The following is a 56,558-nucleotide window of genomic DNA, read 5'->3' as shown; positions in this document are numbered from 1 at the left end:
AAAAAAAAAAAAAAAAGAGAGGAAAAGTTATTTTTACTGATTTTGTTTCACTTTTGGAGAAGCCGTACAAGTTTTTTTTGTTTTTTCTTTTATTTTATTGATTTTAAAATTAAGACAAAATTGGCAAGCATTGCATACGTCTTTTCAATAAATTTAAAAAAAAAAGGAAAAAAATTCAGCAATATGCACATGTCTTCAAGGTGGGATCACGAGGTTTAATTGATTGATTTATAATACAACCATTAAAGCATAATCATTTATGATTTTACTTTTCGTGACATTTTGTGTAGTCTCCACCACATTGTATGATTTTATTATTTGATATTATTTTTTGTGTTATTCTTGTTCAGTCATAATAGGGAATTATTATGTTGACTTGTATTATTTTATATATATATATATATATATATATACATATTAACCATTACTTGATAGAGAACTGGTGCAAGAAATTATTAGCTCCCAAAAATCTATTGATCCTTGTATTTGAAATGAGTTTTTTGAGTGTCTTTTATCTGTACAAGTATCTTTGGGATGGGATACCTTTAACATTAGTATATTGATCATACAAGGGAGCATTTCATTCTCTTGGCAGGATTGTTCTAAACTCATTATCATGAGTGTTGAATGAGAATAATTTAATTTCATGTATAACAATGGATGTGTTGCTTGAAATTTTTTTTTTTCATGTCGGCCATAGATCTAGTTATGGTGGACCAGGACAGAGCTTCAATGTGGTAATGACCTACAAATTGTTGTGAAATAGAACTGTTTGTTGTTCAATTCTATTGTGAGACTTGATTTCTGTTATATATATATATATATATATATATTTTTTTTTTTTTTTTTTTTTTCTCACATATTGTGCACTATTTTATACAAGAAAAGCATGGCTTGATCGTGACTAGTGTTGATCAGTTAAATTTAAAATTTTGAATCCTTTAACTAGTCAAAGCCCCTATAAAATCTAAACACACAACATGATATTTTGACATGGTTATAGGGGGTGGCAATTTTTTTAATACAACCTACCAGACTGCCACATAATCTGTTTCATGACGTGTGTTAATTGGTTGAAACTTGAAATCAAAAATTTTCTGATCAGACAAAATATAACCTATAATTTTTTGCTCAAGAAACCACAACCCACACTAAGTTATGCTGGTATGATTTCTAACATGTTGTCATCTCCTCTCTTACTTGCTTGGCCTCATAGAGAGCTTACCAGTCTGAGTCATGAGCTAAGTCAATGTATTTTTGTCACGCCTTGTTCATATAGAATTGGACCATGATCGGATTCCCTTCAGATAACTCAAAAACCACCAGGGTCATCTGATACAGTAACCACAACATAACATGCCACGTATCATCATGGAAAATATAATTATATAATTTCAGCAGAAGTCTTATCATATATAAATACCTGTAAATCCCCATATACTCTTGATACCCAAATTTTTATACATAGTATATTTACATGTGGACCTGTAGGCATGATATTTACACAAGAAATAACAATTTAACTATCGAGAGCACAAAATGGGAAGTATACTAAAATAATAAAAAAGAAAAACTGTGTAAGGTGGTAACTACTATTGTCCTGCCACACAACTCTCGCACAGGCAACTAACTCCGTGATCAAATATTCTGGGACCCATCAATCCCCCATTGAAGGTTCGTCAGTGGACCCCAGCACTTGTTCTTCTATGTGGAATCTTAAAAATCATTTAAAAATGTGTGTACACGAGGGGTGAGCTCACTAGTTCAGTAAATGGAAAGAAAGACTTACACAAGCAATTACAATTCAAATGATACTATGTGCATGAGATTCATTTTAACCCTATCCACATAAGCAACATTTCTAAGTCATAGGTTATGTGCTACTCACAACCACAGTGCGCACATGACCTGGGTTTGAGACGGGTTCTCCATCCCGCGATATGCCCATAGGATTATCAGAGAAGGTCAGCCGTGAGCACTCAAAAAAGTAAATAGTGGCTGAACCACAACAGAAAATAAAAGTAGTATGATTAGCCCTCTGAATGTTTCACCAAAGTTACTGACTGTCCTAATGATCAGCTGGACGTACTTTTAACCTTCACGATGGTCTGCGATCGATGCTTCCCCTCGGTGATAACCCAATACTTAAACCCTAGTTTGAAAGGATCATAGCATGAGGGAATATTAAATCCTAACTACATGCTCCTATGTGAAATAGTACGATTGCATAGTACTTTCGTGTCCCATTCCACGGTGTACCAATGCATTCGTTTTCAAACCGACTACGACATCTAGTATAGCAATTTATCACATGCCTAACTCATCATCATCATCTAGCAATTTAATAAATCTATGCTCATAATTCAAAGCAAGAAACAAGTATTTGGAATTCAAGATAACACATATCAATTCATTAATGCATCCTATAATAGATAAGCAAATGCATGAAGATGGCATTCACAGATGGCATGATGATACATATATATGATAAGGATGATGCCATAAACATTCTCAAAATTAAGATCAATGCCCTCTCCCCACTTACCTATTCTTGTACGAGAATATGCGTACACGATACGGGTAAGATCTAGCGTGTGAAGACGAATGTCTCGAAACCTAACACATATAGAAACTTAGAATACATCCATTTCGGAATTATAAAAAGATATAAGATATGGTCACGATGCGTTTAATAACGCGAAGAAGGTTGTCAATGAGTTTGAGTTCAAACGGGGCTCATTTGGTTATTAGTGGGTCATACAGGTGGGGAGGAGGACCCACCTGTGCAAACTGCCCAAGAAGATAGCACCCAGACACAAACCAGTGGGTGCTACCGATGGATTTGGTACCCATTGGGTAGGACCCAGGGCTAACCCAAAATTGATGGATGCTATAGCTGGGTACGACTGTACCCACCGGTAGGCCCAGAAACCCAGATGAGATCGGTGGATAATACGGGCGGGTCTAGGTACCCGCTGGTCTTACCCGCCTGTAGGCCTAGAAGCCCAAGTAAGATTGGGGGATCACATTGGTGAGTCTGACAACCCGCTGGTGCTACCCATCAGTGTTCAACGAGTTTTGTTGTACTTCTTCCCTTCTTCATTCCTCCTCTTGGGACTATATGGGGATTGTTCCAACCTCATTTCTCATACATTTTTTGCTTCATCCACTTGACTATACCATGGATCTAAGTTAAATCAAGGTTTTTGGGACACAAGATTGTACCTTGGCTCAAGAAACTCCAAAAGCTCAGGATCATCTTTCCCAATTCAAAATGTCACCAAAATACTTTCAAATATGAGTTTCCTTCCTTCAACCTTCAAAAAAAATCACATAGAGTTTCTATTAACCCTTTGATTTGACCAAGCGCAAGAGGGTTTCATCATATTCCAAGGGGTTATGGCGTTACTTACCTCAAAACGTAAATCTCAAGGCACCGATCACTATTCCGATAACCAAAAGATAAGACGTGGCTTCAAAAATCATGGGGGAACCCTTCTTCCCTCTTCCTTCTTCTTTTCTCCCTCTTCTTTACTCTTCTTACCAAAATTTTACTGAAATTATGAATGGGAGAAGCGAGAGAGAAAAATAAATGTTGTTTATACCTTGAATTGTAAATATCTACTAAGGCTTGTTTGGTTTTGCCCCTTTGTGGACCAAAACGCATTAAATCACGATATCGACCTAAATAGCCTACATCATCGAGCACACTTGACTTCATTACGATGGGGAACCCGAAATACATGTCCTCACCCAAGTTAGGCTTGCAGGGACCCACATTTTTCCTACAGGTGGGTCACACTGGTGGGTCTCGCACTTACCAGTGACCACCCACTAGTTGGTCGAAACAAGACCAACCTTACTATATTTTGGTGGGAAATGGATTCTTACGCATATCTCACTCCCGCCACCTGTCGTGGACTAAGTTTTCATCATCCAATAAGATCTCATACATTTTCTATTCATACATGGCTTTATGATACGTGCAAGGGCACGACTTTGGAGTGCAAATCATATCGGGTACCGACTCAATCTTAGCCAATCACCCCACATTTGACGTCACCCTTACTGTCATACACCATAGGACAACTGCGTCAACCCTTACTGACCAATTCGAACCAACCGATCAATAAATCGGGTTTAAGGAGCAAGGCTCTACAATTTTGATTATGAATTTTTAATGGTGGATGATAGGTGGATCCCCATTTTGTTTCGTTGAATGGAAGCAATGGGTTATATGTTTTCTTGCAATGAGTTAAATTCAAATGTTTTCTTGGTTGATATTGGATCTGTTGCATGTTATAATGATCCTTATAGGTTTATTTCATGGTGTTGCAAAATATATTTGGTTATAAAGTTCATGTTACAGGGAAGTGTTTCCATTGTCAAGAGTTCATTAAAATGGGACATTATTGGAATATAAAGTAATGGCCAATATTCATATAATGTCTAAAGTTAGATTTTTTTTTTAATTAAAGATTCATGGTTGTAAATTATTTCAGTTGTTATTTTGGAACTTTTACAATCCGATGTTATAATTACTATCCCATTAATATATTTTAGAATTAGTTATGAGAAATTCGGGCCATGTTTGAACTAGGTGATCCAATTTAAAATGAATTGATTGTTGGCTCTTATGAGAGGTATTTTGTTGCATCACTAGGGAAGAAAGAATACTTTTTTTTCTTTGCTAACGACGGGTATTCAAGCCTTTGGGTTGACTAGTCCCGCGGGTCCATACTGACCCCACAACCATATGGATCGGGTCATACCGAGGTTGAATGAGAACCATTCAATTTCACTGAAAATAGTGAAAAGCACTAAACACCCATTATGTTTCATAGCATAAAATTTTGTCCTACTATGGGTGACATGCATTGTAGATATGAAAATCTTCAATTATGTAGTTATGTGGTGAGGTTGGATGCAACATTTGTGGCATTATAAATATTGAGAAGTGCTATTGTTTGAGGACAAAAGATTATAGTTATGTTGAATACAGACCCTCTGTTGACAGATCTTCTAGTATGTTTAATTGTTCTATTTTTTGAACTTATTTTTTTGAAAAATTCTAATGTTGATGTGAGACTGTGGATGGAAGGCAAAAGTAGGGACAAATGACCCCCATCCTCAGGTAAGATCCATCTAGAAGCTACACATTGCATACCTGCTTTGGTAGAGGGCTCAGAACATATATGTGAAGTCATGAAGGATATGTGCAAGAATAGAAATTTTCATTAAGGCCAATAACCTATGTTTATGTTCGGTCAACCTCTTTCACTACTTTATTATGATGCTCTTTGTTACCCCAACGCTGTAATGGAAGGTGGGTTTGAATATTTTTATACATTATATCCATTGAAATTATCTATTTGTATCATTGATCGAATAACGCTCTATAAGAATATTATGAATTTATGATTTGTTAAATCTTTTATCAACTGACTTGATCAGTTCTTATAATTTGGAGGTGTAGTGATACCATATAACTATTATAATTGGTACTTGGCAATGATAACTGTAAATACAGTTCACATGCTTAAAATACTCCCTAGTTTTTTCATTGACCACCAAAATTTTGTAGTGATTCCTGGACAAATAATATGCATCTACCTCTCTAATGATATTTATCCATAACTCTTGAGTGATATAGTCATTACAGTGAATGCCTATGAATCTCACCAGGTTGAACTTTGTTGTTGGTGTGATATATTCATCATGGGTTTTCGATTATGAAATCTTATAAATTTTATAACTAAATGAGTTTTAATGAAAATTCTTTGTGGATAGAGTTGACATCTTAAAGATTAATACATTTGAGATGTTATGATACAAGATCAACCTACGTTGCTTATACATGTTGATGGTTTATTAACTATTTTCATCTTAGTTTCAATGAAATCCAATTTTGGTGTCTAATAATTGGATAGACCATAAACAGTTTACAAGTGGAATCAGAAGTCGTTTGATTTTGATTTATTGAAATGACTTCTGAAACTTGTTTATACTGTTGGCTTTTTTTGGTCATGTCTGTTCAAGCGAACAGTTAGATCTAATTCTAATATGAACAGATGTTGACTCTTATAACTGGTACTCTTATTAGGTCATCTAGTTTCACTCTCTTGTATTAGTGGAAGAACAAATAATTATCTTATTGGCGGTGATAAATGCATTATACATCTTTTATTATGTGCACCACACTTGTTATTTCATAAATTTTAAGTCAATCTAGGGTATTTCAATGTTTTCTTCGATACTATATTTATCGTCTGTGATATCAAGTTTCGTCACGAGGCACATAATTATTTGGTTCATGTGCCCCATCAACTAATGAACTATTAATATATAAAAATTATGAGATTTTATTGTGATTGGCTTAAAGTTTATGGGCTAATGTTTGTATTAGATATTAAAGTCATTTGGGTTGAAAATTCATACTTGCATACAACTTCTTATATCTAATGAATTATGGATAAGATAACATATTTCACATGTTTTTTTATTATCATAAATTAACGTTATGAACTTCCATATTTAGCATATTATCATTATAGGAAATTGATATATTTAGTTTTTTTTTTTTAATTTATGGTAATGATTAGAAGTGCTACTGTTATACTAAGAATGTACTCACTTTAATAATTGCTAAATTATGGTGTTGCCATATTGACTATTGGGGTTTACAATGGGTTGCTTTTGTGGGCTTATATTGAAATTTTTTTAATTAAACACTGGAATAGCTCATTTTGTTGTTTGTACCCAAATCTAAACCCAATGGAATTTGCTAGCAATCCAAGTCTATAAGTTTTCATAATTTTAGTGATTACACTTTCACTTAGTGGGCTAGTTATTGAGATTGTGAAGTTTCTATTGACAATTTGGGATGTGTTGCAGTTAAGAAGACCATATAGCAAACGATGTGCTCTTGCCACCACAGGTGAGTCTTCGTTTGGTCGGTTTCGCTTGATAGTGTGAGGATGATGTTTGGGGCTTCGTAGCTTTGACGGTTCTTGTTTACCACCACAGATAATTGAATCTTCAAAGTGGTGTTGTTTCAAGCATCTTGCCTTGCATGTGAAAGATTTCAATATGTGTTGGACGATCTTGCCACAACATATGTGACCCTGATGTCATCGGATCTTTCCTCAGTTTATATTTTCTTACAGCAATTAAAAACAATACTAGGATAAATCTGATTAATAGCTCAGTTAGTTAGGCTTAATTATATTATTGGAATGTTAATATAACTTATGTTCTTGCATATTATATATGTTGGTAAATATGTATGATTCTATTTGTCAGCTTTGATTTTTCATCTATTTTCTATTAAAAATTTGATTGAGAATGAAACTAATCATTTAATGTTTCTTTGGCTATTATGATAATGGATTTTAATCTTAGAATTGATGGGCCCTAAGCCAGTAATTGTTAATTTTGTTCAAACTAAAGTTCTTTATGAAAATGAGAGAAATCAAATAGGTTTATCTAAAGATCAGTGAGAGTAAGTTCATGAATCATAAATTTTTGTAAAACTATATTACTACAGATAAAATAATTATTTATCCACTAGTTAAAGGCTTGATTCCAAAAGTATTCCAAGAACATATCACTGATAAGAGACTTATTAGTTCTTTTGATGTATTTATTAGTGGGAGCTTTGCTCATATATTCAGTTGCATCTGACTTTCAATTTATTTTTGTATTTATGATGCATTATTATTGTTCTTAAGAATATACATGCATCTTTATTATGGACGATCGCTTATGTGTATATACTTGTTTATTTGACTCCTTCAAAAAATTGAGATTATATGTGGTGTATTTACCTCATTAGGTATTCGAGGTTCCAGTCAATACACAGACATTTAGTCTCTAGTAAAGCCACTATTGATTGAGGTCTAGTGAGAGTGTCTTAGGACATCCGGACCTAGTCCCAATAGGCTTCTTTGAATGAAGCTTGAGCGTTTGAGAGACACTTGTAGTTAATGCGACATTCGGTATCTGTCTCATAGAGCTCATCTGGTTTTCAAGCCTAGATCAATTTGAAAATGGCATGATGATCATTGTTGCATGTTATTTTCATACCACACTTTTATACTATTTAGCCCAAGTCTATGAGGTTATGAGCATTGTGATGTGTTTGGCCCCATATCGCTTTAGATGTGATGATCAATACGGTTGAGTGTTTGTAATTTGCATTCAGACCAAGGCATTTGATTTAAGGTATACTCCATTCAATACTGTTTTTGTTTGTGGCCACATTTAGTTTGTCTAAATCGAAGAGTCGTGTTAAATAAATTTTTTAAAAATTTAAAACTTGTGACATATGCTGCCCAAGTGGGAGATTGTAAGATTTCCAATTAGATGGGTTAGCATAGTTCAAGGTTTGTTTCCAAAAATCGATTTGGTGGTGTTGACAATAGATGGAGTAAGCAGAAATGATCCAATAATATTAATTGGTCTCTATGGAGATATTGGATTTTATTAACATACCTTAGTGGTATGAAATATATTATTATGTGTGGACCTAAGGTATTGTTTCCTTAATGGGGAGGAAACCCTAATTACCTTGTAGGGTTAGTCCCTACCTTCACCCCTATATATAGTTATCACTGACCCATTAAATGAGACTAATGACCTAAAGCAAAAATGAAAGAGGTTAGATCAGACTAACATTGATCGTGTTGTACAAGGAACATATAAGATGATATTTGAAAAGTTATTATTCTTCAACCATGGATTCAGGTATGCCTAATATATGTCTTTGTAGTATTTATCGTGCATGCTCATCGATCTCCATGAATAGTTTCCGCATATTTACTATCATTGAGTTAATTGAGACTAGTAAAAAATGAATTGAGGTCGATGTTGGACATGCCTCATTGAGTGCCAGATTTTGTGTATTTTCAGAATTATGGACTCTTTTTAGTCTCAGTTTGCATTGACCATATCTCGTTTTTGTCGACCTTAAAACTCACTTAGATACTTCTGTAACATTAGAGGACATGCTAGACTACTGAATGTTGCCACGAGTGTTGGAATCTACCATGATCCTTCTCTAAATTGCTTGATGGAGTTTGTATCCATTTCTATAAGGGAAAAAAAACCAGCTAATCCCCTTAAAGCCAAAGATTCTCTAAGAGTTTTTTTTTTTAATCGAGTTGAGATAATGAATGCTTGCCTTAGATTTACGTAATATCCTACGCTATAAATAAGAGGTCTCTCACACGTTTTTAAAATGAAAAGCAAAAGATCTTGGAACCTTAAAGAAAGTTTAAGAAACCCAAGAGAGAGAGTTTTGATTTTCTACAAATCTCCTGTAGTTAAGGATGTGAATTTGAAACCGAAATCGTTTATCGAAACTGAACTGAGCCGTTTACACCGAAACCGCAAAACCGTTTAGTAAAATCGAATTGAAACCGTGAAAACCGAACCGTTTAAACTGTCAAAACTGATCTGATTAACCCATTTAAAGATTAAATAAGGTGGTTGCAAAATATCATTAGTATCTCATTTGATTCAAAGATTGAGTGCTGCAAGCCTGCAAGTAATTCTGGAGGTAGCTTGCTTCTTGTTTGGAATGCTGATTAAATTAATCCAACGCACTAAGTAGAATGTATACTGATAAAAATGTAATTTTTACTTATACCATGGCATATTAAATATACATTTTTCAATTTTATAACACATTATTTGGGGGTGGGGAGAAAAAGAAAATTCCTACTGTAAGCATTACTTTCTGACTTGTTAGATGCGCTTGAGACTATTTTCTATCAAAATATTTTCTTTTGCTTAGTTGTTTGGATGTTTTAACAAAACATAATGGTTTGCATTTCACATTCTCAAGATTGAATAATTTATCACTAAAAGAAAATTTTAGTAAACATGTGAATAAATTAGCAAACTGATTGCTAACCGTTTAGAAACTGTATGGAATAAACCGAAATCAAAATCAAAACCGTTTAAAACCGTGAAACTGAAACTGTTTAAAAACCTAGGAAACTAAAACCGTTTACTAAATGGTTGCAGTTTTCAAAAAGTACAATTGTTTAGTAAATTGTGCGATTTTGGTTTCACCCAAAATATATGTGAACCAAATCGAACTGTTTAAACCGAAATCGAATTGATTAACACCCTTACTTGTAGTAGTCCCAAGTTTAACTCCTCAAAACCTGAACCTCGTCTGCTCCAACCTTCTCTTACCCTTCACAAAAGTTGAATACAAGCAAGCCTTCTTTCTTTTTTCCTTTAAGTTTCATCCAATTCCATAGGCTGTATACGGTTAAATTTCTTTTCCCTCAACAGAGTAGTGGTGAAATACCATGATTCAGAGTGTGTTTTCTTAGTTTCTTTTTTATATTTTTATATCTGTGTTTAGATCTGTCTCTTATCTTTCTATCTTTTCATTTTTTGGGATCTTTTAAGCCCCTTCACTATTTTTCTTTTAATTTCTCTGATTAACCAACATATCTCATATCATGTGTTATGATTTCCAATTACTATTTTCATCGCTGAATTTGATTTCTTAGTTCTTTGATAATGTTTTTATCGATGTTACATCATATTTTAATAACTTTTACTTTGATTTTCCGTATAGGATCATTTTTGTTTCTAAGCTTTTCCGTTCCTTAGATCATTCATATGCCTGAGGGTATTTGGGTCATTTTATGGGTACAAATTAATTAATATTTTGTTATAGTTCTTATCATATTTTTCTATTTATTATGACATAAACTTTCAATACATTTTACATCTAATCTTCATGTTTTAGATGCCTATATGCCCAGTTTTCATGATTTTTAGAATGTTCCTAATCATAATCTAGGTTTATTATGCTATCTATGTTTCAGTCTTTTTGCATTCTATATACTAACCATGTATATTCTGGCTGGACAGAGGTGGGTCATTATCTTCCTTCTCTTTTATTTTAATTCATCATGCATATGGCGTAAGACTAATTTAAGCATACATATGGTTGAAGTCTGGTTTAACCGAGTGGGCTGAAGTACCTAATACCTTCCTCGGACCACAATCTAATAATATGAATCTGAAGTTCTGAACTTTAGTTGAATCCGTTTGAGGTTCAATTAATATTTCTTTCTTATGTACAATTACGTATTGGTTTTATAAATTATAATCTAAGTGGCGACTCTTTGTCAATTTGAAGCTTTTTAAACTGTGATCCAATCAATCTGATCCAAAAACTTTCAATTCTCACAATGGCTACTCTACTAGGGTTGATAGTCAAACTTTGTCAAACCAAACTAAGTATATTGATACATGTGGGCCCTTGTTTGAGATTGTATATTATTAATTATTATGATGTGAAATACGTGCATTAACTTGCACCAGACATTTGTATATACGATATCCACATGCACACTTCACGGGCAACCAGAAAGCCAAGTGGCATAATCATGGATCGAAATGCAAACTTAAGATGCCCCATGGTGAAACAACACCCCTTAGTCATATCAAATTTCCCATAAAAAAATGTGTTGAATATAAAATAAATGTGATATTTTTAGAGGCATGGATCTCGCCGACAAATCAAAGAACTCACTGGCGATAAAAGCCCTTTTTATTGGTGATAAGGGATCTCGCCAACAAGATCTAGGTTTTCCTAGGTTAACTTTCAATTATTGACTGGTGAAATATTCTAGTTATTGTCGGCGAGATCTTCTAGGCTAGGCTATAAATAGCCAGCTCATAAAGAGAAAAAAAACGAGGTTCTAAGGCTCCGTCTGGTTTCCAGAAACGTCGTTTCGTGTCAAAAACAAAAATTTCAGTTTCTGTGTCAAAATGCAATTTTTAAACGAAAAAATGGTATTTCAAAATTTCAGATTTTTATCGGAAATGATATATTTTTTTTTTTATAAAATGGAACGAAACTGGGAAGACAGAACTCCAAAATGGAGTTTCGTCTAATCTCGTTTTTTCAGTTTTTTTTTTTCACTTTTTGTTCCAAAAAAACAGAAACAGACCATAAGTGCACCAAACAGAAGATTCCATTTTTTCATTCCAATAGAACGAAAAAACTCCGGAAACGTTTTCTTAGCACGATACCAAACGGAGCCTAAATAAATTTATCAAAAAGCCGAGGAGAAGGAGGAAATTCTACAGATTCTACCCTAAACAAGGTCCTATAGGTCTAAATAGGTATTCTCATATCTCATGTGTAGAATTAAACCCCCCATAGATGGGCAATTAGGCATTTACAATGAAACACAAGAAAATAATGGGCTAACCTAAGTCTGTGGCGTTACAAGGCGTGTAGCATACACCTAACGATTAGGATTGCCTTGGGCTGCGCTTGAGCACCTTGGGCTGCATGTCTGGGAGTTTCTAGTCATTGGATGAGCGCTACACGCCCTATAAGGCTATAATACTACGGAGGAGCATGATCCCCTAACAGCCTAACCTATACTGTAACAACCCAAAACCTATTCCGAGTTCATTGGACTACCACCTGACCTCTTGCGCCTAGGCCTCCACGCAGGGACATGTTGAGTGAACTGGTTCTTGCATATGAATGTCAAGGAACACAACATAAACATAGGCCGTTGGCAAATTGATGCAGCCCTTTTTGGCGTCAACGTGAGCCCATATGCCACACATGTATCCAACATAGTCTTGAATTGGTTCGACCCTACTTGGTTTAAACACTTTAAAGTACCTTTAATCTTTTAAAAAATCATAACTTTTAAACTACGACTTGAAACCGAGTGTTCATGGTTTTAGGTGTCCATATCAGATTGGCTATATTGTATCTCAATCATATTGATATCTAATTAATCCAGATCAGTTATTAGTATCGAATTAGGGATAAAATAATAATTTTATTTTTCTAAAATAAGGGTAAAATTGATCGATCTAGACCGATCTGATTCCGTACATATCCATGCCTTACCGATCTTGATAATACTGTTTTTGTCAAAGAAATGCATTTTTTCAGTATGGTCCCACCAAAGCAAAACAACATTTTCTTCAAAATAATATTAGTGAAAAATAGTTTATGTCCTAGAGCATGGCTCCTTAGCTAGATCCCGGCCAATGAAAGAACATGCGCAGCATCAATCAGGATGTATAGTTTTGTATAGTTCTCTCCTACGATCCGTCTGGTTGCAAATAAATGGAAGGGAAAGAAAATAAAAACGATTTTGAAAAAGATTTTTTTTTTTAATCATGATTGTATAATTTACATAAAACTCTTTACATATTTGGTAATTATATTTTTCAGATGAAATATTTATAACACTTTTCAAATCAATGGGATATGATTGCAAAGTAAAGTTAAATTTAGAAGCAAAGAATTGCCACACTGGTGATGTGGGATAGAATCCCCCACATTGCCAATGGGGGCACTAGAGAAGCGCCACATGGTTTATCAATTCGGGGAGCTACATGTCAAGAAGGACAGAAAATGATAAGAGAAAAGATAGTGTGAGAGGGATCCACATACACTGTGAGTGGGGATTATTTTTTCTCAATTAAATAAAATTGGGTTTGAAACGTTTTGAAATCAATTACACAATCATGTGAGGTAGTAATAAAAAAGTTATGGTAGTATTGATTTAGTTTTATTTATTTTTATTTTGTTTTCCCTGCAATAAGATGAAAACCTCAAGAAATAATAAAATACATAGTTGGAAAACTAGGTTTTGACTCGAACGAGTTATTGGAGTCAAGTAAAACTTGATCAAGAGTCATTTGGATTTGCCTAAAAAGAAAAATAAAAAAAGAGCAGACTGGGTTCAAATTTGTTTGAGTTAGAAACCAAATGGCATTTTTACTGAGTCAAATGAAACTTGCCCAAGTCTAAGTCAATTTTTAGCCCCTTCTTTCTTTTTTACCACTGGTACCGAGAATGAAGATTAATGAGGACCCAAGCTTGGATCCACCAAAGAAGTGATTCAAGGTGCCTGACGTGGTTCTGCTCGAGTTTGACGAAAGGAAGCTCTAGTTGTAGAGGGCTTCAACAATGGTGATTTTGTTCCTTTGTAACCTGAAACATGAGATGTTGGAAGTCCAACGAGAAGAATAGGAAACACAAAGGGCTTTTATGGAGGTGCTCTGTCCACCTTCCACATTAACCAGAGGAAATAAGTAAAGTCTCCACTTTTCATATTAATCAATTGATATGTGTCCATCCCTCCTTCTCTTTCGTCATGATAAGGGATCAAGAAATTTATATCGGATCAATAGAATCAATCAGATTGGACTGGTATTAGTAGATTCAGACACCAATTTTTGGCCGATCCCATATTGGTGAACCAATACAAAACATGGGTAAGAGGGTAAAAAAAAACACGATTTTACCATGAGACTATGGGAAAATCTATATGATATGAACTGATTTGGATGGGTATTGACTGAGATCAATATCGGCCTATCGATTACTAAAACCCTAGTCATGGCTGAAATGATTAAAAAATATTTTTTATATTGGGGAAAAACCAAAAAGTAAATAGGGGAAGCGTAAAGTGTTCGACTTTGGCTTTATGGAAGCATAATGGGAAAACAATGAAATCTGCCACAAGTGGGAGTTGTGGTCGGTTACACCAAGATTCTAAATCTCGGGTTTAAACCTTATTCAAAATTGTAATATAGGTCGAAGCCTATTGATTTCGGGTAACCATATACTTTTCTAGGTTGTTTCACATTTGGTTTCAAACCCCATAAACTATATTTCCAAAAAGAGCATTCAAAATGACTTCTGAAGTTGATCCAAGTAATGTTGAATGATGCACATTAGGCTTGTTAATTTGTTATAAATATTAAGTCTACATATAACTTACATATAGAAATGTAAACAAGCTATTAAAACAATCAAAACATACAACTTAGATAGTGAATTAGTCATACAACACTCACCACTTAATAACATGAGGAATTTCTAGGATGCATATTAATGTAGATGTCGTGGCCATTCTTCTGAATGTTAGGCATATGAATCCCATAACATGTTTTTGGGCCCAATTGCTATGAAATTCCATCATTACTAACCTATATGCCCCACCATCAGCATGTTGTAGGTATCCTAAACTAGGGAATGTGTTACACCCATGCCCTAATCCGGTTTAATTTAAATTTCTATTAATAGGTGATGCACCAGAGAGTGTCAGCACCGGTGACTTGTGGATAACTATAGTCTACTGTTTGGAGGGATAGGATGACACTTCATGCTGGTACAGGCTATGTTGAGACAAACAAAAGAGTTTTAGACTTTTGAAACCTTTGTAGTGAGTATCCCAACCTTGCTACCTTACTCTACTTAAGCATGATAGGTATACCCCAATTAATGTGCACAAATCCCTATGGGAACCCTCCCCAAATGGATAAAGGCACTGAAGAAATCCATTCAAAATAAATATTGTATGGTCTATTGGTTGATCAACCTATTGGTAGATGGTGATCTACTAGTTAAATCTACCGGTAGATCTATACTGTCCAAATTAGTTTATTTGTTGTGGGACCTGACATATCACGGTCACACTTTTTGATATGTTTTCTCATGTATGGATCACCACTCCTAGTACCAAATTAATGACTTATGGAGTCAAAATGATGGGTCCATGTGGTCCAATAATTATATTAATGGATTTGGGTATTTGGCTAGGCCGAAGCAAATGAGTTTTAGTTTCCTTAGCTTATATATATTGAATGAGCTTTTAAAGCTCACTCATTCCTAAACCAAAAACGTAGGAGGGAGAGAAAAAAAAGAAAGAAGGGATAAAAAGAAGGAGAAAGGAAGAAGAAGAAGGGAAACTAAGGCTGGGCATACCTCTTGTCTTCCGCATTTGCTCAACCTAGGTAGGTGGTTCACCTTCACCTCTCCCTCTTCATTTTCATATCTTTAAGCAACTAGGTTTTCGGTTTCGAATGGGTTTGGGGCTAAAATCAAGTGTCAAATCTTGGTGTTGAATGGATACACCTCCTTGTGTTTGTAGAACCCTAATGCACACCCACCAACCCAAGAATCGAGCTTAGCCAACTTAGAATAGGTGGTTTGGATGGAAAGCCCATATTTTAGGGTTCTAAACAGAGATTTAGTCTGATTTCCCTATTCAACATTAGAAATGTGATCCGATAAGCTTAAATGAAAGGTGGAGTTAACCTCTATAATCTCTACCGACAAAAAAATGCCTTAGGTAAGTAAGTGATTGGGATTAGAGCCAACCTACCAGTGGACATTTAGCAAACCTCTGGCGCCACTGATCAACCTACCGGTGGGACCTGATCCACCAGTAGCATCTATCGGTAGGTCTTATTGAACAAACCCTGGTTCAATTTAGGGAATCTTTTAGAAGAACTTTTTGGGGTTTTTAACACATTTTTGACATTTAATTTACACCATATTATAGGTTAGAACTATGCTTTTGGTGAGGCCTATCAGGGTATTTTTTAGGTGTTGAATTTCAGGTTATTTCTCACCAAGTTAACAGACCAGGTGAGTGTTGGTCTAACTTTCTTTTTGGAGTGTTTTAAGTTTATAGAACTGTTGAATGCTATATAATACATGTGCTTTTTTAATTTATAACATCTTGTGTGCTTTACTTTCAGTTATATCAATTGTTATATATGAATTGTTTGTTATAATTGTGTTATGAATGGATGGGATTTGATGTGGCTGAGGGGAATTTCGGTACCAAGATTACAACGTTAATACATCATGCATTATGTGTGTATTAGAGTTAGCTTGGATATGGATAAGTGGTGTAGTCGATGGTAATTCCAGTACTATGTATGTCATATTAACTATATATCTGCTAAAGCTAGGCTTGGACATAGGATGTAGTGTGACCAATAGTGATTCTGGTACCACATTAGCCATACTAATTATATCATTATGAAAGACATGTATATATTGTGGCTAGGCATAACTACCATATGCTACAGCCCTTTGCTAATAAGGATGAGGTGTTGGATAACCCAATATGATAGGTTCAATGGGATTTTCTAGGATGGCACTTCTGTGGTACGATGTGATTGCTGTCGGAGGCTTAAACTAGCCCGATGTGACCAATCATAATTATGGTACAGTAGCTGCTAGGATAAGATTATCAGGGGTTTGTTGGGGATGAAGGACACATTTCGGGATAGACAGGCTCCTAACTACAACTTGGGTTTGTATCACTAGGTGACCAATATACGATTTTCGAGACAAGTGATACAACTAATGTGTTGAAATATACCATACCCAACTTAGTAATATGCTAGGTCGATAATAATAAAAGGAATTGAATCATACTTGTATCATGGCTGATTTGTGTTTGCTTGCATGAATCCCATCTCTCACAGGGCTTAGTGAAGCTCACACCATGTTCATGTTTCTTTTAGATGATGATGCAGGTATTATAATGCCTATGAGAAAAATCTCCTCTTCTATGGCCAACTATAGAGGAGACTGGTGGGCACCAGATGTTGAGGAGCACGACACAGATTGCGCTTGTGATGTCTATGCTTATAGTGCATCGTGGCTGAGGGATGTGTCATCCGTCATCATTTTGATGTATTTTTGGATTTATGTTTATGAGATCCGGACAGACAAAACTATTTGAATTAATACTCTCAATTTATTACTGATTAACTTTAATTAACTCCTATCTATTCATGAATTCTCTCAGGATCCTGAATCATAAATAAATAGGGATATTGTGTATACAATGTATCTCTTGATACTTACGTTTGAGATAAACTTAATTATTTTAATATTATCACTATTAGAATTCTTAGTGAAGAATCATCTTTATATACTACGTTATTTTGCTGCAACTGATTTAGAATAGTTCTTATTGTAGATTGTGAGGGTAAGGTACTACTTCAGAGATCCTGAAAGTGTTGTAGGAAGACGGTAAGCGCCATACTCACATGTCTAGAACTTAAAGAAGGGCGAGATGCAATAGAATGTGTAAACACCACATTGTGTTACTCCAAAAAAGACTAGGCGATGGGTTAAGAACCCCTCAGGAATTTAAAGCGATCCTTTTGTTATGATTAAGTTATTTTTCTTTGACCTCACAGTGCTTTGCTACTCTATGTTGGTATAGGATGTTTAAAATTAATAGAAAAAAATGTTCTCAAAATTTGCTCATCGATTTTTACACACATGAAGTAAAGTCGAACCACTCAAAAAGCCTTAGATTGGTCCTGGTTTAAGAAAATGGCTCAACCAAATCAAACCCAATGGGTAAACAATGTATTAATTCTGGTTGGCACTAGATGCATCTCGGACAATGTCAACCAAATCCCACATTGTGTTAGCCAAAGTTTAAATTGTGTTGGCTTTGTGATTTTGTAGGGATTGTGTGGATCTCTGTGCAATATCTCAACTATATCTCATTTTGGTCACCTAAGGCTTATACTTAGATATATTTTAAGACCTTTAAAAACCTTAGAAGACTCTAGAACCCTTTGTGACAAACTTGGTGTTATAGTGGAACAAAGTGAGGTCAAGCCCGACAAGCCTTGGCACGAGGCAAGTCGATCAGTCTGGGTCTGGCCGAGCAACATTTCTGATCAGGGACTACTATTTAGGTTGGACGTGATACTATCGGACCACGTCTGTGATTAAGCTAGTTACCGAATGGCTAAATTACAATCACAAATGAAGATTGATACGTAGGAATGGGCGACCTATATCTGAACTATGGCTGAAGGTCTAGGCAAGACAAAGTTTAAGATATATCCGATCATTCGGACTATAACCACATCTGTAGTCCTTTGTGGCCAACTATCAGACGCTTGACAAAGGAGAGTTGGTAACCAAGTTGTTGATCCGGAGTTGCTCGACACTCAATATTTGCGGGATCCCACGGACATTATATGTCAACCACAAGGATATACATAATACAACACGTAATCTCCAAGCGATGATCAAATCCATTATAATCAGGAAATGGCACCTATAAGGAGTCCAATCTCTCCCTAGAAGGGAGGAGATCCCTTGGAGCATGTGGGATATGAAACTCCTATAAATGGGTTATCTCCATGATTCACTATCCCAGTATAACTTCTTCTATATTAGGACTCATATCGACGCTAGGAGAGTTTCAAATTGGGACTCTCTATTGCGGCCATTCCTTAACTAGAAATATCCAGATAAGCCTGGGGACATAGACATTTTCATTCTTTACTGGAATTATTGTTTGCAGAGAGAGAGAGAGAGAGAGAGAGAGAGAGAGAGAGAGAGATCTAACTTAGGCATAAGAGAGTCCCTTGTTGGATCGCGCTCACTTTCTTGTGTTTGTTCCTCTGTGCAGAACGTGCAAGAAGCCTGAGGACAATTTCTTGCTACAACACTTGGCTTTAGGAGAAATATTTCTTCCTATAAATAGCCACATGATCCCTTTCTAAGGAGAAAATAGATCCCACAAGAATGGAAGCATAACCAACCTTCCTTGGTCGACAAGAGGTCCCAAGGCTATGAATAGATGACCGCTGCCAAGTTTTGAAAGATCTGTCAAGTTCAAGCCATTATTTTGCCAATATTGCATATTCAAATCATATTTTGGCTGTTTTGCTGTTCTATTGCATCAGCTCATATTTGAGATCTAGATTGCCCGAGCCTATGTCCTTCCATTGATGTTACACTCTCCACAAAAGTTGTAGAGAGTATAAATTTTCTTTCAAATCCTTTTGATGGCATCATCTTTTAAGTTTTCTATGTGAAGTTATTATATTTTAACGGAACATATATCACTATTCCTCTCAATAGCAGTGGTGTTGTGCACCAGCAACATATTTTTTCGTATTTTATTTGAAAAAAGATTCCACTTAAATACTGTAGAGGTATTCTCTTATTTTTAATGTTATTTTTAATTAAAAGCAATATTTTTATGATTTGTATGCATTTTCTCATAAGATTTTCTTCTGAAAAGTTGTATATTCAGGTTTCTTCTTTCTAACCAGATTTTCATCTTTTTTTTTTTAATTTATTTTCATTTTTTACTAGATGATTTCCTTTTGATAATTAGTTTTGTGTCAGATTTTGGTCAGTTTTTCATCAATGCTTCTAATTGCTTCCACCTTAATTTTAATTGTTTTCTTTTGATTTCTTGAGTTCATTCTAGTTTGATTTGATGATTTTCATACTTAAGGTATTTTAATGTTTTTAACCTCTGAGTTTAGGTTTTAGAATTTCAGGTTTTCATAGTTTTCTCCTTTCCTAGGTTAGTTTAGGTTAGGGATATATTCGTCATTTCTATTGTGCATAAATTTTTTTGTTTATTTTATTAATTTTTCTTCTGTAATATTCTTGCAGATTATATTAGATGTGGTTTACATGGTCACATGATCCCCAACCCTATATTCCATGTATTTTACATACTCCATATTGTTTATATGATGTAGGGGTTGTTTGGTCATTTCGATTGAACTTTTCATGTGTTATAATCTCCTTCCCCATTGATGTATAAACCATATATTCTATAATCCCAATCCCCATGTCCCCCATTGTGTGAACAATCGAACAGGGGAATTGTACTTAATTTCGTCCCATAGGGAAAGAGAGAGATGGTCAACTAAAGAGTCGCCACCTAGAATTAGGGTTTAGGAGCCACATAAAACAAAGAATCACTATCTGACCACCCAATGGGGAAATTAGTCGAACCATTGGTATGAGTAAAGGTCTAAGTTATTATCTAGGGAAGGTGTTAGGCACCTTGGTCTACCTGACGCAAATCGGTATTCCTATTGCTTGGCTAAACAAATCTAATTCACACTTAAGTAAGAAACAAAATATTGAAGATGAAGAGATAGAGTTTAAGGAGCACAAACCTGGAGGTTTGGCTACAAAATAAGGGTTAGTATACTAAACGTAAACAGGATAAAGATACTAATAAATATGCATGAAAGACCTTGAGTATAACAAGGAAATATGACAAATGAAACGTAGAAATTTGTGCATCATAAAATACAACAAAATTATCAAAATTCCCCTGAGGTAAAATCAAGCCTATAAAAAATTAGGAAAATCCTTAAAAACTCTCTAAAAATAATAAAAGAATACGTCAAGAGGAAAACATAATAAAAACGTAGGAGTGCACTATAAAAACATCATATCATATCCTTGACATGTGTAGGGACAAAATGAAGATAATGTATTTTAGAAGAAAGAAAACACCGTAGATCCATAGCATAGAATAAAAATGAACCACACAAACATAATGAGTTATAGATACCAACTACTATTTATCATTAAATCCATGTCCTAGTAAATGTATGACCACTACATAAAGAGGTAGGATCACACACCTAAGGGCATGCAAAGCCTAGCTGGAAATACTCACAAAGAGTAATGAAAATAGAAGTGGCACCTTAATGAAGAAATCTCAACAATGACAATGAATGAAAAAAGATATAAAACGATTGGAGGTTGCTTTAGACTCAGGAGAGAAGCTTCAACATGAATTCCAGCTTTGCTTAAATACTTAAGGCTTCGAAACTTATTCTTGTGAACTTACTCTAGCCAAGGAGAGACTCGTAAGTTGAAATATGAATTGAAGAGACCAAGATAATGCCTAAAGGATCAACTATAGAGCTAAAAGATCCTCCTCAATATGGAGAACCCCATATTTATTCTTTGGAAGAATTACAATCCTCTTTATGTGTTTTAGGGTTTAGGAAAACCATCTAAATCACTTACGAAACATCCAATAGAGAATCATCTCATAAATGATACCAACATTGGGACAATAATAACCCCAAAACTAGGGGTGTCAATTCGTGGCCCGACCCGACTAAACCGATCAGGACAGACCATTTATAGACCGGCCCGGCTTGGACCGTTTATTAAACGTGTCGGGCTTGAGCCCAGCCCGTTTATAAATGGTCGGTCTCGATTTTGCTACTTGGACCGTCGGGTGCCCGATCGAGACCGACCGAATAACACCCGACCGAGACCGGCCTATTGTGCACCGACTTGGCCTGACCCTTTAATGATTGTAGAATACCTATTTTACCCCCCAAATTAAAGAATAAAAACTAAAAAGTAAAGACATGTTCACATTTTAAATAGTGGTTATATTTGGTATCATTTATTGATTTATTTTCATTTTTTTGGGCTTGCATGAGTGGGCCGGAATATAAGAGCACATTTTAAAGAGGGCCCGTTTAAAAACCGGTTAAAGCCCGTTTAACATTAAATATGTCCATAGCTCGGTTAAGACCCGACTAAAGCCCGATTATATCCCGAGGCCGACCGACCGAATATAAAGTATACCATGCCCTCAATAACTAAGCCTGATTAGTTAAATGGGCGGACATGGTGTAGCCTTTGAAAGTCTTCAAGCCCGATTAAACCCGACCAAAATCAGACCGGCCCGACCGGTTGACACCCCTACCCAAAACCCACTACTACAAAACCCCAAAACCCCAATTGCTTCTTCCTTCTTCCTTCTTTATGAAGCTTCAAGGTTAATACCCCAAGCATTGAATTGATGTTCCACTAAACATTTTCTCTTTCTTCAAGGGTTCTTTCCATTTTTTTTATGTATATTTTCCTCGAATCTTCGCAAGTCCCACATGTCTTGTAGCCCACGGATTCCACCTCACTCCACGGTGTCCATTGTTGCTTGAGCTCACTACTCTACTCTACTCTAGGTGTTACTGCTGCCCGCTGCTGCTAGGAGAGTGGGAGGAAGGATGGGTTTTGGGAGCCATGCGGGGATAAGGGACGGAAGTGTTTAGGGCGAGGAAAGAAATGAGGGTGAAAGTGAGGGTTAGGGACAAGTTGAGTTTGGTTTTTCAATTGCTTTTTTTTTTTTTTTTTCCAAGTGAAAAAAAACGTATACGAGTTTTATACACATTTAGAACTTCTAAACCTGCTGAACCCATTTTTTACTGAATAATGGGATTAATTTGGCAAATCACGTTTTATATGACAAAAAATGGTTAACTTATTAGGCTTTAGACATCTGTGTTCGCAATATTCATGTATGTTAATACGTTTGATTCTAGTCAACCTATTCATAATATACAACTTCATAGGGTTGAAAGTCCAGTTTTTACTTAGTGGACTAAGGTGCCTAACACCTTCCTTGCTCCGCAACCTAATACGAACCTTAGCTTTTGATTAAACAGTTCAGATAGGGTCATTTTTGTTTATTTTTAATTATGGATCATAGATCTTGATCTAAGTAGTGTCTCTCAGTCAATAGAGATCGTCATACCTATTTGACTCATTCCATAAAGGAGATCTCTGTGAAGCATATCTGGTTCCTCACAAAATGGCTCATTGGGACTTCGAGGGTGTAGTGGTAGCACATATGGTTGCTTTGAGAAGAATTTTACTATGTTTACTACTTTATTGAATAATAAAGAAGTTTGGGAAAAGGGGTTTACCTTGAAGCATCAAGAAGTCCTCTCTAGGTTATTGGCTGATAATACGAGACAATAGAAGAAGATAATAAATACTTGACCAAAAATTGATGTTTTACAGCCGAAATCCCTCTTTCTTGGTTGAAACCCATGAAACTTAGGAGTTTCTGTCGAAATAAAGGAAGTAGTGTGCGTTTCCCACAAAATAAGTGACTTCATATAGCATGGGTTGGACCAATTTGGTCAAACCATGTGAAGCCTGAATTTTTTTCTCAAAACGAGTTGAAACCAATTGCATTTGAGTTCCGATCCATGGTTTCATTTCGACCCTCTGCAAAACTAGGTAATTCCTATCAATGTTGGGAAAATTCAAGGAGATTTAGAACCACGGTTACGATAACACCCTCTGGAAGGATCGATGATGGCTCTACCACAAGACTTCATGGCATTGTCACTGGTTCTTTCCAACATTGACATTGTCGTAGGCATTGGCATTACTTCTTCTCCTCTTACATAGAGAAATAGGTGCCCTATGTTTATTGTGCATTCAACACAGAGTTTGGAAAACAAATTTCAACCAAAGGCAACTTGAAAAAGGTAGATGTTTAGAGAATAGGGAAAAGAAGGATGCCTGGTCGCATGGCCCTTGAGCCCAAACACAAGGGCGCATGAATTATTGTCACACTCTTGTGAAATAAAAAATCCCATTGATGTTGATGCCCTTATACACATTCTCATTAGTTCTCGTGTTGGTGCAAGGGCTAGACGATCAGACAACGATCTTTTACCCTTTAAAAATTAGAAAAACATGATTCTCTTTGACCAAGTTTGACTTGCTCAAGTCACCAAGTTTTGAGAAAGGCGAGTCAAGTTGAAAAACTTTGTTTGCATAAAAATACTGCAAAAATGATTGCTGTCTGACTGTTTGCGTCCTACACCAATGCAAGGGCCAATGACATAACGGGCTAAGACATCAATCATGAGACTATGGAGCAATCATTTCACCTTCTCTGGGAGAGGCATAGGCTAATGCAATGTTCTTTTGCCCAAACATTAAAAAAAAAAGGAAGAGCTCTACACTGGTTTTACATAGAATATATGGTACCATGTAAAAGGTGAAATACTAATTTGTATTTAGGACGTTCTAGAAATGCATTGCCAAACAAGCTCTTAGGTGTTGCTCCCTAGGCCTCTAAACAATTAGGCTGGAGAAAAGTTGAAAAAGTGAAAAAAAGTTGGAAAACTTGTATTTGTTTCCCATAAACTACCACAATCCCCAAATATAAATGCTTGTATAAGTTAGGTGGAAAACTTATTAGATAAACTTATTAAATGCAATTATGGTTATCTACTAATGTGACACTAAACTTTTTCCCATCCCACTAACTTTCGAAGTCTTATGTACTATTCATAGAAAAATTGATATTGTATCCATCTCGACCCTCCTCCTATATTCTTTTCTTTTTTTTACATAGATTTCCACACCACCTCCATCTCCTCTATCTCCCACAAAATTCATCCATACTAAAAATTACATATTCCCTATTTTCTTTTCCTTGTCAACACAATAAACAATATGTGAGATCCACCTTCACAAGTTTGCCATCCCTTTTATTCGTTAAACAAATTGGACCTAAACATTTTCCGTCTAGTCTCAATCTGAAATTTATTTTGCAGTCCAGGAAATTCAGGACACAGTTTTAGTGATGGGCATCGATCTTGGTTGATTCCCATCCAGATCCTCACACATGCGAGGCCTTTGTGCATCGGTGAATCGGGTGAACCTTTTCTTTTTTTCCTTACTCGACACCCGGGATTGACTCGGCCTCCACCGATATCAGGCTGATCCGGACGATTTTCTTCTCTCTCTCTCTCTCTCTCTCTCTCTCTCTAACTTTATTGTTTGGGTTAGTCCGTCTTACATAGTTGCGTTTATTTATTTGTATTTTCTTGGCATTTTGCGTAAACTGTGGGTCGTTGCCGGTTGGCGTTTCTCAACTTTCTTTGAAATAGTGTTTTAATTCGAAGAATCGATAACCGAAGCGAGTCCCAGATAGAGCGAGATCGAGCTTTCAGTTCCTGGTAGTTCGTCTCGCTCAATTAAACGAAAGACGAAAGCCCTAATTCTATAAACATTTACCAGCACCCGAATGAAGGTCTGACAATGGCGAGGAACATTAAAAACAACGAGGCCAGCAGTAGTGCCAGTGGTAGCCGAAGCAGCACTGGAGGTGAAAGCGTCGTTGTTGATGTTAGCAAACGTAGGAGTTCTTGCGGTTACTGCAAATCTGGTGGACGAACCTGTGTTTCTCACGGTATACAATTCTTCCTCTTTGATCGATGGATTGATTGTAACCTGATTTCGTTGATTTGACTGGGAATTTGAACTGGGTTTTACTAGTTTACTACTACCATTGAATTTTCTGAGTTTTATATTATTGCTATAGGGTTTCGACCTAGTGTTTCTAATATTGAGAAGATGTGATTAAGAAAAAAAAAGGAAATTATTTTTGGTTCATTTCTTTCTGAAATCCGTAAGGCTTTTACCTCAATTCAATGCGTATTTGGGAACTGATATTTGCACTTTCCGTCAAGAAATTCTGTTTGGAACTGCAATAAGATGTTTGTGATTGCAGTTCAATCGAAACATAAATTAATCCCTTGACATAGTAAACCAAAGTATGAAAACTTGGTCTGGTCTGTAAATGGTTTCTGATACTACAAATTCGAATAATGAATAATTCAGCAATTTTAAAGTACATGGACAGTTGGAGTTGGTGATTGCTATTCTTCCAACTACCAAATCCAGGTTGCTTGTTCAGAGGTGTTATTTGAGTACATTTTGCAGGGATGTCTTTTATTTATTTATTTTTTAACTGCGCTGCAATCAGACTGTTTCTTACATTTCTCTTCTGATGAGAGCACATGATACAATACTTGACAAGGGCCTTCTCTAGGGACCTCTGACTCTGAGTACAAATAATTAGTAGCTTTGTTGTTGTTGCATCCATAGATTCTCATCCCAAAGATGAGCTGATGGAGTGCCAACATGTATAAAGATGGTTCTCCGACTTTATGTGCAATTTTCTGTCATCTCAAATTCTCAATGTTGCCTAAAAAGTACACAATTCAGTTTTGCGCAAATTCAATGCTGAAAAATCAAAATAAAGTTCCTGAGAAGCTATTGAGAATTGTGACAGCTGAGATTGGCATTAGTTGATTGGAATAATCTTACTATCTGATCTTCCGATTCTTTTGGGATTTTGTATATTGAAGGGCCTTTGATTTGTGCTTCTTTTTTTAAGTTGATGAAAATTGGCTGGTATGTGCGTCCAGATAGAGCCCTGTCAATTGCTAAAGTCAAATTTTGGTGGTTTCCAATTCTCAGATCTTGGTCAAGATTTGGTTCCATTTGGAATTGGTCTGATGAGATTTTAGTCGTAGCCTATCAATAGGTCTGTTAATAACTAATAGCTGGTTGGAGTATTGTTGCTCTTGGAATTTGATCTTGAAATAGACATGCATAATGACAGTTTTCTTCTACTATATAGATTCGTAATTTTTTTTTTCCTGATCGATATATGAAAATTTATGATTTCTGAGTTGAAGTAGAGTTTTTTGGCAGAAGACTGGCTCCATCAACCTAGTGGCTGTCTTCTTTGGGTGATTTGGTTCACAATTTTCTTATCTGCGTCCTATCTGGTTATCTGTGACACTGTTTTTCTTGCTTAATTTTTTTTCTCTTCCGACAATCATGCACTGATTCTCAACTCAAATGTATTAGATGCTGAGGTTGTTCCAGTTCCCTTTACAGTTATCATATTGTGGATAATCTCTCTCTCTCTTCTTGTGCAAATGCTATTTTTTTCTCTCTTTATCTCGTCTTATTCTTTCTACCCTTCCTTTTCCTAATTCTTTGATCGATTTCTGGTTCTCTGAAACTACTGTATGAGCTGTTTTTGTGGCAACCATTGAGCTCTTCAGATTGAGGATCGATCCCTCTTGTTGCTTACCCATTTCAGTCTCAGACTTCGGGGTTAACTTCAATACCCTAGGGCGATCCAACACTTAGGCTCTTGTGCCAAAATCATCCCTATGGTGGGAACCGTGACCCGCAAATAGACCATTTTGGGTTTCTTTTCCCAAGTATGTTTCATCAGCCTCAAGTCTTCAGGATCCTGGTTGCTTGAACTAAAAACTGTAGGGATTTAACACGTTTGATTGAAGTGATCATCTACCTGAAATCTCAGGCCAAACTGGCCTTTTCTGTGAGTTCTCTTAATCACAAGTCCTTCCTTTCCTCTAGTTTTTCTTGGTTTTGGGTGTTAAGAGGTTAAAGATGGTTTTTATTTATTTATTTGTTTTTTAAGTCATCTTGCCCTTATTAATCATCCATCCTTATCTCCTTATTTACGTCGTACCATTAAGTTTTTGTCTATTCCAATAATATCCTTTCATCTTCAACTGTGCTATTCTCCTTCCTGGTTGTTTCTTTGTTAAATTGATTTGCTTTAATTACAACTTTTCCATTAATTTGATTGTTTGAGCTGTAAAACATCTGAGTGGGCCCATAAGCGAACCCAATAGGGTATTTTGATCCAGGTTCTGCATCATTTAAACAAGTAATGGAAGACCAATATTGAGAAATGGGGGTGGTTTATATTTGACAGAAGGATACAGCATGCTAAAACAATCAAGTGCAAAATTTCACATTATTGTGCTCTAGGATACTAGAGCATCTGAGATCTGATAGCTCTGCCCTGTCTGTATTTTTTTTTCTATTTATATATTATAATTAGACTTTAAGTGGCTTTAATTAGGATCAGATATTATCTACTTGTTTCGTTTCTTTTCTTTCCACTTCTTTGTCTCATACTTGAAATTTTCTATTTGTATTCTGTTGCAGGTTTATGGGCCCATAGCATTACTGTTGATGACTACCAAGGTTGGTATTTTAAGGCTTCTAGTTACTACATATGCTTTATATCTACAGGCAATACCTTAGCTTGTTGCTACTATTACTATTACTGCATTTAAATTTTAATAAGAAAGGTGAGTTTAAGAAATTCGTGAAAACCCCCACTAAACCCCACATTACTGAGTCAACTACTGGATTTTTAGTATTAGGAAGGACATTAAAAATTTCTCTCTCCTTTGTTTCTTATACCAGCTTTCTATTTCTAATGTAGGATGTATTCCAGAAATTTTTTTTTTTTTTCTGAATTTTATTTCCCTAAATTTGTTACTGTACTCTCTCTTTAATAGGTTATTATACTTCATAAAATTTCTGATCATGAACTTCACACTTCCATCTATGATTGGAGTTTTATTGTTAAAATTTCAAATTTGAACTGATTTACTGAAGGGTGGGATAACTTTAACTTGTGAATTCCAAACTTCATGTGATTTTGGGAATGCATGGATTCAGAAACTTACATTGAAACATTTTAACATTTTAACGGGCTTGATTTTGGTTCAGCAAGAAAAGTTTTTCAGTTGTGTGCAATGTGGTTTGGCAGGGTTGTTACCAAGCTGACATGGTTACCATGTTTCTGACTAGACTAGGATCCCGTTTTAAATGGTACATCTAAGATTCTTCTTTTTCTGCCCTTGTACTTCTCTAAAATTTTGTACAGACTTACGACTCTCCACTGGACGATGAGTTAATACTGATAGGGCTGTTGGACCTTGGCGCAATGGTTAGAATGCTCTATTGCAACCTGTTGGTTGTGGGTTCGAAACTTGGAAACAGCCTTTCCTGCCAAGCAAGGGGGTAAGGTTGCATATATTTGCCACTCCCAGACCCTGTAGTAGCAGGAGCCTCGTGCACTGGGACACTCTTTTTAGGATTGGTGCACCTTGATGGTAATGCATCAACTAATAGGACTAACTTCTTCTTCAATAGGACTAACTCCTTAACTATCAACTAATAGGAATGGCGTCTTCATCAACTATATAGTAATAGCTCCTTAGCACCCATTATCCATCTTCATTCCAATTTCCCTTCTAGGATGTCAGCATCACACAAGTTATCCTCAGCCAACTACTCAGTATCAAATGATTTTTCCATATTGGTACTAATCATATTAACCCTCAAATTTCTTTATTTCTGATTCTAACATTTATAACCTTGATGCTCATCCATTTCAAAATCCAGATCTCAGCTGCACTTGTTTTATGTATAAATGTTATTGTTTTTATGGTGGACAGTTGGTTCCATAAAGCTTTTCTAATCTTATAAGAATAAAATTTATCCTTCTGTTTCGGTGGAATATGTTTGTGGCAGAACACTCCAAAAGCTCCTTTCCACTTCATTCAAATGCCACCTCTTGAAACTTTTGACAAAATTTAATTTGAAAGAATTTGTTCATAAAAGCAAGTGGATACATCCAAGAATGTATGGTAAAATAAAATAAATGAGAGATGTTATTGATGCTGGTTACGATCATACAACATCCAGGTTGCTTTTTTTCGCAATCATTAATACAATATGTCTTACATTTTCTTAAAAAAGAAGGATGTTATTAATGCTAAAAAAATCTGGATTGGGCCTTGAGGACATAAAAAATATATCAATTTTGTTCAGAAACATTCACCAAAAGAGAAACACAATACTACTGTGATGTAGATGCTGCTGCACTTGCCTGGTTGGACTAGCATGACCGGCTTTGGAAGCCAAGAGCCAAGAAGAACTGGTCCAGCATAGGGTTTTGGTCCAAAAAGGGTTGGAAATAATTAGTAGTTTATTTGTCTTTATTTCATGCCTTTTGTCTTCCGAACTTGAACGTAGGAGTTAGGAGTGAGTTAGGATTTCTTTTCTTTTGCATTAGTTTCCTTTTATGGTTTGTTCCCTAGTTAGACTAGTTTGTAGTTCAGTTTTATGTCTTTATTTTCCCTATATAGTGGCTGTAATTGATAGGCAATAGTAGAGTGATTTGAATAGCTTAATGGAGAATTGGTTTTGTGCTCTATGAGAGTGTGTGTTCCCTTCTTTTCCCCCTGCTATTCTAAATTCCTTTTCTTCTCTATGGCCCTCCATCAACTTGGTATCAGAGCCGAAGGATCCAATTCCTTCTTTTGCTCAACCTCCCTTCTTCTTACCTCTAAGTGTGTTCTAACCCTTATTTTCCTTCCCACCCTTTTTGTTCTCTGCCGAGAAATGAGGTAAAAAAAAAAATCTGCTGAAGCCTGACCCCATTCCTATGCCTCTTCAAGCAAAACCCCCATTGACCCATTCCACCCCTGTGACCCCTGATCAAAACCTTCCCCTAGTCCTAGGTTTCCACCAATAATTAAAAAAAGAAAAAGAGAAAAAAAAAACTTTGTTGCAAAATAGATAAGTTGGAAACCCTCCCTCTGTAATCTCACAACAAACTCCCATTCCCACGATTTTTCCCACCGGCCTCTCTTTCCAGCGACTTTGATTGAGCCCTCCGCCAAGAAAGAAAAAGGTCGACGAAGAAGAAGACAAGACGAGAGGGCGAGAAATAGAACCAGGAAAAGGGGAAAGAAAAAAAAAAAGAAAAAATGAAAAGAAAAGAAAAGAAAGCATACCTGGTTTCAAAACTCCCATTATAGAAGTCGCGAGGCCCCTTTCCTCCTCGCATCACAGCACCCGCGATCTTCCACCTTTGCTGGTTTCTCTGGTTCGACTCCAAGTGAGGCCCCTTTCACTTGCTTCCAAAACTGCTCCTCCCCTTATATGCTGTATGTTGTCTTCCATATTTAAAACCCTGCCAATCACTTAGATTACTCCGAGTATTTACCATTCTGCCATTCTTTTTAAAAAAATTTATTTACTATTTTGCCATTACCTTCTAAGTGCACTTTGATTATCTCCAACATGGTAGCCAACACTGAAGTTCTCCAATGGCTCAATGCCTATAAAGGTGAGACTGGCTAAAAAAATTGACACCCTCATTGAATGTGTCGATACCCTCACCACCGTTATCACCTCCATTCAAAGTTCAAACAATGATGACAACCATGCAAGCTTCTCTTGACCGATTGGTGGCTTCAGATAGAAGAAAGAGTCCCATTCAATATGGGGACTCTTCCAACACCCCTCACGGGATCCGTCACGACCATTGCCACCACTACTACCACCACCACCTCCTCCACCGTATGGAACTGTTCGATATGATGATAGAGGGGAAAGAGAAGCAAGGCTGGATGTCCTTGATTTTTATGGAGATAAGAGTCCAGAATTGTACCTTGACTGGATCTACAACTTGGAAACCTTCTTCAGATGGTACAGATCATAGTTGTCAAGGCGTTGCCTAGGCGTCCAGGCGGTTTGCCTGGGGCCTAGGCGACAACTGCCTTGTTACACTGCATGTTGCCTTGTGTTTCGACACTTATTTATGCCAAATATCATATTTGTTATTTCATTTACTTAAGATATTATTCATAAATAAGCAAATACCCCCTATTTGAATCCAATAAAAATAGTTTAAAAATCAAATTCCAAAAGGATAAAAAGTCAACCCCCTAGCCCAAGAACAAAAACTGGATTTTGGTTATAGGGACGATTTTCAACTTTTAAATACTAGGGTTTTTCTCAATTATGAAAATTTTATAAATTCTATCATGTTAAAACATTGCTAAAAACCAAAAGTCCGGTAAAAAAATATTTTATTTTAATATTCATAAAATTATTTTCATTCAGGCGATTTTAACAATATTCGCGCCCTTCAAAATAAGTTTAACTGAAGCATAACTTTGTCATTGCATCTCAGATTTAAGTAATCTTAGACTTGTTAGAAAGCTGGTTTTATATTATAACTAATACAAAAAGTCTCATGTAAAAATAAAATCATTTGACCAGTCAAACTTATTATAGAATAAGAGCATTTCTCTAAATGTTGATTTTTTATAACTTAATATGACTTAATGTTAATTTTTTATGATTTGATGTGGCTAAATGTTGATTTTTAATGACTTGATGTGGCTTAATCTTGATTTTTTATGATACAAGGTATATATAACTTACTAAATAATGTTAGAAAATAGGAAAAATAAAAAATAACACTTGTTTGCCTAGTTCGCCTTAAGGCGGACGCCTTCTCGCCTAAGCGCTTAGACAACCCTCCTCCGCCTTGGTTTGCCTTGGCGCCGTGACAACTATGGTACAGATTGACTGAGGCCCGAAAGGTCCTATTTGCAGGGGCTAAACAAAAAAGCATGGCCCGAGTATGGTGGGTCAAGCAACAACAGAATCAGACTTGGGGCATTGGATTAGTCTCTACTTGGGCTGAAATGCATGGAGTCATGTACTAGAGATTCTTGCCTCCTGATTACAAGCAACGTATGCATCTCACGTTTGCACAATTGAAACAGGAAAATTTGACCGTTGAAGAGTATGTTGCTAGATTTTTTTTTTTTATTCTGCCACTTGTTCTGATTTTAAGTGGGGTGAAGTATTGGTGGCACAATTCTGCAATGGTTTACACCTTCAAATTAGTATTGCCCTAGCATCCTGTCAACTACCTACCATGGAAGATGCTGTACAGGTAGCATATCAGGTTAAAGAAAGTCTGAAACATCTATACAATCGGAGAACTTCTACAGATACTTTTCCTTGAGGTACTGGTTTGGTTCACCAGCTGGCAACAACCTTCTACCCAGGAAAGGTCAGTCAGCAGCCCACTGGCTAGTGCTTCATCTATGGCATCTTCAGGACCAACTTTGATGTGATTTAGACATGTCATCTTCATGGCCTAATCGTCCATACTTTCCACCTCGATGTGGTTCTGATAAACCTTCTGGGATGTCAAAGTTTCCCTGTCAGTGCTTTACGTGTAAAGGAGACAGACATTTCAGTGCTCAGTGTCCCAACCGTTTGCTTGCTTTTCTTGATAAGGATTCTCCTTTACCTTATATTCTGGACGCACAACTTGATTCTGATGCATTTGATTTAAGGGAAGAGCGTGCGTCTAGTGAAGTCCATGATACTCTTAGTGATGAGGATTTACATCCTTTTTATATCATTCGTCATGTGTTGACCACTCAGAAAGTCGTTGACGATGAAGATTGGCGCCATACTAGTATTTTCCAAACCCATGTGAAGTGCAATGGCCAACTGTTAACCTTAGTCATTGATAGAGGTAGTTGCACTAACATTGTCTCTAACGACGCTGTTCGTAAGCTAGGATTCAAGACAGAGCCACACCCAAATCCCTACAAGGTTGTTTAGGTGAACAACATTAATCTCAAGATCACAGATAAGTGTTTGGTCACATATTCTATTGGTGGATTTAAGGATACCGTCCAATGTGATGTGCTCCATTTGAAGTGTGCCATATTCTTCTTGGTCGACCATAGTTGTTTGATAAGAAAGTACAACATTGTGATTATGCCAACACCTATGCTTTCAAGCATGGCAACAAGACTCTAAAGTTTCATCCTGCCAATGATCTTGAAATTAAGCTTAAGTAGATGGTGGTTTGTTCCTCAGTCAACATATTTCTTCAAACAGCCTCCTTGGTCCTTTTCCTAACTCGACGGAGTCGAGTATTTTTAGAGGAGGAGAGTTGATGCAGACATGGGTGCACTTGCCTGGTTGGACTAGCATGACCGGCTTTGGAAGCTAAGAGCCAAGAAGAACCGGTCCAGCCTAGGGTTTTGGTTCAACAAGAGTTGAAAATAATTAGTAGTTTATTTGTCTTTATTTCATGCCTTTTGTTTTCGAGACTTGAACGTTGGAGTTAGGAGTCAGTCAGGATTTCTTTCCTTTTGCATTAATTTCTTTTTTTATGGCTTGTTCCCTAGTTAGACTAGTTTGTATTTCAGTTACGTGTCTTTATCTCTATATATATGGGCTGTAATCGTAGACAATGGTAGAGTGATTTGAATAGCTTAATGGAGAATTGGTTTTGTGCTCTGTGACAATGTGTTCCTTTTTTTCTCCCCCCTGCTACTCTAAATTCCCCTTTCTTGTCTAAGGCCCTCAATTATACTGTCTGCTAAGGGTTTTGATTCTAAGAGGACTTGGACCTTCATTATGTTGCCTCTCCAAGGTTCTCTGTTGAAAAGTAAAAAGAGGGGGGCGGGGGGAGAGGATCAGATGCCAACCAAGTATGCTAGCTTGAGAATTTGAAGTGGTTAAATAAAACTTGAAACTAATTGGAATATATAGTGTATAATTCACACAATTATTACTTGACCAGTTCACTGACTTCCTGTAGCGCCTCTCTAGGTTGCATTAGTGATTTACTTTTTCCTGAGTCATCCAGACTCATGTTAAAAGGAAAGTTCCCCACTGGTTGCCACTTGCTGGATGGAAGCTACCCTTCAGCCCTATCTGGACTTTGGAATAGCAATGAAAACGCTATTCTCCTTCATTTGGGCTTCAGTTTACCAATGATAAAAAGGCCAAAAGCTCAGCAAAGAACAAATACAAGAAGAATAGTTAGTTATTTTCTTTGCTTGGCAGTATGATCTCCCTTTGCATTTACCGTAACTTATTTTCAGTGCTTTTATATGATTTTGGCAGATCTTCTTGATCGAGGCTGGAGGAGATCTGGTTGTTTCGTTTACAAACCTGAGATGGAAAAGACATGCTGCCCCTCCTATACTATCCGTCTGAAGGCAGGTGACTTTGTTCCTTCTAAAGAGCAACTCCGGGTATCTAGACGAATGCAGAGGTACCTTGGTTTAGACTCTTTCTTTTACCTTCGTGATGCAGCCTCCTTTGCATGTCAAATTCTATTCCCCTCTATATTTTTTAATGCTTAAGTTAATCAAGAAAATTCCATGCTCGTTTATTTTAGATGTTTAGTTGTTTTTCTATTAGTTTATTAGGGAGCTCTTGATAATCTACCAAGCTGTAAGCTTTAAACCTTGTGGGAACTTGGAGATATCCCATATTAAAAATGGCCAATGTTGTGACCATATCCCTTTCTGGACCTGATGTAGATCCACATCCATCATGAACTGCCGCAGGAGGAGAGGCCAGCCCAGAGTGGGCTAATCGATCTCTACTTAAAGCCTACTTAAGATCACTTAAGTGGCTATTAATATATTAAGTTATTTCAGTTGTAAATAAGGGCCCATTGGGCCCATCGATTTAGGCACTTATTAAGTTATTAAGTAATTAATAAGGGCCCATTGGGCCCATCGATTGTAACTTGCCCATTAGTGGCTATTAGTTTAATGATTAGTTAAGATCGATCTCTCTCCTAAATCCTCTATTGATGCTGGTTGGTTCTGGCTTCTGAAGTTCTGAACAGATCTGGTTCTTCTAGTAATAGTAAGCAGTAAAGTAAATAATGGACAGCAATAGTAAACTGAATAAGAAGAAAAGAAACAAACAAGTGTGGGTGGGATTGGCTATCTCGGCCCGGGCATCTCACCCACAGCTATCCCAGCTGTTTAAGCAATTGACTGCAATAATTCATTATTCAAATCTGAGAATTAAGGGTACATGAGCTCCTCTATATATAGAGGGCAGAACTAGTTATTAGCAGCCATAACATAACTAGGAGTTGGACTCCAAATAGGAATAGAGTAGAACCCCAATTGAAGTAAGTCCTCTTCCTGCCGCAAGTGACCTCTGATTTACAAGCCCTTTTCAGAGGGTGTTCACAGCCATTCAAGGGTCACTCAATCCTCTTCTCATTGCTGCCCAAGCAGCCCTACCACAGTTCTTGAAGAGTTTCTTTGTTCTCTCTCTCTTAGGTCTGAAATAAAAAAAGTGCTCCATAACCAGCCATCATAAGTATTTGATTTTTTGTACCCTTACTGGGACCCACCATTGACCAGAAGGACAGCTCATTCTGAGCTCCACAGCCCCAGCCACAGGTCTCCCTTTATGTCCCTGCGCAGACCACTTTCTCTCTCCTCTTGTTTGGGTTATTTTTCTGGGTTTTGTGGTTGATTTCTCTTGTACTTTTTGGGGTTATTTCTGGTTTCATTCCTCTTGTTCTCCTAATCCTATTTCTGATTGTTATCAAGTTAGTTTGAGTCTTGTTTGGGGTTGTAATCTGTGGGGGTAGTTTACTTGTAATGTACTTCTACATTAGGACCTTTTAATTTTGTTACTTGTTAAGAATCATTCTAGAGACTGCTTGCACTAGCATGTGATGCGGATTATAGTCATAGGAAATGATCTGGTTCATTATTGTACCAATTTTGACCCAAGCCAAGCCGTGCGAATGGGGTTACTTTGTAACTTTTAATTACTTGTTTTTATATGAGAGCTTTAGATAGAGTTAGATATGTAGGAGAGTCTTTATTTAACTAAAGTAGGTTTCACTATTTATTTATTGGAGTTTTCTTTATATATGCATGTACTGCAGATGACATATAGAATGAGAATATTGAATTGAGAGTTTAGAGTTACGGTTTTACTGTACCGTGGTGCGTTAGTTGATTACTGGCTTCTCCTTCCTTCTCCTTCATTCTTCTTTTCCTCATCTTAGGCGTGTTCTTTGTCAATCATTCTCCTTTCCTGCTTTATTCCTTCCCTGGTCCTTTCTTCTCCCTATTTTTTTTCTTGGATGAGTAAAATCTTAAAGGAGAAAGAATATACAAGGGGGAGAAAAAAGAAGAGGGGGGGTGTGAGAGGCTTACATGGAACCAAGCAAAAGGTAGTTAACCGAACAAAAAAGGGGGATGGGAGGCAGCGGGGCAGCAGCTAGGGATACAATCCTTCATTTTGGGGGGCGGGGGGGAAGTGGTGGATATGAGTGGGGGGAGGCCCCAAGAGACAACAATGAGCCTGTTCCTTGGGGAATCTCTAACTGAACGGTGGGGGAGGGAGGCGAGCTTGGAGCTGACGTCGAAGTAGTTGGCACTCCAAATCTTGTCATAAGAGCGAGAGTTGGACGTCTATCTATGTAGGGTTCTTCTCCCTATTAGTCCTTCTATTTGAGTTCTTTAGAGTTGTTTTTACCGTGCTGTGTTTGTGGCGATCTAATTGCCCTTCACTGTGGAAGTCCAATCACCCCTGTACTAACTCTTTCGGCCTTAAACTAAAGGGTTTAGAGCAGTGCATTTGGGTGACCTTACCTGTACAGTCCTATTGAGAAACACTGCTGACACCGAGAGGCGAGAGCAATGAATTGCCATCCACCTGGTTTCCCCTTTCTTCCACCAAACTCTTTGCAGAATGAAGTATTACTTTATTCAAGTTCTTTTGAAAGGTTATGGCTAGCTATTCAAAGGGATGGGAGTCAGATACCTAATCCTAGAATTTTTCTTGGATTGGGATAGTGTAAAGTGAGTTCTCTTTCTTGAACTGGGGCTGGGTTTTTCATTTTGTTGAGAGTATTGTGAGGAAGAAGAAGACTTTGTCTTCTTATTCCTATTTAAGACCGTATTCTTCCAATATTATTCAAAAGCCGTTGATTCTTGAGTTTTATTTCTGCTTTATCCGATCTCTACATTAAATTTCAGAATTATCCTTTTTCGTTTAAATTAAATCCCTGATTTGTTCCCTATTTTTGTTACCTTTACTGTTGAGTGGTGACTTGTCTAAAAAATTACAGAACTGCCACTACCCTTGTAAGCTTCGTTCGGAATATTACAGCTTTGCCATTATTTTGGTTATTGTACACTTGGGTGAGCCCATAGGTGATCTGAGCCAGGGTTTTCGAACCCCAGATTGTATTGTTTGGTATCATAGCAAACCTGGCCGTGGTAACCTACATTTTCAAGACCAAAGTTTGCTTGCCCAATGGGGAACTTGCTATTTTATTCATTGATGGAGGGCATAGCGACAATTTCGTCTCATGGTCTGTGTTGATTTTATCAAAGACCAATGGGACATCATTGAGTTTGAGAATGATGTCTTCGTCGAATTCTCCATTTTCCAATATTGTGACCGTTTATTGTGAGGTGTTCTATTCTTCCAAACGCATCATTGATGTTGGTCGGCACTGGTTGTGATGCAGATCTTAAGACCTACCGCAGGAGACCCAAAAGGGCCAAGCCTAGCATGTCTCAGTTGTATTTAGTTCTTTTGTTCCTGTTTTTAAGTTAGTTCTATTATGTTTCAAGTGCTTTAAGTTAGACCGGTTGAACCGGTGGTTTGTTTTAGGTCAATTTAAGTTAGATATTTCCTTTTTTTTTTTTGAAGTCTTTTAATTTGGGTCCACATCCTTTTAAAGACCAGATAGGCTTTTAAAAGGATTTCTAACTTGTAATTGAATTCGCCTAGGGATTTCCTAAATGACTCCAACTCTGTTATTTTTTAATAAATAGAATGTGTGTGTTTGGGGGGGGGGTGGTCTTCAGCCCATGATTTGCTTTGAAACTTTTTCTGTTCTGCTCTTTGCGTGGAAGAACTTCCTTGTGATAGATTAAGGTGTGGTTGGTATTTGATCCATCCAAACACCTTGCTGTGGGAAGCCCAAGTACATTGCTCTCTTTTTATCTTCTCTAAGATACTGAACTTCTGTTATTTTATGCAAGTCTGTTATTGATTTCTGCAATCACCACTAGAATTGCTGGTCCAGAGGTGAGTTTCTTACTTTATTCAATTTCTGTTTTCTGCAATCATCAATCCAAACAGCCTGCTTTCTAAATCTGTCTTCGATTTCTGAATCTGTTGACTAAATAGAGGAGTACTGTTCATATTAGGATTGCTTGATTTTGGGAGTTCTATATTGCTGATCTTGTTTCTGACTTCGGAACTTTTCTGTTGACATTGTTAGTGTTCAAGTTCTGTTCTCCGTTTTCAAATCTATTGACTATTGCCCAAATTCCTACTACAAGTAGGATTGGCTCTATATTATCAATTTCTGAAATCAATAGATGTTCTGTTAATCTGATTAATCTGAGTCAAATGATATGAATTTGAAGTTGGGTTTAATATTCTGCAATCTGATCGTTCCATAGTTTTCAAGGCTCCTTGGACGACTCGGTCACCTTGTTGGTGTCGCCTTGCATTTGTACCCCCTCCAATGCCTTGGGTTGCCTAGATTACGTGACAACTATGAATCGTTCATCATAATTTCTGTTTGCGTTCTGCCCCTTTCCTAGTTGCAGTAAAAATTCTCCATAAAACCAGATCCAGCCGTTGGATCCTGTTGAAACTTTCAGCAGAGGTCATACTCCCTAGGAAGAAGACTTGACCGGAATTGCAGGTCCATCTGTTGGTTAGATTTTGTTATATATCTTTTCTCCTAAATCTGGAATTTTGTTTGATACTGTTTTAACCCGTTAAATCAGTATTACATTAGGTTGGAAGTACGAAAGGGTATATCGGATCGTGATAGCGTTCTCATCTATGAGATTCATTTATTTTAAAGGGACTGGCTGATGTCGTATGCTCGGAGCCAAAGGAGGCGGCACCAACGATGCAACCACAAGAAGAGCCAAAAGGTTCAACGCTAGAGGAAGACCTCTCTGAAGTGGGACAACCAGTAATTGTCAAAGGAGACAAGACAGTTATTGTGGTTTGAGGCAATAACAGACTCTACTGCAACGAGTGTTCATATTGAGTTTGTTTTTGCCCACATATTTCATGATACATATGTAACATCGAAACTGCACATTTTAGATTTCGTTCAGGATACAGACAAGGAGCAGCAAGCTCCATTTATTGTGTTTTTTTATTTCTTCCCTGCTACAAAACTCGAGGGTGGATTTTTCTCAACACCACCCCGGGGGGGGGGGGTGGGAATTGATGCAATATCGTTTCTGCGGACTGGTCTGAACCCGACAGACGGCCTAGACCGAGAACCGGTTCCAAATTTGGGTAGGATATGTAGGGTTTATTTCTATTTTGGGATAGTTATGTAATCTTTTTGGGTAGATTAAGTACGAGATTTGTTTGAATTGATTTTAGTTTCCTAGTTTATGAGTAACTATTTTTTAGGAGTTTTATTTTTCGATTCATATGCGTGTAACCCTACATCAGAGATTAGATTGAATAATGGAATTGAGAAATTGAGTTTGCCACGGTGGTGCCTGCATGGCTTGGCAGCCGGTGGTTGTGGGTCCTCTCCTCGCTTTATTCCTTCCTAGATTTCTTCTTTCTTCCCAACTGATAAGACCTCTACGTGACTACGTCTTTGCTTCTTCTTTTATTCTTGTTTCCCTCTCTGTTCTGCCATAATCTTCATCATGTTTTATTCTGTTTCCTAGTTGCATTCCCAACCTTATACTCTTTGTTCCCTGTCCAGTGGTACTATAGTCTTTCCCTATCAGATATTGATTTCCCTATTCCCTCTCTCTTTTGCTTTCTGACTTCTGCTGAGTATTCCTTTCCCTTGAGCTACTCATCCGCCCAAATCCCAGATCCAAGATACCTCCCATTCATAATAACCAGACATTCGACAAGGTCTGGTCTTGTGTTGGCCACTGGACTTGATTTCAGACCCTGTAAATTCTTCTGCACTTTCTGTCATGAATGATTATTAGACTTAGTCAACAGGGCTTTGAGTTAGGACCAAGGATTTAGGGGATGGTATCGGTCTCTACCGATAGGCCCGATACTGATCCGGATCGGATCGGATTGGATTGGATCGGTGGGTATTGGTCTATTTTACCCCTGATTTTTATAAAAGGTAATTTTTTTCCTATTTTACCACTGAAACGATCCGGATAACTGATCCAGATCGGTATCGGATTGGGGATTGGTCTCAGCCGATACCGATCCGATACGGTCGATGCCAGACCGATACTTGAAACATGGTTAGGACTAAACCCCTGAAATTTCAGAGCAAACAGTGTTGAATCAAATGAATTCCTTCACCTAGACTGAAACTAGTTCTCCACTGGTTTTCCTGGTATACATCTGTAGGTAGGAGAAAACATTCCCCCTCCCCCACGAAATGTTGTTTCTTTATTTTATTCTCTTAGGGCCCGTTTGATAACATTTCAAGAAACGCGTTTTTGCCGTTTCTGTTTCCAGAAACAGCAGAAACGGAGTAAAAAGCTTTTGATAAAATTGTTTCGTTTCGCTTATTTTTAGAAATAGAAATAGAAATTTTTATTTATTTATGGTTCAAGAAACGACCTAGGCGAAACAAATTCAACTTGTTTCGCCGTTTCTAGAAACAATTTGTGGCCATTCTTTCATTGGTTACTATCGACTTCTAAAAACATGACTTATCAAACAGCTTCAATTCCGTTTCTGTTTCTAGAAACGGAAATTCATGTTTCTGCCGTTTCTTGAAACAGAAACGACAGAAACGTTATCAAATGGGCCCTTAGTTTCCATTAATGCACCTCCCCTTTGCCTTTATCCTCACTTGTCCCCTTAATTATTTCTATTCCAAGTTTATCCCTTACCTTTAATTTGTAATCCCTATGTTATCCCTTCCCTTTTATCTACCCAAGATCCCCTTTATAATTCTGGTTGATTACCAGATTGCCACTCCCGTTTCATATGTGTGATTTAGGCACATGGGTGGGCCCTTAGAGATCCCAAACAGGGTTTTGAACCCAGAATTGCAGAATGAAGTATTACTTTAATTGAAGTTCTTTGGAACTGTTGTGGCTAGATATTCAAAGGGTTGGGAGTGGGAGACCTAATCCTAGAATTTTGCTTGGATTCGTATGGAGTGACCGAGTGAGCTCTCTTTTTTTGAACTGGGGCTGGGTTATTCATTTTACCAAGAGTATTGTGAGGAAGAAGATAATATTCTTATTCCTATTTCTATTCTGCCAATATTATTCAAAAGCCCTTGATCCCTGAGTTTTATTTCTGCTTTATCCCATCTCTACATTAAATTCCAGAGTTGTCCCCTTTCCTTTAAATAAATCCCCGATTTGCCCCCCAATTTTGTTTTCTTTACTGTTAACAGATAACTTTTCTCAAAAATTACAGAACTACCTCTACAAGCTTTGGAATCTTCACATATTTGCCATTATTTTTGGTTATTGTACAATTGGGTGGGCCCATAGGCTATCCAATCCAAGGGTTTTTTAACCCCGGATTGCTAGCATGATTATGCCAATACCGTTGGATTGATTTTTGATGTAACAGATTTCCTAGGAAGGAAGTGAATAATGGATTCCTCCCTCAATGATTCATTTGATGCTGTTAAATTGTGCTTATTATACCTAGAAGTATTTAAGAATTCTATTTATTTACTTTTGATTACTGATATGGTAATAAAACTAATGACTAGGTTTCTGGATGGCACGTTAGATGAGAAAAGACCAGTGTTAACAGCAGACCAGAATACTGCTAAGGCTTCATGCAGCTTGCACAGCACTGAAGCTTCAAGGTCTATGACAAAGGCATCCTCTGCCGGTAATTCCAAAGAGAACGACAAAGAAGAACAGTACATGCAATTTTTGTCAGACCATATTGATAATGTGGTTAATGCATGCACTCTGGGTGGGGAATTTCCTTCTGATATTCAACTACCAAAGGCTTCTGTCAAAAAGGTCACACAAGCAAAAAAGAAACTAATTGAAAGATCTGAAGATTTGTTGTACACTAGCAACATTTCGTTTCAGATAGCAGCAACCTTAAGGCGGTCTATACCAGTGGAGAAAGATAATGAGTTGGGGCCGTCGAAAAATAGCCAATACCAAAATGGATCGACTGTTGACCTTTCACCAAAAACTATTGCAGAAAAGCTGGCTTGCTCTTTAAATCAACTTGGAGAATTTTGTGGTTTGTCCATCAGAGCTTGCAATGGACACCTTAACTTTTATTCTGTTACAAGACAAGCTTCTTTTTGTGAGGGGTCTGTGATGGATAATGCCATCGGCCAATCACCTAATGTCAGTGGAAGTAAACGTAGCTGTACAGAGAAAAACAGGGAATGCCCTCAGCCGAGACGGAAACTTGAGATCAGAATGAAAAAATCTAGTTTTGATCCAGAAGAATATGATTTGTACAGAAGATATCAAATTAAAATTCATAAAGATTCACCTGATCAAGTCATGGAAAGTTCATACAGAACGTTTCTGGTTGATACTCCCTTGATATTTGTTCCACCGTCTGGTGATGGTACAGTTCCACTTTGTGGATTTGGCTCTTTCCATCAGCAATATGTAATTGATGGGCGCCTTGTTGCTGTTGGTGTAGTGGATATCCTTCCAAGGTGTCTGTCAAGTAAATATTTATTCTGGGACCCTGACCTTGCCTTTCTATCACTAGGTAAATACTCGGCCTTGCAAGAAATAGGTTGGGTAAAAGAGAATCAGGTTCATTGCCCTAGCCTTCAATACTATTATCTTGGATATTATATTCACTCATGCAGCAAGATGAGATACAAGGCAGGATACCGTCCAGCAGAGCTTCTTTGCCCTCTGCGTTACCGGTGAGTGAGTTCCTTCTACAAAAAAACTTACCAGCGACTAATGCCCCAATAATTAGACACAATTTGAAATGACACGCAAGATCGCATTGTTTATATTTATTAAATCTTTATAATCTGCAAGATTATATTCTTAACAAGTATATGGAGGCTGTAGCTGAGAGAGGGAATGGTATGCATGTCTCTATTGTGATCAATAGTGAGTGTTGGATTCTGTACATGTTGCCCAAAATTGCGACTATATGTCGGTCTTTTCTATGACTGAGGAATAGGAAATCTACAATCAATGTAGGTAGGTGATCATCAATAGATATTATCTTTAGATATTCAGCAAAAAATATTATTGATTATGTGAGAACTGTACAAAGGAATGAGATCCCCCTTTTAGAAGCTTTGTAAAAATATTTCTTAGACAACTATGTAGTTCTTGAGCCGTATTTAACTTTGCTACAAATTTGTTTGTGAGAGAAACTTGTTTCTTTTGTGCAGGTGGGTCCCATTTGATATTGCAAGGCCTTTACTTGATAAAAAGCCATATGTTGTCTTGTCCAACTTTGGTACTACACAAAATAATGAGTCTCAACATCAGCTTCCAGAAAATTCTGAACGACATCCTGATCTTGATCAAGACTGGAATGACATTGGCAGTGATGAAGATGTAGGAATGGCTGAACCTGCATTTGATGGCTGCTCTGACGATGACTCGGGCCCAGAAACAAATGATCTAACATCAGATGAACTAAAAGATGTTGACATCAGCAATGTTTTGATGGGGCTGAAGGGTTCACGCCTGAGATTCAAGGTATAGATATCCATTACATGTCCTAGTTGATGCTGCCATACATCTAGAATTCAAGAAACATCGGTCACTGTTTCTGTAAGGAAATTCCTAATGAATTCTAGTAGCGGTTTCTCTTAACAGAAATGCTAGGAGGACCCTGCGGTCAGCTATCCAGTGCACTTGCACGACATGTTATCCCCCTATTTCTTTGCTTTCTTTCCAGGAACTTTTGATTCATTGAAGTCCAATCTAGAATGGAGGTCCTCGAGATGGCTGATCCTGGGGTTCTCAAGAGTCAAGACATTCCCTTTCTCTTGTTGGATGGATTTCTTGTTCATTATTTGCTTTTGGTTTTCTAATTCACCGCATGCCCCATAAGTAGATGAGATGCAAAAGAAATCATTGTTCGCTGAAAAGAATCAGGCTGCTTGTAGCTCCTAAAATAGTTGTACTTGTTATTGTTGAGTGTATTGTGTGGGAACCTTTTAGTGTATTAAACTGAGATCATGAAGTTTGTGGGTTGTTATCCCAAGTGACTTTCATCTCATTTCTTCTGTGAAGGATCTGCAACGAGTATTGGGTTCTGCTGAAAGGAGATCCTTAGAGCTTGAATTGCATAGATACGTCAGATTGGTGGGGACCTTACTCTCGGAGCAGATGGTTTATTCACTCGGGTAAATGTACAATCTATTGGTTTACATGTTGAGGTGGAGACAAAGTGGTTACTGAGAGAGCTTGCCGTATGTAGGCATAGCCTGAGACCTATTTGAAGGCTAAATGGGAAAACATGGTAAAGATGTTACTGTCCTGTTGCAGATTCTTTGTTTTATTCACATTCAATATGTGGTATAGATTCTCATATGTATTAATGTCTGTTTTGATGAGTGAAAGGTATCATCCTTCGCTTGTTCTAGCCAGTTTGTCTCTGAATTCATTCCAAGGGCTTGATCATTAAAGGTAGAAAAGACGACGGGAGCTATGCCCACCGACGAGGTGGCCCATGCAATGATGGTTCATATAGGTTATCTGGCCATGTTAAGTCAACTGTGCCATCAGGGAATATTGATTTTAAGTTGCGGGTGGTTTTCATCTAAGCCACGGTGGAAGTAAATCCTCACAGATGGAATTAAAGGGGGTAAGATGAGTGTTATAATGAGGGGAGGTGTGGAGAATAATATTAGCCTTAATTCGTGGGAGAAGGATAACGAAATCTCTCCTTTTGAGTATGCTTGTGCAGATCAATATTCAAATGTTCTGGTGGAAGAAAATATTTGAACATCGTACTACGGGATTTACTTCTTCAGGGACTTCTGATAATATTGGCACGATACTCAAACATAGGAGTTTTACAACAGAAAGCTGATCAATGTGTTAACCTCGACTTCTTAGATAAAAGAGCTTTAGGTTTTGTAGGCTTTTCGGACCTCAATGGCAACTCAGTACCCATTTTATGGGTGAATAGGAATGTTTCTAAAGGAGTGAACAAGGGAATTGATGTTGAGAGCAGCTTCAACAATGGTGCTTAATTAGACACTATATTCGGATTTCTCTTGTTTGGGAGGGAACTGGCCACCAACCCGGCCTGACCCGAAGCTAAGCTGGTATAACACATCTCACTTTGTGATGTCTGCACACAATGGTGCTTCACATTGATAGCAGTCCGAGGCCACTGCCAATGTGGAACTGCTGGTTATCCTACAAAAAACTGACTTGGATTACTTTTCTTGTTTTAATCCAAGAGAAGAATAGCATTTTTCATTTCAGATAGGTTTGTTCCATTGCCTGTGATGAAAAAAAAATTTCTTCACGCTACAACCAATTCATAGAGGGAAAGTCGATAGACTGTTTTCCTTGTCCTTGAAAGGAGAGAGAGATTTTTCTGTCGGATCCCTATTTTCCTTTTACGGGCATCATCTGTCTTCGGAGGTTGTTCATGAAATCATTGATTCCGACATTCCGTTATGGAAGATGTAATGGAATGGGAATAACCAGGCAACGGGGCTGTCAACCACCAACACCTTAGGAAGGAGACTGATGAGGCACAACTTGTATTAGAGCATTTTTATGAAGAAATGCAAAATAATTATTTATGAAAATGTTGGATTTTTGGTTAATTTCAAATATATGACAATCATGTATTTGACTCGTGTATTTTCACTAGTCCGAATTTTTCTTAAACTATTTCAATTTCTTTTGTTCGGTTGACTGGGGGTTTCTTGTTCTTGTTTGAGGAAATTGGTTGATCGGATTGAAACTTGACACATGAAGTAAAGATGATGCGGTCTAACATATGTAAAGTTAGAAAAAATGTTGTGCAACTAAGGTTTTAGGCATTGACATTTGGAGAAAGCCGTGTGCTTAGGAGGAAACTTGTTAGAAAGGGGTTTTGATTGATAAAAAGGAAGATGCCCTTTGGCTCTGTATCAATGGAATCTCATCATCCATGGCGAATTGGTATAATATATTAATAACATGACATATAAATGATTAAAACTAGATTTCTTATTGATATTGGAACTCAGGGAAGAAAATAGATTTATGAATAGATTCAAATATACAGGTTTTTTTTTTAATGAAATGTATTACAAATTGTAAAAGAATATAAAGTGGTAGTTATACAGTGGAGTGTTTACTTTTGCCCTCCTACCGAGTACGGCAAGACTATGTGCAGGGAAAATTAAATGTCTAAAAAAAAGGGTGTACCCAGCACATGAGGCTCCCATATGTGCGAGGTTTAGTAGGACGAGAACTACTCAGCCTTACCCCAAGAATGTTGAGAGGCTATTTCGACAATTAAATGCTTAGGTTGCATAATTCCATTAATCTTGCTAAATTTATTAAATAAGTTCCTAATATCCCAAAGCAAAGAAAGCATTCCCAAGGCCATTGTACTCCCTCCTTCAAAGTTTAACCACTCCACCATCTTATTTGAGTGAAGTTCAAATCTCTCTCTCTATAATTCGCAATGAAATTGCCCCGATGATGCTGTAAATAAATACAATATTTACAGATAAAGGTATTCAATTATAGGGAACAATCAATATACTTTTTTTTTCCCCATTTGTGCATAAATACTTCTAGTGTCAAATCGAAATCAACTAAAATAGAAATAAAGCATTGTGTAATTACTCTTTGGTATCAAGGTAATAGCTATGAATAGTAATTGACTCCCGAGACAATATAGAATAGATTCAGGAAGAAGCTCATTAATTGCAAACCAAGGATAAGGGAAGAAAAAAATACCAATTGACAAAGAAGTTCCAAGTGAATATATATATATATATATATATATATTGGCGGTGGGATTTGCTTAAACCGGTGGTGGATCACTAGATTGGCTTGATCGTAATTGATTTTTCTTAAACAGATGTGGAAGACCTTCAGTGTGTTGCGGTTATGGTGTTCATTGGTTTCTTCTCCCATTAGAAATCTCATAACAGAATAGGAAAACAATTGTGCGTACGCAAACAGCCATTAATCTAACCTAGTTTAACTCTTTTCAGCCAATAGTAAACACCAACCTTGGATTCAAAAGAGCATGGATTCTTTCCAGCGTGCATTTGAAGGTTGGTAGCGTCCGGGCACACACCCCAAGTGCTTTCCAGCCATCAGATGCACACTGGTGTGCTGGAGAGGATCTCGTTCCAAAGAACCTTCCCTAGTACATTTAAATAAATAAATAAATAAATAAAACAAGAGTGTTGTTCACACCTCCCTTGATGAAGACAGAGACCTACCGAGTATGAAAATAAAGAGGTCCAAAGCACACCTTATTTATTTTTTCTAACTTTTCAATTTAAGAACATGGCCCTTCCAGTCATAAGATTATCCCTTTCCATACTGCCAAAAGGGCTGATATCATTTTGTTTTGCAATTAATCTACACTGTTTTAAAACTATAATTGACCCACTTGATCAAATTATCCCACAAGGAAAGGCTCAAACAACAGTTTTTAAGGATTGAAGCTCCCACCATTTTTCTTCTGCTCCTAAAGTCAATTAACACAACAAATAAAAGAAAGAGAAGGCTTCATGCCTAAGGCACACACATCCATAATGAAACTCATGTATAAGCAGAGGAATAGAATCTGTCATAGACAACTGGTATAGTTGCAATATCAAAAGTAATTAAATTAAAGATCCATTCAAGTCGAGAACAATGAGATCAAGAATATACAAATAAAACATCTGAAACATTGCCTGAATATATCCTATAGGCAATGAGGCAATCAAGCATCATCAGCATCACTTCCACCAACCTGAGCTTCATGACTAACCCAGTAATTGCTTCCATCAGGTCCTGATACCTTAAACCTGCACAACAACAAAATAACATCTCAAATGCTTGGGGACTTCCAAATGTCAGGCCATCGACCAGAATCTAAGAAACTTGTTCACTACCAACCTCTCAAGGATGAATTTTCCTTCCTTGTACTTCTGACCCTTCTCATGTGCAGACTCCTGAAAAGCATCACACCAGTAAGTAACCAGTATAATATGATAATGCACAAACCACAATGTCCTAAATTCTGCCTTTGATCTTACATATTTCCATCCGACAATTGACCCACATCCTACACAGAAAATGTCAGCAACAGTATGCAATCCAGTTGTCATCATCCTCTCTTCGTTCTCCCCAACTGAGACATTCACACTGTTGAGCATTGTTAGATTACAAATACATCAGGGCAAGCTTCCAAGCACATAAAAGAGCAGATGCTCTATTAAAGATATGAACTTTGCCAATGCTTGTGGAGGAGCAGAAACGTATATGCCTATACACAATTCTTCACCTCACAGAATTCTAGAATTCAACATCATCTTTTATCTTCAGCTCTCGTTAAATCAGAATATGCGATTAGAACGCAAATCCTTCACTGGTTTGGACAAACACAATGTGCATCACAATAATAATAACAAATTGTTTGAAATTCTAAATTTCACTGAGTAGTAAATGCAAATTTATTGTTGAAACCGTATCTGCAAATCTTTTTGTTAGTCAAGTGAAAAACAGTTCAAGGGATGAAAAGGCAGGTTGGTAGCATCCTGGCAAGTGGCAACGAGTTTATCCTCAAATAATTTAGATAGTGAGTACAAGCATCACTAGTTGAATTAGTTCATATATATATCTTTCAGGAACACTAAATTGTTATTGAGAGGATAACCTAATTACATTGTCTTGTGCATCCGGAAATCCACAGTAGTGGTGGATAGTCAAAGGGCGTTATCTTTCAACATTATTTTTTTCTAAAGATACAGACTGGGAACACGTATTTTTAGGTAGAACACACACACACACACACACACACACACACAGAGAGATCAAAGTGGGAAATAGCCACTAGCTAAGATACAACACACACACGCACACGCACACACACACACACACACATACTTATACACAGATCAAAGTGGGAAATAGCCACTAGCTAAGATACAAATTGCATGTTAATAGCTGCATCAAATTACTGAAAAAAAAAAAAACTTACACTTTATTGAAGAGATAAGCCTTCCCATGCTTGCAGTGGAAAGACTGGATGAAAAAAAACATGGGCAAATCATTGAGTCAGAATGTTTGCTCAACAGACAGTCCTAACCAACATAAATTTGAAATTGAAAAAACACAAAAAATTTACACTTCAACAAGTTAGAGCGTTAGAACCCTCGTATTCTTTTTTGCTAAGGAGAACCCTCATATTCTTGCATTAATGGTACACGTACAACTCACACCAATATTCAAATTGAGTTAAATATATAATTTTGTTCTGATAAATCTTGTCATTTTTTTTAGTTAAAAAACTACAGAAAGAATTTTTAGAATTAGAAGTTCAGGACTTTTTTAATAGGACATTTGGTTGGGAGTAAAGTGAAAAAGAATTGGTAAATTTTACTTCAATTTGACTCACTTCTCACCAAACGGATAAAAAACTTTCAAGTTGACAATAAAGATGACACAACTACTACTTATCATGAGTTTCTAACAACTAGAACTAAAATATTGGGTCCATTATCACAATAGCAAAACAGACAATGAGCACTTGATTATCAACTACATTGATCAAATCAAAATAAACAAAAGCATCAAAGGCAGCAGAAGATAAAATTAACACACATTGACTGCAGATTTCTTTCCTCAAAAAGGGACACCATTCTTTAGATTCTTGAGATCCAAACCAAATCCAGAGTTAGGGTTTACTTACTCAAATCCACTAAACCCACAGAATTAACACAAAGAGAAATTAGAAGTCAAAACATGACCACCAGTAATGAATCATAGCATAGTCAGAAAGGGGAAGATTACAGAGCTAATGGTCAGATGATCCTTCATAGTACATGTCCACCAATAGTAAAAGTAGTAAGACATATTTTTTTAATCTTGGATACCTAGCTGACACAATTTGCCACCAAGAATCAATACCAATCCTTAAAGGAAGTTCCCACAAGATTCCAATATTAGCATCTTCCTCATATCCAATTAATGCAACAAAGAGAAAGGGGAAGGTTGGAGTCGGAGGCTTCGATAACAAGCAGAACATTATCTATTCCTAAGAACCCAGAGATATAATATACATCAACAAACCAACAATTCCAACAGAAAACCACATAAAACACATTCATAGAGCCGATTATGAATTAAACTACGAAAGGGGAGAAAAAAAAAAAAGAGTCTGAGAGGAGATGAAACCTTGGAAACGATGTCTTCAAATAAAGCGAGATGGGTTTGGCAGTGTTTGCAACTATAGATGTTACCTTCCAAACTGATAACAAAAAGTCTACCCATGTCTCCTTTGTTACAGTAGAACCTGTATTTCTCCTCTCTGCGTGTTATAAGAAGCTATACATACAAACCTCTCTCCATTCCCTAGAAAATCACGAAATAATTTCTTCAAAGATGAAAACAATAAGACCCAGTAAAGAGAAAACAAAATCAGAAAAGAAATCAAACTCAAGCTAATCAACGATTACAGAAACTAGAAAAAAAAAAAAAAAACAATGTTTATGATATCAGAGAAGAAAATTGGGGAAAGGAAAAGATGCCTTACGAATTCGGAGCAGAAAATAGAAAGAACAGTGATCTTAACTCTTACCTGCTCCGGAATTACATGAAACAAGAAGGCAGAAGCTCAATGAGATACGTCAGTGCTTATATATACATGTGACAGCGAGTTCTGAAGAAGGAAGTAGTCAGGGTTGGAAGGAATTGTGGACAAAGCGGGCAGTGATTGGAGAATGGAGAGCCCTCAATTCCGTTAAACCAGGATTTACACGGCAGAAAATATGTTCCAGCAACTTGAAAGTTTCCAAATTCCCAAAAGTCTCTTACATGGGGGTATAATTGTCCTTTCACATGGAGGGGCCCCTTGTACAATTAAGAAAAAAAGTACAAAACAAGTTTTTATTTTATTTTATTTTTTTAAACTAAACAAAACAAGAAAGAACAAGTAGTTTTTACCACGGTTGGAAAATCAGGTTTTCGATCCAACTCGTCAGGTCAAAACTTTGCGAGTCAACCTAGTTAAACTCAGTCAGGCTAGAGTCTTTTTTTTTTTTTTTTTTTATGTTTTATATATATATATATATATATATATTTAAATGTAATAAATATGTAAATAAATCATAAAAATACAGAAAAATATGAAAAAAATTACATATCAATAATATATACATTATTTTTTTTCAATGGAAAGCTATCCCATAAAAGATTGCAAGTTAATTTTAAAATTTTAAACTTGTAACATGTTAAATCAATGACTCAATAACTCAATATCATCCATCCATCAGGGCTGTATTTCAGAAAAAAAAAAAAAAATTCAAAATATGTGAAACAAAGTATTAAAATGATATCATCAACCCACATTCCATAAACAATGGAATTTGACACTTTAAATCTTCAACAACAAACATCTAATCTTCTTCCCCACTTGAAGTTGACGTAATTGATTTTTTTTTTTTAAGTGCCTTGATATAATGACTAGCTAGACTCAATGGGTTTTTCAAGACTTGGCCAAAAAACCGAGTCAATGTAGAATCATCTTGACTCGTCCTGAGTCTTGTTTTTTTTTAACATAAGGCGAGTCTTCGTGACTCTTGACCAAGAATCTCAAATTTTGACTAGACTCCGGCGAGTCTTCCCGGTCAAAACCTAGTTTTCCAACTATGGTTTTTACATGACAAAGTAAGTGTAAAACCAAGTCAAGCATACTTGTTTTGTAATTAATTTTTTGTATATTGTAGATTTAAGTAATATTCTTTTAGTTTCATCAATTAATGGAATATATGATGGAATCGAATCAACCAGGATGAGTAGCTACCTAAACATTAGGAAACTATAATTACAGAAAATCAATAACTTATATACATTTGACAAATACACATGAAAATCCATTGTGATTGTGAATGGTTCCTTTTTGACAGCTACGGTTTGTTTGTGATGGTCCTCCTCTTTGGTGAGGCCGTTGGTTTCTTCTACGACTGCTCGATCTCACTCTTCTTGGTTTTTTACTCTTTTCGGTGATCTTTGAACGCATTTCATGTGCTCCAATTTCAGTCTTCGTTTCCATTCTCTTTGCATTTTCTCTGTTCTCGCATGTGTTTACTTTGTATCTTTTAGTTTCTTTGGTTTTTTTGGCATTGTTTTCTCTCTTTGCTTATGTCCCTTTTTCTTTTTGTTTCTAGATCTAAGGCACGTTTCTTTCTCGTAGCTTTGTTTGGTGTCTTTCTAGATTTACCCTCACTTAAGGTTGGGTGAGGCTTTGATTGAGTTAAGATACCTTAGAGTTGGGTTAGGGTTTTTTTAGAAAACCCGGCCCAAGTTAACCTATTGACACCCCTATTTTGCTTTCATTTCTCCATTTAAATCTAGGGTTTTTGCTTGTGTTGGAGGTTTGCTTATATTTTTCTTCTCTAAGTGAACTGTCATCAAGAACTGATTTTGGCCTTGCAACAGGGACCTTAATTTATAAAAAAATTTCTGTTGTATCTTCGACTCTGGTTCCCATCATTTCAACATTCCTTCTCTATTTGGGTATGACCACAACCGTCCTTTCTTCCTTCAAAGGGAGGAAGTGGTAATTCGGATCAATGAGAGAATTGGTAACTTTCTAGAGGTGTCTCCTAGTTTCTCTTAGAGCTTTTACAAAGGCCTTGGCAATTCATATTTCCTTGATTTTGTTTAGGAATTCGTATGAGGCTTTCTTAACCTAATTTTCTTCCCCTTTGGTTAAACTAGGATGTTTGGTGGTCCACTCTATTTCCAGCTCTGGTAGGCCTCACAAATGTCTAAGTTTTAGCCTATGATGATTGGCGGTTGTGAGAGCCCAATGGTGTTTCGCAAACTTCTCATTGAAGAAAAGAGCAGTTAGGGTCCACAATCTCTATTGACTGGGAGTCACCACCTAAATTAGAGTCTGGGACCCATTACTAATTAAAATAAAAATGATTCCATTTGAACCTTCTAGTCATGGGTTAGTATTCGTGTCAGGTTGCGGTACGAGGAAGGGGCAAGGCACCTTGGTCCATCCAGTAAAAATCAGACTTCAACCTAGGTAAACACATATTATTACTAAATGAGCCAACTAAGTTTGATCATACATGTATCAACATCAAACAATAAAAAAGAAGGTATGCCCAAAATATGTATAAAAAAAAGGGATCAAATCCACATACCTGTATTTAGCTGCTCTGCACAGTTAGTATATTGAATGTAAAGTAGACATGTTAAATAATTGAGAAATCAAGACAAGTTAGATATAACATCCATATTATGAAATATGGCAAGATCATCCCTAACATGGCTATCATGTGGACGGGGGTTAGGATCATGGGTATGATCATCATGTGTCTCATGCACAGACAATCAAGATGATTATATGTAAGCGAGATATTACATTGATGTAGAGGAAAGAATGCAAAAATGCTGGAAAATAGGAACAAACTTCGAGAAAACCTTCGGTAAAGTTATAATAAAAATTAGAAGAAATCCAAGAAAATCATGTTAAAAGGACATCTAATTCTACAAATTTGAAGGGAAAAGTTTTACAAAACAATTAAGAAAAAGACCTTCATATGGCCTGCAACGCGAGATTTCATGATTTGAAAATCTCAGGTTCTGAACAAATTAGTGAAGGAGTAAATCTTAATAAAAAAAAAAAAAAGTTAAATAAATTTTAAGAACATAAAAAATTATAATGAATATATGAGGACCTAATCTACAACTTTAAAAAATGAAAATTTTGAAAAATTAGGTATGAAAACCCATGTAGCTGGTTGCACTCCGTTGCTGCTCTACTAGGAAAAATAGTGAGTTATGCTCAGTAAAAGTGCAATAATTGAATGCTCCAAACTCGAAATGCGAAACAGTAAAAAGGAAACAACAAGAAACTTACCACCCCTCTACATCGTGAATGGTGTTTAATGGTTGGAAGGATGTGGGCTCAGGTATTGTAAGTGTAAACCAGGTCTGATGAAAAGTACAACAAAACAGCTTCTATGCGTGATTCTAGTGCATGGATCTCTTTGATAATTGAGGCTTGAATTATTGTGAGGCCCCCAAAAAGGGAGGGGGGTCTGGTATTTGTAGCCTTAGGAACTCATGGTTAACCCAAGGAAGGTGTAGAATGCTTCAATGTGTAGGGGTAATCTCTTTCCTCCTTGGAGAGAAATTTGGTACCTATTTAAACCATTAATCATATTATAAAAGATTTTGTTCAATTAATTAGCCATCCTATGCTAGTATGGAAGAAAGAACTTAGTACTTAGGTCTAAGAAGATATTGTGACCGTATATACAAGATCACTCTACATCTCAAGGGGTTCCTCATTCATCATTGCTTAGCTCTTTTATAGGTGACAAAATGTGGTGTCTAGCCCAATCTGTTGCCAGTCCAACTAGACCGCACACAAGATTAAGGCCAAGCAAACATGTTTGGTGGCTCAGCCCGAGTGTAGTCCTCTTACATCTTGTAACTCTCTCTCTCTCTCTCTCTCTTAGCCCGTGTAACATCAAGGCCTGTGAAAGCCCATCCTTAGAACAAGTGGAGGCCTCGGTTTTAAAATCCAGCCGAGACTCACCAGAGCTTGATCATGGCACTCCTTTGGTTGTCCTCATATCAACTTTAGACAGATTAGGATCAGTACTTAAAAAGGCTCCATTAAGGAAAGGAGGTGAAAGGTGGTTTGAATCAGTGCTAAATTCTATTCTCAAGCCTAGAATACCAACAACCCAAAGTCCTCTAGAAAAGGGAGCAAGATAGGAAAAGGTGCCATTCAGATTCAGGGGCAAAATTGCATAGTACGCACTGGTTGATGAGAGGGAGAAATGAATATTAGAGTTTGGACATGGTGAGGAGACCACGAGTGTCTTCTAAGCAAAATGTTTGACTTTTGGATGGATTATAAGTTTCGAAATTCTTTTCCGTAGTTCGCAATGAGTTTTCCTAGAAGAGATGGATTGGGAAGAAAGAGACTATAAATAGTAGATTTAGTAAGGGGTGAAAAGGAAATCCTCGTCGACGTACACGATGACTGAAATGAAGGACATAAATTTGACCATGTGAGAGGGAAAAATACCATGGAGGGTAAGTTCCAACTTCTATGATTGATTAATTCACAAACCTTACTGATGGAAGGGTGATGAGGGATTTTGTCCAAAATTTTGAAATTACCAAGTTTGGGAATCCAAGCATCATTCTAGATGTTGATGGATGAACCATCCTTCATTATCCAACAGATCATTTTTTTAATTAAGGAAAACAAGATATTTCAGGTCTAGAAGCTTTTCTTATTACTTAAAGGATGAAATGTCCAAGGCCATTACGGGTAATAAGATTAGTTGATCTGGCCCCTCTTCTCTTATCTTTTATTTGCTGATGACCGCATGATTTTCTTTAAAGCCGCTCAATGTAAAAGTCAAAAGGATTACAAGTCATATCTGGGGTCTCCAGTAAGATGCTATACTGTCAAAGTCATTTGGTTTAGTCCAAATACTCCCTGAAGTTGAAGTTGCCAGTCACTGGATTTTGTGTAGTTCCTGATTTGGGGAAGTACCTCTGAATCACTATCAGAAAATGATACAGGCAATGTAATTGATGCCCACTGTTGGCAATGCCGATTTGGGATTCACATTCATGTTGCAACTCTGAAATTCTCCCTCCCTTTCACCAAGAAATTGCCAGAAATTCTCCCTCTTCTCTAAAGTCACCATACATGCCCATTATCGAATTCCTCGGAACAACCC

At 36.8% G+C, this 56,558-nt stretch overlaps 2 protein-coding genes across 4 annotated transcripts; one reads left to right on the top strand and one right to left on the bottom strand.

Moving 5' to 3' along the window:
• Nucleotides 1-25,247: 25,247 nt before the first annotated feature.
• On the top strand, nucleotides 25,248-45,238 carry LOC122062768 (arginyl-tRNA--protein transferase 2). Of its 2 annotated transcripts, none has more exons than XM_042626415.1 (6): nucleotides 25,248-25,634; nucleotides 28,226-28,264; nucleotides 34,814-34,964; nucleotides 42,402-43,547; nucleotides 44,034-44,346; nucleotides 44,549-44,857. In XM_042626415.1, the coding sequence occupies exons 1-6, from the start codon at nucleotides 25,484-25,486 to the stop codon at nucleotides 44,564-44,566; spliced, it is 1,818 nt and encodes a 605-aa protein (XP_042482349.1). In that variant the 5' UTR covers nucleotides 25,248-25,483; the 3' UTR covers nucleotides 44,567-44,857. The 2 variants fall into 2 exon arrangements, with proteins under 2 accessions (XP_042482349.1, XP_042482348.1); XM_042626414.1 differs by lacking the exon at nucleotides 44,549-44,857 and adding an exon at nucleotides 44,887-45,238 and having other exon boundaries at nucleotides 25,252-25,634.
• A 3,136-nt stretch (nucleotides 45,239-48,374) lies between these two features.
• Nucleotides 48,375-51,598, bottom strand: LOC122062764 (protein yippee-like). Of its 2 annotated transcripts, none has more exons than XM_042626411.1 (6): nucleotides 51,413-51,598; nucleotides 51,010-51,208; nucleotides 49,814-49,857; nucleotides 48,870-48,978; nucleotides 48,730-48,785; nucleotides 48,375-48,638 (listed from the first exon to the last, which is right to left on the bottom strand). In XM_042626411.1, exons 2-6 carry the CDS (start codon nucleotides 51,103-51,105, stop codon nucleotides 48,554-48,556), a joined length of 390 nt encoding a protein of 129 aa, XP_042482345.1. In that variant the 5' UTR covers nucleotides 51,106-51,208; nucleotides 51,413-51,598; the 3' UTR covers nucleotides 48,375-48,553. The 2 variants fall into 2 exon arrangements, with proteins under 2 accessions (XP_042482345.1, XP_042482344.1); XM_042626410.1 differs by having other exon boundaries at nucleotides 51,010-51,186; nucleotides 51,413-51,597.
• Between the last annotated feature and the right edge of the window lie 4,960 nt (nucleotides 51,599-56,558).

Source organism: Macadamia integrifolia, unplaced genomic scaffold (genome assembly GCF_013358625.1).
Source record: "Macadamia integrifolia cultivar HAES 741 unplaced genomic scaffold, SCU_Mint_v3 scaffold1102, whole genome shotgun sequence".
Taxonomy (NCBI): Eukaryota; Viridiplantae; Streptophyta; class Magnoliopsida; order Proteales; family Proteaceae; genus Macadamia; species Macadamia integrifolia.
This window is presented reverse-complemented; position numbering and strand designations above follow the sequence as displayed.

Excerpts from the sequence above, each read along its gene's own strand:
- LOC122062764 (XM_042626411.1), bottom strand. The coding sequence starts at position 51,105 with ATGGGTAGACTTTTTGTTATCAGTTTGGAAGGTAACATCTATAGTTGC. Across the intron at positions 48,979-49,813 it reads GCTTATCTCTTCAATAAAGT|TGTGAATGTCTCAGTTGGGG; the intron begins GTAAGTTTTTTT and ends AATGCTCAACAG. Across the intron at positions 48,639-48,729 it reads GGAAAATTCATCCTTGAGAG|GTTTAAGGTATCAGGACCTG; the intron begins GTTGGTAGTGAA and ends GTTGTTGTGCAG.
- LOC122062768 (XM_042626414.1), top strand. The coding sequence starts at position 25,484 with ATGGCGAGGAACATTAAAAACAACGAGGCCAGCAGTAGTGCCAGTGGT. Across the intron at positions 28,265-34,813 it reads TACTGTTGATGACTACCAAG|ATCTTCTTGATCGAGGCTGG; the intron begins GTTGGTATTTTA and ends TGATTTTGGCAG. Across the intron at positions 43,548-44,033 it reads CTTTGCCCTCTGCGTTACCG|GTGGGTCCCATTTGATATTG; the intron begins GTGAGTGAGTTC and ends TCTTTTGTGCAG.